General features: G+C 32.2%; 3 protein-coding genes across 4 annotated transcripts; 2 read left to right on the plus strand and 1 right to left on the minus strand.

Moving 5' to 3' along the window:
- Window positions 1-16,074: 16,074 nt before the first annotated feature.
- Window positions 16,075-29,944, minus strand: LOC143076353 (uncharacterized). 2 transcript variants are annotated; one of them, XM_076252080.1, is made up of 6 exons: window positions 29,808-29,944; window positions 23,826-24,083; window positions 20,088-20,222; window positions 17,982-18,924; window positions 16,283-17,805; window positions 16,075-16,159 (listed from the first exon to the last, which is right to left on the minus strand). In XM_076252080.1, the coding sequence occupies exons 1-4, from the start codon at window positions 29,851-29,853 to the stop codon at window positions 18,050-18,052; spliced, it is 1,314 nt and encodes a 437-aa protein (XP_076108195.1). In that variant the 5' UTR covers window positions 29,854-29,944; the 3' UTR covers window positions 16,075-16,159; window positions 16,283-17,805; window positions 17,982-18,049. The 2 variants fall into 2 exon arrangements, with proteins under 2 accessions (XP_076108195.1, XP_076108194.1); XM_076252079.1 differs by having other exon boundaries at window positions 16,075-17,805.
- Window positions 29,945-30,043: 99 nt separating this feature from the next.
- On the plus strand, window positions 30,044-56,011 carry LOC143076354 (peroxisomal membrane protein 2-like). Its single transcript, XM_076252081.1, has 5 exons — window positions 30,044-30,222; window positions 49,914-50,021; window positions 52,118-52,289; window positions 53,464-53,583; window positions 54,950-56,011. Exons 1-5 carry the CDS (start codon window positions 30,116-30,118, stop codon window positions 55,028-55,030), a joined length of 588 nt encoding a protein of 195 aa, XP_076108196.1. The 5' UTR covers window positions 30,044-30,115; the 3' UTR covers window positions 55,031-56,011.
- Window positions 35,542-42,012, plus strand: LOC143076352 (uncharacterized). Its single transcript, XM_076252078.1, has 2 exons — window positions 35,542-35,695; window positions 36,804-42,012. Exon 2 carries the CDS (start codon window positions 36,807-36,809, stop codon window positions 38,472-38,474), a length of 1,668 nt encoding a protein of 555 aa, XP_076108193.1. The 5' UTR covers window positions 35,542-35,695; window positions 36,804-36,806; the 3' UTR covers window positions 38,475-42,012.
- Window positions 56,012-60,948: the final 4,937 nt, after the last annotated feature.

Here is a 60,948-nt window from a genome sequence, read left to right on the forward strand (position 1 = left end):
TAATTGTCACAGGTTTTTAGTCTATCTATATCAATGTTAGATTCAGAAAGTATATCTTTTGCAAAAGTGAACCATGAATAGGAGCCACTAGAATCCAAAGTTTTAGTTAATTGAAAAGGTTAATGTAATAAGGGATTCAAATATGAGGTGAAAAGCCTTGCTAAATACATAATAGTTTGGGTTTTTATATGACATTCAATAAGCAGTCTTCCCAATTTGTTCCTTGTACCAAAATTTGAGGCACTCTTGTTAGTGCCAAGGGTAAACTTGCAATAACCAAGATGCAAGTTTTCTATTGGAGTCTTTGTCAATAAAATTAAATGGGTCCACAATTTTTCCAGAAACCAAAGCTCTCTTGTTAGCTTTAAGATATGTTACATATGATTATATATGAGTCCAAATATGTTTTTTTACAATGGTTAGTATATCACATGGAAAATTTCCAGGAACCGTGAGTATATGTAACGTTTATCCCGTTGAATTAACGAAATTTTAAAATTCATGATGGCAAATGTAGTTTGCAGTTCTCATAATGGAATTTAAACACCAAACTTAAAATCAAAATTAAAACAAACAAGATTGCTACACCAATTGTCGATGAGTAGAATAACTGTTTGCAAAATACATGCCAACTGATTTTTTGCACCGAAACCTTGCCACTGATGCACCAGATAACACAACAGAATTTTAGATTTTGGATTGGCAAATGGGCCTGCTGGTTACCACCATAATCCACCCCTGCACAAATTATTACGAAAATTCCACCATCAGACAACACAAATCTGTGTCCACACTAGTTCAAGTAATAAGATTAGTAAAGTGAAGAGGAACGCGGAAGTAGCTCTCCAATTTACTGTTGACCTCACAGTGTTTTAATTAAAAAATATATACAAAAATGGTTTTTTTTATTATTTTTTCATAGAGATATTTTCTCGTGAAATAGGAAGGAAGATAAGGTTGGTAGAAAACAGAAGAATATACCGGTCTGAGAAGTTGGAACTATATGATCCAGTTATATGCGGAAGAAGGAAAACTTACTTTTATGTAAATAAATGTTGTCTGCTGCTTTATTCCGTATTTAAACACACTGTACTGTTATGAATATGCAATGACTCGGAATACGTTCTAAAACATAGTGAAATATCCGCATTGAGGAGTTTATTGTCAACAGGTCAAGTGTCAAAACGGATTTGGAAGGGAGACAACTGTATTAATAAAACACTATACTTTTAAAACGATATAATAAAGTCTAGAATAAAGTATCATAGCGTTCATTAGAATTATTCCTTCTTTACCTTTACTGGCTTTAGTGTCTGCAAGAGCCTGTTTTAACTAGAGATCCATGATGATTATAGTCACTAGGTTAATGTGATCGAGAAACAAGTTATAGAAATTAAGGTTGAAACAGAACAACAAATGACTATTATATTTATATATATGTATAAAAAAAAAATATAAGTGTCGAAATTTTTGTGCCTCAAGGGTAGTTAACTTACGGCCTTGTATGTCATAAAATACAACTTATATTTGAATATTAAGAATGGACACTAACATAGATACTGATTATTGATAATAAAAATAATTATTAAGAACAATTATAAACATGATTGGAGAGATACAAAGAGGAATAACTCAATTTGTTTATTTCAATTTTTTTTTCCTGTCTTATCTGGTAAATTTTATTTAAGTTCATAATAAATAGTTATAAAAGGTACCAGGATTATATTTCAAACTGTATTAAAATATAAATCTGTATAATGTCATAATCCATATAAGGAGATTTTCTAAACTTCTGTTTCTCAAATTTGATGGGCCTTTCACATCTGAACAGAGGTTCAAGTTTTCCTGAGATTGTATTTTATTGTTTTCTTTCATGTCTCCCAGTTTCTATTGCCAGTCTAGTTCTGTAAAAGTTGTTCTGCTGTTTAATATTATTTTTAAGTATTTACATGATATCACTGTTTTTTTATATTTTGCACTTTTATATTTTTGATGATGACTGAATCAATCAGGTCAGTGGGTATTTTGGTATGTTTTAATGCATTGTACTCACTACTTATTGTTTTTGGTTAAGTTAAGTTTCTGCATGGTAGGAAGACCCGGCCAGACTGAGAAACTGAGTAGGCTAATGCGTGGTTCTGTTGTACTGTCCTAGTTTATTTTTTGTGTTTGTTTTTATTATGTGGTGAGCATGTCGAAATGTACTATTGTATTCATAAAATTGTTTATTTGTGTATTTCTCTGTCCAGAAAGTTCTTGCATTTATTTGTATTGTATTCCTGTCATGTTATGTTGTCATTTAGTGTTGTACTCAACATTTCCATAAAAGTGTGAGGTTTGGCTAGCCACAAAACCAGTTTCAACCCACCGTTCTTTCTTTAAATGTCCTGTACCAAGTCAGGAAAATGACAGTTTTTATCTTATAGTTCATGATCATTTCTGTTTGTGTGGCATTGTCTTTTGTTTTTTGTTGTAGTTCGGTGTTTCTGTTGTTTCGTTGTTTTCCTCTTATAAATAATGTGTTCTCCTCGTTTTCTCTTTCAATCGATTGATGAATTTCAAACAGCAGTATACTACTTTTGCTTTTATTTGACACAATACCTAACAAAAACTTTCTTTACAAACTGCACTAGTATCGTGTCAGAATGAACCCGATAGATGGGAGCTTGAGGTCCACTAGGTAGGTGAATGATGGAGCACAATAAAGTATTAAGTTCCAAAGGAACAGTTCAGTCCAAACTGTTACTGTCCCGTGATATTTATCTGCAACATAAACGATTTTGAGGATGACTGTTTACTTTATAAAGTAAAACAATGAAAAAATAACACTTATTCCCCGAGCATCTGATAAATTGACTCGACATTACAGAAAAAAATAATTAAATCCTTGCATTTATTAAACTTTAAAGGAGGGAATAGTTATCAAATGTGCTATCTAGGATTATAATTTAATACGCCAGACGGGCGTTTCGTCTACATAATACAAATCAGAGACGCTCAGATCAAAATAGTTGTAAAGCCAAACAAGTACAAAGTTGAAGAGCATTAAATCCAAAATTCCAAAAAGTTGCTAAATACGGCTCTTGGGATCCTTAGTTTTTTTCGAAAAATAGTTTTGTAACAGGATATTTATAATAAGACCACGTAATTGATATTCATGTCAACACCGAAGTGCTGCCTACTGGGCTGGTGATACCCTCGGGATCGAAACGTCCACCAGCAGCGTCATTGACCCAGTGGTGTTAATAGTTATCAAAAGTACCAGAATTATAATTTAATACGCGTTTCGTCTACATAAGACTCATCAGTGACGCTCAGATCAAATTACTTGTAAAGCCAAACAAGTACTAAGTTGAAGAGCATTAAACCAAAAATTCCAAAAAGTTGTGCCAAATACGGCTAAGGTAATCTACTCCTAGGATAAGAAAATCCTTCGTTTTTTCGAAAAATTCAAAGTTTTGTAACAGGAAATTTTTATTCATGTCAACACCGAAGTGCTGACTACTGGGCTAATGATACCCTCAGGAACGATATTTCCACCAGGGAACATATCTTTATAAGGTAATGTAATCATATAAATATAATTTGCTGAAACTGCCAAAGTGTTAATCCTAAATATGGAATCCCACTGTAGGATACACAATCAAACAATCAGTTCCCTGCATTGTCCTTATTTGATGTCATTTGAAGCAACACATAAGATAATTCCTTGACCAGTGTCAGTATTGTAAACTTTGTAGTTTTGTAGTCATTCAAACAATTTTTGGGTTGTTTGTTTAGTTATAATAAGGTGTCTTTTTAAAATTTGACAGTAAAATTGTTCCTGTATGTTTTTATATTAAAATATTCCCATTTTATAAAATGAATATGGGTTGTGACATTACACGAGAAGTAAAGGAAAAACATTTTATTTCAAAATTTAAATCACGATTGAATGCAAACTATGCATTTTCTATTGTGTAATAATGACGCTCCATACTTCTATATATAGACTAAGTGTAATACGATTTATCTCCCTTTATATACTCAACGACAACTATGACGTTACATACCTACCGTTACATAGTTACGTTAATCATGTATAGTTTCACCTGAAGATTGTTATTTAAACATGAAAGTACTAGTGAATTAAAACTATTCATACCGGAAATGTTGGATTTTTTAGTAATCTATATATATTTCTATACACAAGAACATTTATTATAGTGATCTTTATATATTTATTGTGTGTGTGCCAACATGGCCGGAGGAGCTACAAAGAAGACTAACGAAACAGAAAGACTTCTTGGGGAGATACTTAATAAGCTAAGTATATTAGTTACAAAGATAGACTTCCATACTTCAATTCTTAAAGATATGGAAAAAAACTCATCTGATTTACGACCAATACAAGAGGCGTTAAATTCAGAAATAAGAAACTTGTCCGATACAATTGCCGTTATACCTCAAACAACTAGGCAAATTCCCGTAGATGAACTACTTTCTACCCCAGAATGGATAAGTAATCTAAATGATGCTAATTTAGAAAAAGAAGCATTCCGTAAAAGAAAGGAAATCTCAAAATTATGGAGCAGAAATTTAAACGACCGAAAACAAAATTTCTGGAATGCTTACAAATGCGAAAAATACGCAGAGGTTTATTCACGATGGATAACCATGGATTCACCCATTTTTCCAAGAAAATTTCTGATTAAAGAAATTGAAGCCGAACCAATCGAAGACACGAAACTTCGTTGGGATTTGGCAATTCAACAATTTCAAACAGAAATTTCAATTATCTTAAATAAACAAACTCGCTACACTGAGAAATACAACGCAATTGATGCTGAAATGGTGGCAGGAATACAAAAGATATCAACGGAAAGAATAGCTGAAAAGCTTAAGGAAATTTGGACACGTGATATTTTCAAAGAAGAGGAAAAATCCCGTAATTTATGGCATAAGAAGCAAGAATTCTTAGAAAATTACATAAAAAATTACGGTAAAGAGCAGTCTTTTGAAGATAATCGTAAACCGAATAAATACAAGAAACGGCAACAACGATCAAAACTTCAAACTGGTCAAAATACCAGAAGACAACCAAGTGGACAAAAGAAGATAACCAATCGCAGACGCTCAAGTTCGACAGCCAGAAAAAATACTTCGACAAACATTTCAAGAAGGCAAAGTCGGTCAGTGTCGACAAAAGGAGAACGAAAATCATATGCGGAAGTAGTTCGCAACGCTTCGTCTCAAAAACGTCGGACAGCGAATCCGCAGTCAGCTGGTAGAGGAAACTACCAACAAAATCGCCGTCCAAGAAATAAATCAGTGAACCGATCCCGTATCAATAAGAATAACGTTCAAAACAACCGGCAAAATTATGTAAATTATGTAAAAACTAATCAGCGCCAGAATCAAGAAAAACGTATTCATTTTTTAGTGTCGGGCCAAATAACTCCCGAGAGGGAGAAAAATCCAGAAGAAACCAGTCTAAAACATGCCTAAAAGTCGATCCAAAAATTATAAATTTGTCCAACAGAGTATTTAATGACAATGAACTGAAATTGCTTAAAAGGGGTTTAAAATTTACACCAACTCCCTCTGTGGATCATGATGAACTTAAAGCAGACATGTTGAAATTTTGTCGAAGATTGAGACTCACTGAATATTTCGCGGATAAAGAAAGTGAGGAGGACGACTCGTTAGTAAGAAACAAATCTACCTTTATTCCAAATACCGGAAGAAACAAGTGTTTAGATGACTATATCGAAAATTTGTCCAACTACCCACTTACACCAATTAAAGTCAACCACAACTTAACTAAAGGCGAAAAGTCAGCACTCCAAAATATAAGAAACGATAAAAGCATAGTAATTAAGCAGGCCGATAAAGGTGGGGCAATAGTAATAATGGATTCAGACTACTATAGAATTAAAGTTGAAGAACAACTCAATGATTCGACATTTTACTCAGAAATTCCTGATAATATAGATCATCTAGTCAAGAGAAGAATGAATACCGTACTGAACAAATACACAACGGCCACTACGGAAAAAGAGTATGATTACTTGAAAAATTTCGAAAGGAAAACGAGTAACTTTTATGGCCTTCCAAAAATCCATAAATCAAAGGAGATCTAATCGGCTATTAATTCTCAGCAAAACGAATACATAAAAGTGCAAAAACCGACGGATCTTAAACTTAGACCCATCATTGCAGGTCCAGCAAGTCCCACTCACAGACTAAGCAACTTTTTAGACATAATTTTGAAACCATTGTGTAAATATGTACCGAGCTATATAAGAGACGATATAGATTTTCTCTCACACCTGCCAAAAATAGCACCGGTTCACGCTCGTTTAGTAAGCTTCGATGTCACAAGCCTATATACGAACATTCCACACGATTTAGGAATAGAGGCAATACAATATTGGGTTGCAAAACATCGAGATGCAATACCAAATCGATTCACTGTTGACTTTATACTCGATTCTACTAAACTAATTCTTGAAAACAATTCTTTCTATTTCAATGGCAAGAACTATTTGCAACATCGGGGGACAGCAATGGGAACAAAATTTGCACCAACCTATGCAACATTAGTCATGGGCTTCCTTGAACAAAGACTGTATCAAGAAGTTGAAAATAATTTTGGAGTTGAATTTGCAAGAGAATTCGAATTATCATGGAAAAGATACCTTGATGATTGCTTCATTATCTGGAACAAATCCGACGAAGAACTCCAACTATTTTCGGACATACTAAATAACCTTCATACCTCCATAAAATTTACGAAGGATGAAAATTTTAACCAATTACCGTTTCTAGACATTCTTATTATTAAAGATGACACTGAAATTAAAACCGATATTTTTTACAAAGGTACTGATACTCATCAGTAATTAGATTTTAATTCGTGCCACCCATCTCATACCAAAAGGAATATCCCCTATTGTTTAGCAAGAAAAATATGTACAGTAGTCGAGGATGAACATTTGAGAGAAGACCGTCTAGAGGAACTACAATCATTTTTGATCAAGCAAAACTATCCAGAGACTTTAATAGAAAGGGGAATTCAAATGGCAAAACAGATCCCAACCAACCAACTACGCTCCACCTGCGAGGAGCAGAGTAATAACAACGATAAAATACCGTTCGTTATTACACATAATCCCCGGAACTTTAAAATTATTCCCGTTGCAAAGGCAAATTTACATATTCTTGATCAGGATGAAAAGATGCGCCGTTTAATTAATACAGAAACACTTCTACAAAGTAAACGGCAACCACAAAACCTTAAACGACTATTGACCCGAGCACGATTCGACCAACAAAGAACATTCAGTGTGTCAAAATGTCGAGATAGTCGTTGTGGAGCATGTCCGTATATCCATGTCGGCAAGGGAATGGACATACCTAATGGTCTATCACTTTTTACCAACGAAGACATTACCTGTAAATCCGAGAACTTAATTTATTGCATTAAATGTAATGGTTGCCAGGAAATTTATATCGGCCAAACAGGGAACAGTGTAACAGAAAGAGTGCGCATTCATAGACAACATATAAGGCAGCCACAATAGACGTATTTACACTTGTATGCAAATTTGTCCGCCATTACGTAAAATCACACAGGTTCCCGTAAACTTTGACATCATAATTTAAAATATTTGACGTCACAATTTAAAAGTGATTGTTGCTTGACGTCAAAATGTGATTCGGAGTAGATCTAAGGTCATTCGGAGGCAAGATTCAGCTAAATACCAAAAGTGTAAATACGTTTATACAGAAAAATCCCCCTAAGCAAACATTTAGACGAATGTGGAGGGGGATTTTTTAAAATATTCCCATTTTATAAAATGAATATGGGTTGTGACATTACACGAGAAGTAAAGGAAAAACATTTTATTTCAAAATTTAAATCACGATTGAATGCAAACTATGCATTTTCTGTTGTGTAATAATGACGCTCCATACTTCTATATATAGACTAAGTGTAATACGATTTATCTCCCTTTATATACTCAACGACAACTATGACGTTACATACCTACCGTTACATAGTTACGTTAATCATGTATAGTTTCACCTGAAGATTGTTATTTAAACATGAAAGTACTAGTGAATTAAAACTATTCATACCGGAAATGTTGGATTTTTTAGTAATCTATATATATTTCTATACACAAGAACATTTATTATAGTGATCTTTATATATATATATATATCGGACAAGTTTCTTATTTCTGAATTTAACGCCTCTTGTATTGGTCGTAAATCAGATGAGTTTTTTTCCATATCTTTAAGAATTGAAGTATGGAAGTCTATCTTTGTAACTAATATACTTAGCTTATTAATATATATATATATAATAGGCGATAGTATTGTTACAATTAATTTTTAAATAAAATTTAGTATCATTTAATTAATAAATAATGCATTACTATTTGAAAAAAATGTATGATGTGAACTGATACTGAAGATTTCTTTAGTGCCATTGTAGAAGGTGGTAAAGGGTTATTTTCGTGCATCGTTTTCGATCTTTTATTTCCCGTATTTCGTGTTTTAACGTTTTATTTCTCGTTTTCTCGTGTTTGACTTGATTTGTGTGCTTCGTGTTTCCCCTTATTTATTTTCCGTGTTTGTTTTACTTTATTTACTAGAAAGATCTCATTCTTTTTCTGAATAGGAGAACCATTTTTTTATTTATTAAGATCAGACAGTACTTCACATATGAAGGTACAACTCGTGTTACGTAGTGGACATTTTGATGAGTTTCGTAGTTGACAAAACTGTTTCGTAGTGGACAAAAATTTCGTTGTTGACATCAACCTTATTCTATGTTGATACATACTGACAATAACATGAAACTAACCCTTGTTATATGTTTTGCACGAATAAAATTGAAAAAAAGAGTAAAAACCACTGCATGGTAGTTATAGTTTATTGAAAAACGCCCATATATACATACTATGTTCAGTCTTTGTGTAGTAAAACTTATTTAACTTATATTTTGTCCCATTTTGATCATTTGGTCAGAAGAACAGAAAAAAATGAACAAAGAGGATCTATTACCAAAAAAAATTCCATCTCATTGACAAATCTGTTCATGAATAAAAGTGCAACTATGTTCTATGCAATATACATTATAATTAACGGTTAAAAAACTTTAAAATATTTTCAAATGATTTACATTACATTAACTAAATGTCAGTTGCACCTTTTAACATGTTATATGCTAAATAATACTACAGAAAATTTAATCCGGGTATAATTTTTAGTCTAATTTTTCACCTGTCATTCAACCCAAACTCTAATTGAAAACCCCTTTGTTCTTGATTACCTTAAATCTCATCTATCCAAATTTTTTTTTACCGGAACTACCTATAATTTTAAAAGTAAGATAAATGAGAATGAACCAATTATTTAATAACAATTCATCTAAAACGGTCACTATCATTTTAGATCCACAGTATACAACATTGACAAATACTAGTATATAAAAAGTGAATTGAAACTAATAACTCGGTCTCCTTACATTTACTTGTAAATGTAAGTTTCTGGAGTACTTCTATGTTCAATATTAAGTTATATATTTTTCTACCCCCTCTTAGGGTTGTGAATGATTTACCATAACCAGGAAAGATCAAAACCTTAACTTTGGAAGCCAAAAATGTACAAGATCTGAAAAACGATAAAATGACCAAAAGGATCCAAAAATAATATATATAACTTTGTCATTGTCAGTGAGAGTAGCAATTGAATTACTTTCTCTGTTAATGCAATTAAAATATGTTAATCTAATATTTGAATTATGAGAACAATTTATTAAGAAATGTTTCTCATCATTTAGTACTTTGCATTTTTTGCAAAGTTTCTCTTCGCGAGTAATGTGAAAATGCCTTCCCTTTTTAATTAATAATGAAGGGTCACTGATTCTAAGTTTTTTTAATTACAGCAGATTTCAGTCAGTATGTAGCTAATGGTAATATCTTTGGTTAGCTTGCTTGTTAGCTGAACCGTGAAGTCATTGTTAGGTAAGGTATACTACCCTCCTTTTAATGTAGCTTAGTCCTACAGAGAAACAGATTAGTTATCTGTTAGACTAGTCTACTATTGAAGGAGGGTAGTTTACCTAACCTAACAATGACTTCACGGTTCAGCTAACAAGCAAGCTAACCGAAGATATTACCTTGAGCTACATACTCACTGAAATCTGCTGTAATTTTCTAAATTCAAAGTTTGAGTTAGAGAGGTCAGGTTTGATCAATAGATTTGGCTCAAGTCCTTTATGAAAATGTAATTTACTTTTATCATCAATAGATTTCAACTAATCCATCAACAGGTTGTTGTAGTATGAATTTATTTGGGGTTTTATATAGCTTTTGATATTTTTTAATTGTCACAGGTTTTTAGTCTATCTATATCAATGTTAGATTCAGAAAGTATATCTTTTGCAAAAGTGAACCATGAATAGGAGCCACTAGAATCCAAAGTTTTAGTTAATTGAAAAGGTTCATGTAATAAGGGATTCAAATATGAGGTGAAAAGCCTTGCTTAATACATAATAGTTTGGGTTTTTATATGACATTCAATAAGCAGTCTTCCCAATTTGTTCCTTGTACCAAAATTTGAGGCACTCTTGTTAGTGCCAAGGGTAAACTTGCAATAACCAAGATGCAAGTTTTCTATTGGAGTCTTTGTCAATAAAATTAAATGGGTCCACAATTTTTCCAGAAACCAAAGCTCTCTTGTTAGCTTTAAGATATGTTACATATGATCATATATGAGTCCAAATATGTTATTTTACAATGGTTAGTATATCACATGGAAAATTTCCAGGAACCGTGAGTATATGTAACGTTTATCCCGTTGAATTAAAGAAATTTTAAAATTCATGATGGCAAATGTAGTTTGCAGTTCTCATAATGGAATTTAAACACCAAACTTAAAATCAAAATTAAAACAGACAAGATTGCTACACCAATTGTCAATGAGTAGAATAACTGTTTGCAAAATACATGCCAACTAATTTTTTGCACCGAAACCTTGCCACTGATGCACCAGATAACACAACAGAATTTTAGATTTTGGATTGGTAAATGGGCCTGCTGGTTACCACCATAATCCACTCCTGCACAAATTATTACGAAAATTCCACCATCAGACAACACAAATCTGTGTCCACACTAGTTCAAGTAATAAGATTAGTAAAGTGAAGAGGAACGCGGAAGTAGCTCTCCAATTTACTGTTGACCTCACAGTGTTTTAATTAAAAAATATATACAAAAATGTTTTCTTTATTATTTTTTCATAGAGATATTTTCTCGTGAAATAGGAAGGAAGATAAGGGTGGTAGAAAGGAAAAGAATATACCGGTCTGAGAAGTTGGAACTACATGATCCAGTTATATGCGGAAGAAGGAAAACTTACGTTTATGTAAATAAATGTTGTCTGCTGCTTTATTCCGTATTTAAACACACTGTACTGTTATGAATCTGCAATGACTCGGAATACGTTCTAAAACATAGTGAAATATCCGCATTGAGGAGTTTATTGTCAACAGGTCAAGTGTCAAAACCGATTCGGAAGGGAGACAACTGTATTAATAAAACACTATACTTTTAAAACGATATAATAAAGTCTAGAATAAAGTATCATAGCGTTCATTAGAATTATTCCTTCTTTACCTTTAGTGTCGCTTTTCTTTTTTCTGCAAGAGCCTGTTTTTAACTAGAGATCCATGATGATTATCGTTACTAGCTAGGTTAATGTAATCGAGAATCATTACCCGTTGAGATGCTGAGTTATAACCAGGAAGAATAGTTTAGACAAGTTATAGAAATTAAGGTTGAAACAGAACAACAAATGACTATCATATTTATATATGTATATGTATAAAAATGATAATAAGTGTCGAAATTTTAGTGAGGCAATTGCCTCACTTTCCTCAAGGGTAGTTACGGCCTTGGTATATCATAAAATACAACTTATATTTGAATATTAAGAATGGACACTAACATAGATAATAAAAACAATATTAAGATATAATCATGATTGGAGAGATACAAAGAGGAATAACTCAATTTGTTTATTTCAACTTTTTCCCTGTCTTATCTGGTAATTCTATTTAAGTACATACTAAATAGTTATTAAAGGTACCAGGATTATATTTCAAACTATATTAAAACATAAATCTTTATTTGTCATAATCCAGATAAGGAGATTTTTCAAACTTCTGTTTCTCAAATTTGAAAACTTGGTGGGTCTTTAACATCTGAATAGAGGTTCAAGTTTTCTTGAGATTGTATTTTATTGTTTTCTTTCATGTCTCCCAGTTTCTATTCTCAGTCTAGTTTTGTAAAAGTTGTTCAAAAAGTATATACATGATATCACTGTTTTTATATTTTGCACATTTATATTTTTGATGATGACTGTATCAATCAGGTCAGTGGGTATGTTGGTATATTTTAATGCATTGTACTTATTGTTTTTGGCGAAGGTTAAGTTTCAGACCCGGCCAGACTGAGGAACTGAGTAGGTTAATGCGTGGTTTTGTTTTACTGTCCTAGGTTATTTTTCGTGTTTGTTTTTATTCTGTGGTTAGCATGTCGAAATGTACTATTGTATTCATAAAATTCTTTATATGTGTATTTCTCTTTCCTAAATGTTCTCTATTTGTACTGTATTCCTGTCATGTAATGTTATTATACTTCACGTTAAAATGCCATAATGTGATTGGCTAAGACAAGGATGTCAATTTACTCTATTACATGGCTGAGCGGGTGACATTTTTTTTAATGTTACCCTCTCGTGACGTCTAGACCAGTCAGAAATCGATAATTCAAAGAACAATGAATTGAATTTACATCAAGGAATTAAATACAATGCTAAAGTTATATGTTTTGGCTCAGATTTTATTATCGAATGTTAAAATAAATAAAATAAAACATCTTGCTTGACTTTAGTTGGTTTTTTTCTAATGCCCGTAACGTTGTTATGAACGTGACGTCATATAAAATACTTTTAAAATAAAAGTAATCTGTAAAAACCAATAATGATAGGACATTCAATAATATGAGGCAGGCATTACCTGTAAATGGGGACGAAGTCTGTATGAATTATTTTTTGTAACTTAAAATTATTTGTCAAAAACAAAGACACGGAAATACCGTAACGTTTCCGATTTTGGTTCTGTTGTTAGGGATTTTAGTTGTGACGTTATTTAAATTATGACGTCATATGCAATGTAAACAAAGAAACGCTATCATTAGGTAACGTTTTTTCATATCAAGGAATTATTAAAAATGAAATGGGTATTGCGCGTTCCTTCCTATTTTATACTAAACTGATAAATATATATTTTACTCAAAGTTTCATACAAACGAGACCGGAAAAAGGAAGTATATTGTACATTTCTGCGCAGGTCCGGGATTTCAAAACATGACATAAAAAAAATTTAACGATTTTGAGTTCATTAGTACAATGAAAAATTCGGGAAATTTTCCCGATTTTTTTTTTTATTGAATTTTCTACTGTTATTGGGGACTTCGTCCCCATATAATAAATTTAATTAATGAATGGCTTTTATTTATTTTGAATTTATTGAACCATAAAATTAATTTTTGACTCTTCACATTGAATAATCCGCGAAGCGGATTATGTTAAATGTGAACAGTCAAAAATTAATTTTATGGTTCAATAAATTCAAAATAAATTATTGCCATTCATTATAAATAAATTTCTGTCAAAAATAATGCTCAAAGATATATATTAATACCAATAACAACGTACACAGATGTTTGCGTATGAATACACAACGTTAGAGTGGGCGTGTCTCCATAAAAATTGATAACATTGAAAATAAAGCCAATTCTTTTAGCCAATCAAAAGACAGTAAATACACCAAATTTATTTATTAACACATAGCTGAGAGGGTGATAGAGCAGATTGGAACCCCTCGAAATGGCTTGTCAACCTTGGCTTCGCCGCGGATGACAATGTTTTCTAGGGGTACCAATCTGCTCTATCACCCTCTAAGCTATGTGTTATTTATATATTGTCATTTAGTGTTATACTCAATATTGCCATAAAAGCGTGAGGTTTGGCTTGCCACAAAACCAGTTTCAACCCACCATTTTTTCTTAAAATGTCCTGTACCAAGTCAGGAAAATGGCAGTTTTTATCTTATAGTTCATTTCTATTTGTGTGGCAATTTCTTTTGATTTTTTTTGTTGCACTTCAGTTTTTCTGTTGTTTCGTTGTTTTCCTCTTATAGTTGATGTGTATTTTCTCTCAATCGATTGATGAATTTCGAACAGCAGTATACTACTGTTGCTTTAATTTGACACAATTCCTAACAAAAACTTTCTTTACAAACTGCACTAGTATCGTGTCAGAAACAACCATATAGATGGGAGCTTGAAGTCTACTAGGTAGGTGAATGATGGGCCACAATAAAGTCACAAGTTCCAAAGGGAACAGTTCAGTAGAGTATGTTACTGTACCGTGCAATTTATCTGCAACATAAACGATTTTGAGATGACTGTTTACTTTAAAAAGTAAAACAAAGAAAAAATAACGCTTATTCCCCAAGCATCCGATAAATTGACTCGACATTACAGAAAAAAAAATCCTTGCATTTATTAAACTTTAAAGGAGGGAATAGTTATCAAATGTACTAGCTAGGATTATAATTTAATACGCCAGACGCGCATTTCGTCTACATAAGACACATCAGAGACGCTCAGATCAAAATAGTTGTAAAGCCAAACAAGTACAAAGTTGAAGGGCATTAAACCCAAAATTCCAAAAAGTTGTGCCAAATACGACTTCTGGGATAAGAAAATCCTTACTTTTTTTTCGAAAAAAAAGTTTTGTAACAGGAAATTTATAAAAATGACCACATAATTGATATTCATGTCAACACCGAAGTGCTGACTACTGGGCTGGTGATACTCTCGGGGACGAAACGTCCACCAGCAGTGGCATCAATCAGTAGTGTAAATAGTTATCAAAGGTTCAAGGATTCTTCCTGGGATAAGAAAATTCTTAAGTTTTTTTTCTAAAAATTCAAAGTTTTGTAACAGGAAATTTATAAAAATAACCACATAATTGATATTCATGTCAACACTGAAGTGCTGACTACTGGGCTGGTGATACCCTCGGGGACGAAACGTCCACCAGGGAACATATCCTTATAATGTAACGTAATTATATAAATATAATTTTCTGAACCTGCCAAAGTGTTAATCCTAAATATGGAATCCCACTGTAGGATACACAATCAAATCAAGCAGTTCCCTGCATTGCCCTCATTTGATGTCATTTGAAGCAACACATAAGATAATTCCTTGGCCAGTGTCAGTATTGTAAACTTTTGTAGTTTATAATTGACATCACTTTCGTGAAATTTCTTCAGCTTTCAGTAAATGAGCTCTCTTTAATAGACAAGCAATTTGTGAAATTCTATACCATTACATGTTTTTTGTGCTTTATACCAATCTAATGAATCAAGCTCTCTAATAACACAAATAATTTATAAAAACCTAACTATACAATTATATATGTCTTACTCATTGTTGAAGGCTGTATGGTGACCTATAGTTGTTCCCATCAGTGTCTCATTGGCAATCATTCAACATCTCCTTATTTTTACATTTATATTTCAGACAATAGCGTTTTTTTATTCCTTCAATTCTATTTTTGGATCCAGTAAATACACCACTGATAAGCACTAAACAAATTTGTATTCAAGGAAAGGTTGACCATTTTTAAGGCATTTTTGAACAGTGATAAGTGATTTTTTTCTTTTATAGCTCTATCTAGTGCATAATAGTTTATGGAAGTGTCCCTTAAATTGACAAAATTTTAATGGTAAAAAGTTAGAAAACTTCTGATTTACAATTTAAATAAATCCATAGTGATTTGGATCATTTGGGATAAAAGTTGATATCATCATTGAAGACATCATCATCTTTTCTTTGTATTCTGTCTTATTATATTGCTAGGTTGCTGTTTCATTGACTGGTACCATACAACAATTTATGTTGTCTTAAAGGACTGTCAAAATAAAGAACTCAAAACAATAAAGATGATTATAAAATCTATTGATTAATATTACAATAACAAATAAAACAGAGAAGAGATTACAAACAGATATCCTGACCCCTCCAACCTGTCTGTTTATAAACAAACAAATATCCTGACCCCTCCAACCTGTCTGTTTATAAACAAACAGATATCCTGACCCCTCCAACCTGTCTGTTTATAAACAAACAAATATCCTGACCACTCCAACCTGTCTGTTTTAAACAAAAATGGAAAAATAATAACATGCTTGAAAACTATGAAGTAATAAACCTTTTATCTATTTTCTATTGTGAAGTTTTATTGATCATTCATGGGATTTAATCTAATTATTAACCATGAAATAAATTTAACAAACAAAATTGGTTTTCTTCATATAGTAACTGAATCTCTCTGAATGCAATATGCAATTGTGCATATCTTACCTTAGTTTTACTTTAATATCCTAAAATAGTACCAATCCTTACTTTATTTTTTGCCTTATATAAACAATTAGAATTCATTCAATTCATCAAATTTAAATTTTAACATAAAAAAATGTATGTTTCATAACATAATGAGAATATCTATGTCATGTGACATGTAATACTATTTCTGATTGGATGATTTCTACCCTTGACATGTAATCAACAAAAATGATGAGGTTTTCAGAATATTTAACATTTTATTTATTTAATATTTACAAATATGGTATAAGAATAGGAAAAACAGTATTGCATTTGAAGAGTAGCAAACATCAATAATCAATAAAGGATTAAATGATGGCCACTTTTCAAATACATGTACTATTTTATTTTAATTCATTTAATTTATAATTTCATCATACACAGATGTAAGTGTCATAACAATATATAAATGAAAATTCTTACTCTATTCATTTATAAATTTACAAGCTAAAACAAAAATCTACATTTACTGAAAAAATAAAAAACACTTAATACAACAACTAACATGACTAAAGAAACAAATAAAATTGACAATGCATGCTTTTTAAAGTAAAGTGACATTTGTTCGGTAAAACCCTCATACAGTTTATTATGGCACATATACAAGGTAAAATCTTTGTTACAACACAATGTCATCATATTTACAAATTAATTCACATAATTCTATCACAGTGCAATATTATCATCTGATATAAAACTGAGTAGTTGTGAAGCTACTATCAACCCAAATACAAAGATTAAATAACACGTCACCCATCATATAACCTTTAAAAATGAGCAAAACTCATACTGTCTAATTAGCTTTAAAAGATTTGAAATGAAAAAATGTAAAACAAAATAAAATGTTTTCACTGGTGTAAAAGATTAAAAACAGAAATATATGTGGGGAATCTACTTTTATATTACCTAAACCAGAATATCTTGGAAATAAATGAACTCTTGATAGAGAGATATGTCTTTTTGATAGTAAAAAGTAGTCCCCCTTAAAATGACCCCATCACTAGCGTTAATATGAAATCTGTTGCACAGTTTTAGTTAAAGAACCTTAACTGAGGATGTGCCAATATATGGTAATGCAACTGAATATCACATTTCATTGAATTACTAGAACAGGTGGTTTTGTTGACCTAATATAACTTCTAAAGGGATTTGGTTAACCAAGTCACCTAATGAAAGTGATTTTATAAATCCAGTAAAATATTTTAAAAGGGTAAATTGCAACTATCCATGTAAACACTTGCAATGCCTTCCTACTTTTATCACAATTATTCTCATCACATGTAAATACAATTCACCGTTTCAGAATCTAATGCATTATGGGTAATATATGGAAAAGCGTACACCACAACGTTGTGATTGGTTAAAAACGTTCTAAACAATTGAAATGCAACCAATGAAACATTATTTTCATTTTAGTGTACAAACAATGAGTTTACCAATAGTCCTCTAGTTTCTGAAAAGGCGAATTGTTGACTCATCAATATAAACACCATGTTTTTAAAATATGTCATAGTCATAAAATGAACATAAATTCATACAACACTACAGTGTTGTCCTTCTGTTTCGTCATTACTATCGGCTAATGATTGACTCCACGATGGACTCTCAGTTTCTTTATTGTTTATTACCTTATCACCAGATCCTGAAATCCCTTTCATGGGAACATCATTATGAACAGAAGGTAAAGTATTACAATGTGCATGACTTAAGTTGTGGTCTGGATACTGTGCATCACTCTCAAGATTGCCAGAAATGGTGCCACGACCAGGAAGATCTGAATAAGCACCATTTTCTTTTGCAACAGATCCATTAGGACTAAGCAATTTAGACAATCGTACATGACGCAAGTCTATGTTTTCTCGTGGACCACATCTACTATAATGAGCTTCAGAATCTGAGGTCAGACCAAAGTCTGTAGATGCTCGGTCAGATTCAATGTCTGAGTTATCAGATATGCACCTTTCTAAATGCCTATTATTGGAAGGAAGGTTACCTCCCCTTGGATGTGTGAAACTATTCCATGCAGGTAATGTGTCAGGTGATGATTGACAGTTTGATAGCAGAGTTCTGGTTGATGATTGCCTATTTACGTCACTTGACCTATTACAACTGTTGTTTCTCACTGGACTGGCAGTGTGGAACACGGAGCGTTCTGAGCTATTTTGATTCCTTTCATCTCGAGGACTAGTAGCACGAATAACAGACGGCTCTGGAAAAACCCGAGAGCTGACATTGTGATTAGAATCTACGCTCTCATAAGGGGGTGGGGCATCATCTGGATGTGTGTCATCAGGTGGTTTCGGTGGAGAGTATGGTGGTGGGGGTTCTTCATATGGTGGACACGCCATGCCAAAATAATCTGGTGTATACATATCTGTATCATGTCTCCTCCTGTTATCACTGTATCCTGTAAACACAAAGTTATCAAATATCACAAAAGAGTAGGGTCAAAAAGGCCCTTATTTGGTCCAAATATTACTGCAAATTCAAAAGTTATCATACACATTCTTAAATTACTGAAAACTTGACTTAGGTACAAGGTATGCAGAAAATAAAAATAAATTTCACATTGAACGAGTGACCATGGCAACAAATCATGACTAAATTTGCATATTTTGTAAATTTTCTTGATTTTCCTTGTTTTTCACAAAATTTGAAGTACATTTTAGATTGGAAAAGTATGAGCACACCCAAGAAACAACTTTATAAAAGGTGAGATTATGTCAAAAAAGCTTTTGTCAAATTAATTTGTTGTATCTTGACTGCACACAATGTTTTCACAAGGGAAATAAAGATAGAAATCTGCATAAATTCTGTATTTTTCATTGTTTTTATAAAAACAGTGCATATTACGACGTAATCTGGTAATTGTGATGTCATCAGATAAATTTTTTTATGTCAAATGTATGTTTTTCGTTTAAATTTCTTGACCCTATGCATTTCAAAACATTAAGTGCCAATTTGGAAATAGTTATCAAAACCAAGCCTTAATGCCCCTACTCCTTTCATTATCTGAAAATATACTTATGAATTTATGCTATATATGTCATGCCTTTCATTGCACAGTCAAATGTAAGTATGACAATGTTCTATTAATAAGGTGATTTATAATCTTAGGGAAATGGTTGTTTGAAAATACTGGAGAGAACACTGGACTTTTTTCTTTCTTTGTATTGATTGATTGGTTTTTGTAACCAACATTCAAGTGAGAGGTTTAGCTAGCTATAAAACCAGGTTTAATGCACCATTTTCTACATAAAAAACTTTTTTAGTATCTTCCAATTAAACATTATTGTTTTTTCATTTGAAGTTTTTCTATTTATTTAGAACCAATCTGCTAGCTATTGATCACAAGAAGAGCATGAATGAATTTTTTTTTTTCAAAAATAATAAGGCAAGGGCCGACTACTAACTATGAAATAAGTACAGGACTATATTCTCAGACTCAGGTTAGTTAAAATTTGAGACATTTTGTAAACAGTGTATTTTGGGGTTAATTTCATTGATTTATAATTAAATTCCTGTCTCAGACAAATTTATGTTAGATCTCCCTTTATAGTATGTTCTTACTTCTCATGGCTAAGATCAATCTCTTCCTCCTCAACTGATGTACAGCAAAAAGTAATAAGGCTAAAACCAGGAACGATGTCACTGTACTGGCTACAAGTCTCAATCCTAGTGTAGTCAAACTATCAGCTGATGTAACTAAAATTAAAAAGTAATAAATGCTAAAACCAGGAACGATGTCACTGTACTGGCTACAAGTCTTAATCCTAGTGCAGTCAAACTATCAGCTGATGTAACTAAAATGAAAAAGTAATAAATGCTAAAACCAGGAACGATGTCACTGTACTGGCTACAAGTCTTAATCCTAGTGTAGTCAAACTATCAGCTGATGTAACTAAAATGAAAAAGTAATAAATGCTAAAACCAGGAACGATGTCACTGTACTGGCTACAAGTCTTAATCCTAGTGCAGTCAAACTATCAGCTGATGTAACTAAAATGAAAAAGTAATAAATGCTAAAACCAGGAACGATGTCACTGTACTGGCTACAAGTCTTAATCCTAGTGTAGTCAAACTATCAGCTGATGTAACTAAAATGAAAAAGTAATAAATGCTAAAACCAGGAACGATGTCACTGTACTGGCTACAAGTCTTAATCCTAGTGCAGTCAAACTATCAGCTGATGTAACTAAAATGAAAAAGTAATAAATGCTAAAACCAGGAACGATGTCACTGTACTGGCTACAAGTCTTAATCCTAGTGTAGTCAAACTATCAGCTGATGTAACTAAAATGAAAAAGTAATAAATGCTAAAACCAGGAACGATGTCACTGTACTGGCTACAAGTCTTAATCCTAGTGTAGTCAAACTATCAGCTGATGTAACTAAAATGAAAAAGTAATAAATGCTAAAACCAGGAATGATGTCACTGTACTGGCTACAAGTCTTAATCCTAGTGTAGTAAAACTATCAGCTGATGTAACTAAAATAAAACCAGATGCTCCGCAGGGCGTAGCTTTATACGACCGCAGAGGTTGAACCCTGAACGGTTGGGGCAAGTATGGACACAACATTCAAGCTGGATTCAGCTCTAAATTTGGATTGTGATTGAATAGTTGACACAGCATAGGTTTCTGACACAGAATGAATGTGTTCTAATGAACTTAAAATTTTTGTTTTCTCTTAGAGCAATTCACTATGCTGTTGAATATTAATCCTCTCAAAACAAGAATGTGTCCTCAGTACACGAATGCCCCACTCGCACTATCATTTTCCATGTTCAGTGGACCGTGAAATTGGGGTAAAACTCTAATTTGGCATTAAAATTAGAAAGATCATATCATAGGGGACATGTGTACTAAGTTTGAAGTCGATTGGACTTAAACTTCATCAAAAACTACCTTGACCAAAAACTTTAACCTGAAGCGGGACAGACGGACGGACGAACGAACGGACAGACGGACGGACGGACGCACACACCAGAAAACATAATGCCCCTCTACTATCGTAGGTGGGGCATAAAAATGTTTGAAGAAATTTTCTTTTTTATTTATGAAATTTCAAATGAGAAAAATTGAACCCAATTTTTTTAATCACATCCCCCTTTCCCTTATTCCAAAACTAATCTCAATTAAAATTTCTAATGGAGTTTGCAACAATAACTACTCATTTAAATACATCATAAAATATTAAGATGTAAAAACCAGATGCTCCGCAGGGCGTAGCTTTATATGACCGCAGAGGTTGAACCCTGAACGGTTAGGGCAAGTATGGACACAACATTCAAGCTGGATTCAGCTCTAAATTTGGATTGTGATTAAATAGTTGACACAGCATAGGTTTCTGACACAGAATGAATGTGTTCTAATGAACTTAAAATTTTTGTTTCTCTTAGAGCAATTCACTATGCTGTTGAATATTAATCCTCTCAAAAAAATGTTTGAAGAAATTTTCTTTTTTATTTATGAAATTTCAAATGAGAAAAATTGAACCCAATTTTTTTAATCACATCCCCCTTTCCCTTATTCCAAAACTGATCTCAATTAAAATTTCTAATGGAGTTTGCAACAATAACTACTCATTTAAATACATCATAAAATATTAAGATGTAAAAAAACTGCTTGTTATCACTGAATGGTAAAGATTATTTTAATTTATCAGTTGGTAGTAAAAAGTGAATATACATTGTATATTGTATATAACAAAGATTTAAGTTGATTCTGGACAAAGAAAGATAACTCCAATTAAAAAAAAATCTTGCTATTGCACAATATTTTGCAATTAGATATTTCTTGCTTACTATTCTGGACAAAGAAAGATAACTCTAATTAAAAAAAAATTTGATATTTCACAATATTGTGCAATTAGATATTTCTTGCCATTGCGCAATACTGTGCAATTGAAAAGACTTGCTATTACACAATACTTAATATAATAATTTTAGATCCTGATTTGGACCAACTTGAAAACTGGGCCCATAATAAAAAGTCTAAGTACATTTTTGGATTCAGCATATCAAAGAACTTCAAGATTTCAATTTTTGTTAAAATCAGACTAAGTTTAATTTTGGACCCTTTGGACTTTAGTGTAGACCAATTTGAAAACAGGACCAAAAATGAAGAATCTACATACACAGTTAGATTTGGAATATCAAAGAACCCCATTTATTCAATTTTTGATGAAATCAAACAAAGTTTAATTTTGGACCCCGATTTGGACCAACTTGAAAACTGGGCCAATAATCAAGAATCTAAGTACATTTTTAGATTCAGCATATCAAAGAACCTAACTGATTCATTTTTTGTCAAAATCAAACTAAGTTTAATTTTGGACCCTTTGGACCTTAATGTAGACCAATTTGAAAACGGGACCAAAAGTTAAGAATCTACATACACAGTCATGACAGTTAGATTCAGCATATCAAAGAACCCCAATTATTCAATTTTGATGAAATCAAACAAAAGTTTAATTTTGGACCCTTTGGGCCCCTTATTATGTTGGGACCAAAACTCCCAAAATCAAACCCAACCTTTCTTTTATGGTCATAAACCTTGTGTTTAAATTTCATAGATTTCTATTTACTTATACTAACATTATGGTGCGAAAACCAAGAAAAATGCTTATTTGGGTCCCTTTTTGGCCCCTAATTCCTAAACTGTTGGGACCTAAACTCCCAAAATCAATACCAACCTTCCTTTTGTAGTCATTAACATTGTGTTTAAATTTCATTGATTTCTATTTACTTAAACTAATGTTATTGTGCGAAAACCAAGAATAATGCTTATTTGGGCCCTTTTTTGGCCCCTAATTCCTAAACTGTAGAGACCAAAACTCCCAAAATCAATCCCAACCGTTCTTTTGTGGTCATAAACCTTGTGTCAAAATTTCATAGATTTCTATTAACTTAAACTAAAGTTATAGTGCGAAAACCAAGAAAATGCTTATTTGGGCCCTTTTTGGCCCCTAATTCCTAAAATGTTGGGACCAAAACTCCCAAAATCAATACCAACCTTCCTTTTGTGGTCATAAACCTTGTGTTAAAATTTCATAGATTTCCATTCACTTTTACTAAAGTTAGAGTGCGAAAACTAAAAGTATTCGGACGCCGGACGACGACGACGACGCAGACGCCAACGTGATAGCAATATACGACGAAAATTTTTTCTAAATTTGCGGTCGTATAAAAAAGTACTAATGCTAAAACCAGGAAAGATGCCACTGTACTGGCTACAAGTCTTAATCCTAGTGTAGTCTAACTATCGCCATATTATTCTCAACTCTCATGTTGTCAAAATATAATACCTGTGTTGTCTGTACTATTGTCAGCAGGTGGGTCTGTTGGAGCTGTCTCTAGACAGGTAAATTTACAACATTCTGTTTTATCCTGGTACCAGTTAGGACAGGATGGAGGTGAACAGGACACCAGTCTACACATGGTAGGAAACCCCCGATTACAGGTACAGGTCTTACATCGATCAGTGGGGTCTGGCATGAATTCTTCTCCATGTTCAATGGCTTTTCCTTCATAATCTTTACATGTCAGCTGACCATCTGATTTCACTAAAAATAAAACAAAAGAAGCTTTATAGTCATGTGATAGTACATGTATGTCAACATGGTAAAATACATTCAGGTTCTGTTCCATACTCTGATTAACATGATAGTATGTCATGTATGTCAACATGGTCATGTGATAAAATACATTTAGGTTTGTTACATACTTTAATGAGGGCCCTCATGGGGTTTTTGATTATGTGATTACTTGGCCGTTTTTTTAATGATTATTTGATTATTAAGCCAAATATTTCATGATTATTTGATTACCTAGGACTGTATTTTTAGTTTATGATTATTTGATTACTAAAGATAAGCAAATATTTAATGATTATGTGATTATATTGGCAAAAAAATGGTGATTATGTGATTACTAGGACCCCCCCATGAGGGGCCTCTTTAATGATTAAATCAAACATAAATGTCACATAACATTTGCCTGAGGCAAACTTCGAGTTTGAGAATGGAAACAAAAAAAAAAAGATTTTTTTTCAATTCAATGAAGGGGCATAACTCTAGAAAGGTATAAATGACAACAACCAAATTCAAAATTAATCTGTGTCTAGCAGTAATAAGCATTGTGTACAAGTTTTATAATATTTGGCTGAGGGAAAAAAATACAGAACAGGAACCAATTTTTGGACATGTATACGGTTGTAACAGACAGAAAATGGTAAAACTTAATGCTCTGTCAACTACAGCAGGGGCATTAAAACACTTTAAAAGTAAAACATGTAAAAAGGAAAAGTTTGATTGATATGATGGGCATTCTATTGTCTATCTCAATTATCATATTTCACTGGTTACAAAATACAGCAAAATTGGACCCAGTCATTTTCGTTAAACATGTTGAAGGTACAAATACATGTACTTTAAAAATTGCAGGAGTTAAAAACAATGTATCTATATATATCTGCATTTTTCGATGTGTGAATTGTGGTTAGAAATTCTTAATTTCCATAACTGTCTAATATGTTGTTTTGGAATATTCAACTTTGCATATAAGTCTCAGGTTTATATTCCTTTTTTAACTTGTAATAAGCAACCTGCCAACTTTTGAAAATCTCCATTGGGGATTTAGTGTGCGACCAGATTTTAAGCCTGAATTAAAGGGTTACAATTAAGGCGTTCCTGTGCAATGCTCAGTGCTCTTTTTTTTACTCTCATATCTTTTCTTTTCTCTTTTGATATACTGATGGTTGATTTCTTTTATTTGCATGATACTTATTAATTAGCAAAATAAGTTAAGAATAGAGAACATTGAGAAAAATGGCCTTAAAAAATAAAGAATACAAAGTGAAATACCTCCCCCTCCCTTTCCCCCTCCAAAGACCTTCTTATCTTTGCACCATGACCATGATGACTCGAAAGACCTAAACTGTAATGTCCTAAAGTTCATGAAGTTCAAAGGATGAAGACAGATTTTGAGTTCGTTAATCAGTATTATGAGGAAATGGATAAAATTTGAGTCATCTTACTTTGAGTTCTGAGGTGCTCTTAGCTGCGGAGGCTTGTACACAGTAGAAGTGAATTAAAAATAGACTTGATTTTAAATCACCTTGAACTGGATAGAAACACGTCAAAATTTTGATGGATTTCAAGATCAACACTGTTTTCTAGTGAGTTCATTACAGTTTTTGTCTTTCAGTTAATTACGATTTCGTTATGAAACTATGGTAAACATTTCAAATTGATAATTGATAATCAAAGAGCTGATAGCTCTGAGGTGGAAGAAGGTGAATAAAAGGTAACTTGAATTACCATAAAAGCAGCCCCACTAACCCAGCCTGCTTTGTTCCATTATCGTTATAACATATTTTTTTTTCTTCAAACAATAATGTGTCATAAGTACATGGATTTCCTATCCGTACAATCATTTTCTATGTTTAATGGACCGTGAAAAATAGGTAAAATCTTTAATTTGGCAGTAAAATTACAGTAGAAAGATCATATCATTAGGAACACATGTGTACTAAGTTTCAAGTTGATTGGATTTCAACTTCATCAAAAACTACCTCGACCATAAACTTTAACCTGAAGCAGGACGGACAGACAAACCAGAAAACATAATATAAAAAAGAAGATGTGGTATGATTGCCAATGAGACAACTATCCACAAAAGACCAAAAACATTAACAACTATAGGTCACTGTACGGCCTTCAACAATGAGCAAAGCCCATACCGCATAGTCAGCTATAAAAGGCCCCGATAAGACAATGTAAAACAATTCAAACGAGAAAACTAACGGCCTTATTAATGTAAAAAAAAAAAATGAACGAAAAACAAATATGTAACACATAGACAACCACTGAATTACAGGCTCCTGACTTGGGACAGGCACATACATAAATAATGTGGCGGGGTTAAACATGTTAGCGGGATCCCAACCCTCCCCTAACCTGGGACAGTGGTATAACAGTACAACATAAGAACGAACTATAAAAATCAGTTGAAAAAGGCTTAACTCATCAGATAGACAAAAAATACAAGTGGACGTGGCCGGGTAATGCCCATAAATTTAATAGGGCATAAAAATAGTAAGACTTGTTACATACGGCTCTTGAAAGTTCCCATGGGGGTTTTTAGTGCACGACAGCAATTTTAAAGGTTACAATTTTTAGCGAGGTATTTTGCACGATCTGGATTGTCTAGAAAAAGTGACATATTTGTATGATGAACTAACATCCCTTTTATTTAAGTCTGTTTGGATGATACTAGTTATTAAATCGGTAGAAAAGATGAACATGTACATGTAGCTACATTGTAGTAGACCATGGTTTATTTTCTTGTGTAAGAATATTAGATGCTTGTTGAAATTCCAATTTTGCACAAAGATGGACCTTTAAAACAGGTTCAGGGAACAACACTCCAAATGAGGGGTAACCCTCATTGGTAGAACATTACAACCCACTGGCCAGTGGGGGTTGCAACCTGTTTGTTGGTCTTTGTGAAAAAAGAATAGAACATTGTCCTTTAAATGATTTAATTGAATACAAAAATAAAATATGTTACAACAAGTATTATGTCAATAAACTTACATCATGTACATGTAGGTGAAAAAAAAACACTATTTATTATCTTTATCATTGTTTATCATGTTTATGGTAGTACTGCATCATTGAATTTTGTCAATCAGCCATGCTTTTATCCTTAAGCTGTGTAAGAACCTGATTGCAGAGGAAAATTCACATGCCATGTTCACGATTATACAACTAGATGAAAACAACACTAGTTCAAAATCTAGCATGTTAGAATATAATCTTCAGAGAAAACGTTTTTGATTGGCTAACTAATTGATCATGAGAAACACAGAATTTGAAGAGCCTGGGCGAACATGTAAACAGGGCGAGTTGTCCCTATACCAAATTCATGCATGTGTACTACAAATATCTACAGTAAAAACATCCTGTTACAAGTAAACAAATAACTTTCATGTAGATGAGATGAAATCTAATAATTTACATAAATAAAAGGGTACATATTTACGATAGTGATTGTTTTTCAATCCGGATCGATCCTAATTTACAAATTAAATGATTCAGATGCTTAATCATGTGTAAAAATCAGTGTCAGGAATCAGAGTTGTTATGAAATTATAACACACAGAAACGAATGCGGCATACAGAGGTTCAATGATTTGAAAGTCGGCACATAGGCTTTCAGAAGACTTGGTCTTCTTCCACCAAAAATTAAAATTTGTAAAAATTGATCAGAAAAAACTATAAATCAGTAACCAATAATTTCTCAGGTATATTTTCAGAAAATAGGGATTTTGACTTGTTTTACGATCCCCATTTGGATTAGGGTTGAAGCATAAAAATCTGGATGATACCACTATTCATTATACACCTCAAAGTATAGTTAACACTAAAACTACATTATCATGATTATATATACATGTAAAAATGTATATATGGATGTATGGTATATCAGTATTATGTACCTAGTCCAAATAATTAAGACGTCTTGAAAGGCTATTATAATTTTTTTCTTTGACGCCTTACTTCGAAGACGTCATAACTATTAGGACTATATAATGAACATGTACCAGTATTGCTGTTTTTTTTTTTAAAAGTTACAATACTGGCAGAAAATTTGTCTACCAGTATTGCTGGGATATCTATCTAATATATATGTTCCTGAGTATTGTGATCAACAACTAAAGATCCGACCATAACATATAAGGGATCTCCTGTAGTTGGTGATCGCAATACTGGTATACTAGTATTGTTCACATTACTGGTATAAAAATTTTGTACCAGTATTGTAACTTTTTTTTTTAAAAACAACAATACTGGTACATTACTGATATACCAGTATTGTAGTTGTATTGTTGACTATACTTTTTAAAAGGTGTATAATGAAAAATGAAAATTAAGCAAAATAATTAGATATTGAAGTTCAAAAGGAAATTAAATGAACTCAAAAAAGATTACAGAGCATTTAGAGGATATTGTGAAAATCAATTAACCTGGGCAGTTGAAAATAATTACTATAGTCTATACTTGTACAAATAAACGTAAGATTATTGTTATGAACTTATATTATTCAAACAATTTTTAATCATATATATACATAATTGCTAATAATATTATCATCGTGATCATATTTCTATATTTTATCTATTTCAATTGAGATAAAATAAAATGAAATAAAAGTTTAATTCAATTATCTGAGTTATTATTGATTTTAATAAATTCAAGCAAATTATTACACTATAACACTGTAAATTCAGCATTTACGTGTATGCCATTGTATATGTTTTACAGATATTTTAATACATGTATACTAAGATCGTATGCATTTGTTGGTCATTATTTTCTTATTAATCTTTCTCAATAAACATGAGAAAAGATATCAATATCCATTAAACATAAACAGTTGCTTAATTGGGAAACCTGATTATAATCAAATTAACTACTTTGTCTACAAAAATGTTAACATGGTTAAGGGTAAGTTAAAGCAGTTGATTCAGGACCATGAGTAATACAATTTGTAGCAGATATATCTACTGGTACAAATACTCAAATACTAATACATGTATTACATGTATTAGACAAGCACTCCTACAGTAAGAGCCGTAAAGGTGCCTTCTATCTAGTAAGCGTAAGAGAAAGTCAACAGACTGAAAACCTAATTATCAATTTAGGAAGTGGGGGTTGCAGAAATGCCATCTGAAGAAGAAATAGACAATACCAATGCTGATTATACAGAAGCTATTACAGCATTAATGTCAATATAAAATTCACTGAGTGAAATATTAATATACAGTACTATTGAGTCTTGGAAAGAGAGAGCTGGAAGAAAACATAGAAAAAAGTAAAGAGCTTGTTAAAATGCTGAGACAGTACGGTTCCCTTTTAAAATAAAAAAAAATCAGAAGATTTAAAACTTTCTTTGATTACAATCACAGTATACCATCTATGGCATCATAACTTAAACATACACTCATTCCAAGTAAAATTATCATGTCATATAATTATGCATATATATATGTGACACCTCTAAGATTAATTACATGTACCTGTGTATGTATGTATTGTTTATTTAAAAAAACACAATACTGGTACAATACTGGAATACAAAATTTTTATACCAGTATTGTGCAAAATACTAGTATACCAGTATTGCGATCACCAACTACAGGAGATCCCATATAAGATCAATAACAAGAAGGTGCGTAGATAAAGAATACATAAGTTTAAGTAGACGTTGGATGACATATTTACCCCAAAGTGACAACCAAAACAAAACTGCATAACTGATGATTTTCATTGTGTGTCAAAATCTGCTTTACAAAACCGGAAGATACATCAGTCTCACTAAGTCTTTTACATTTTATACACATAGAACATCTAAAACCATTAAAACATAATATACAAAGGGATAAAAACAGTTTTCTTAACAATAGTGATCAATTTCGATCTTCCATGATGAAAAATTGTAGTCTCGCAGGTGCACGATAAAACGCGAGACCCAAGATGTCTGCGCCCAGTTGAAAGTTCAAAACAACGTCCCACATTGTCAACTTTGAAAAATGAGTTTGAGCAAGGATAAGTCTAACGAAAATGCCTTTGAAAAGGCTCTCAAAGCTTACCTGGGATTGTTGCAGTCAAGACCAGTACTTACAAAAGCCATCACAAGGTAAATGACGAAGAAACGCCCACTAATTCACTTTTTATATTGCTTTTTTATTGGACAATGTATACAAGCCTGGGCTGGTGCATAACATTTAGTCCTATATTTGATAATTATTGCTTGGAAAATTGTATGCAGTTGTTATCATGTGACTTTTGTTGTGTTTAAATATGGATGAGCAAATGATGAGGTTTTATTTGGAGTTAAAAAAATTATGTAGGCCCACATGACATCAAGTAATAATGACATGTATGAGGGAGGTAATGCCTAAATGGGGTACTTTCATAACAAATAACGGTAAGAAATCTTGCCAAATAACATTAATGGTAATTTATTGGTGTGTGGCGATATTAAAAATGTGCACTTTCTTTTACTTTTAGATGATAAATAAATTGAGGAATCATGTTACTTTTTTTCCACAAATATTTAAATAACGGTATTAAACTATTATGTTGAGTGTATTTTTCATTATCAAGGATACATGTATGTTTTCTGTCTGGAATTACCGTCTTGGTCATGGTGCAGGGGCGGATGCAGGAATTTTCGAAAGGGGGGGTGCTAACCCAGGGCAAAGGGGGGGGGGGTGCAAAACATATGTCCCGATACAAATGCATTGATCGGCAAAAATAAAGGGGGGGTGCGCACCCTCGCCCCCCCCCCCCCTGGATCCGCCACTGTGGTGCTCAGTATGGTTGATTGAATATGATCAAAAGGTACAAATGTATAGTCAGAGCTCAGACATAAATAAGTCTGCATCTGCTTTTGACAGAGAATCAAAGGATTCAATGTTAAATAAGAATAATGTAGGACAATTGTGTTGATTAAAATTAACACCACTCAGGTCCTATTGTTTTCCACATTTGACCCCTGGCCTGGTTGGGAAATGGACTCAGGTTCAAATTTTAGGGAGTTCAATTATATCACTAATACCAATAGAATACATGGTATACATGTATATGTAACATAAAGTTTTCAGTTGTAGTAAGAAAACCAGGATGAGTTCAAACAGAAATAGTTTGAAAGCAAAGAAAACTTGCATTTATCAGTCAGAGCTCAGATATAAATAAGTCTGAATCTGCTTTTGACTCATAGAGGTCTAAATTTGTAAGTTTTAGGATTTGTCTCCCTTTAATGCAAGACAAAATACAACTTTAATAAGTCAAATATTGTTAAGCAAGAAATAATTGACCAGAATCAAAAAGTTGCAAATATCGACTCCTACAATTCGATAAGTTATCAAAATTGGTAAACTTCAAGACCCACGCATATTTATAAAAAGGTCATGTATCTAAATCAAATAATGACAACATTGAAAGACAATGCTTTGTCTTCTAAAGAAAAATATGAATGAGGGTCTAAAAAATCGGAGATAATGTTAATTAACCTTACAATGCAACCACACTTAATGAGGTAAAACATCTGTATTTAGTAAGGATGTTCAATTAGATAATTAAATATAGATAGCTCAAGTCCTTGTGAACTCTCAGACAGGTTTTTGCTGTCATAGGTGGTGTACTTTAATTTGGCCACCAAGTAAAATTAAGTTTTTTCATCAACATAAATACATGAAATAGACCTAAACAAGTCTGTCATTTTCTGATTTAGATAAGTCTAAAATTGAAAACACATTTTTATATTAAATACATGTTTTGACTTCTTTAAGTCAAAAACAAACATCGACTTGTTTATGTCTAAGCTCTGACTGTTCATGACTGAATCAGATGATAATACAAATACATAAAAATCTGGGCTAAAACACCCATGTACTACTGGTCCTTGAGGTTTAAACAAGTTTGCACACCCTGAAATGTCTTATAAATTAAGGAGATGTGGTATGATGATAATGAGACAATTATCAATCAAAGTTGCCTGCTTTTTATCAAAATCAAGTAATAATGAGGAGGTGAAGGTCAAATGAAACCTGTCATACAGACATACCTGACAAACATTTCATTCAACAAATATAGTTGACCAATATATTTTTGATTTATGTACTTGGAAACATATAACAAAACCAAAAAAAACCAAAAAACGATTGAGCATTGAAAATGAAATCAAGGTCATAAGTTTTCTGCCAGACAGACATGTATAACTCTTAATAGTTCCATATACCCAATTGCCTATAATCTACCAGATACACTGAAAAAAAATGAAAAAAATAACAATGTAAATTGAACCGTAAACCGTGAAAAATAGATCAAGGTCACATGAAACCTGCAAGACAGAGATTTACACTTTATAACATTTTGTTGTATACACAAGGTATGGTGTCATCTTACCAGATCAGTGTTAAATCCAGTTGGGGGATTGGTTCCTGAGGGTTGTAATACCCCCCTCCCCTTTTATTACCAGCAATGCATTTAAATGGGGGCATATAATTGGAACCCACCCTTCCCTCTTTTAAAAATGGCTGGATGCCCTCCTGAAGAAGCAAGACCCTTTTCAATTACCATAAATTGTTACACATGTTTTTCAATATAAAATCAATCCAAACACCACATATAGTTTACCAGTCAGGGGACTTACTTGAATTAGATTGTATAATATTATAAGATACTGGTTTAAACTTTTATCAACGAATAATTGTATTCTTGAAAATTGTTACAAAGAGCAGGTACGGAATCAATGTAATAACAGAAATAGTTGGATTTATCAACTGAAGTATTTATTGTTTAATTTGGGTCTGAATGACTTCTGGTATAACCAAGATAATTTAGTTGTAAATGACACTCTTAAGTATTTTGTCAAAACTAGAATATTTGATCAAGCTTATCAACATTTGAATCAATTATTGGATGGCTCGCCAAAGTGTTTTTTATATAAATACTGTGTAAATAATGTTCGTTTACAATTTTACCTTACTAAACATGTGAATTTTAGAGTGTATCTAACGAGAATAAGATTGTCTTCACATAACTTATTTGTTGAAACAGGACGATATCACGGTTTTAATAGATCTGAAAGAAAATGCACTCTCTGTACTTTAAATACAATAGAAGACGAGTTTCATTTCATTTTACAGTGTGATTGTTATAATGCAATTAGGAGACAGTATATTAAGCCATATTATTATAAGCGTCCATCGTCATTTAAGCTTTTACAGTTGTTGAGCACAGAAAATGTAAAAGACATATATATGTAACCTTTGTAAATTTCTTTTCCATGCATTTAAACGTAGAACAGACATGTTATAACCAATACTTAATATAGATTATTATTCTTCTCGGATGTATTCATTTATCAGTTATGTATGTTTTATGTATTTATTTATGATATATTGTATTTGCATATATATTATATTTGTACTGATGAGCATCATTTGCTCAAAGTAATAAAGAATTGAATTGAATTGAATGAGTGATTTTCTAAATCACTGACTTAAGTAACATTATTTCCATAAAGATTTGAAGTAATAATTGTCCTTCTTTAATAATCACCTATTTAAGTTGTACAAATTAATCACTAGAAGAAGTGATTTAATTTTATTATAGCTTTAAATATAGAATACTAATGATCCAGGGACTAATTATCTGTGTTGTCTAGGATGACCAGGTCATGTCAGGTGATGACCTTGTACTGAATCTAGGATAATGACATTAAAATCACTTGTTTAAGTATCATACCTCAATTTCCTTCCAAAAAAATCACTTTTTTAGGTATCATTATTTTAATGACCCCCACTAATTTCAACACCCCTCCGAACAGTGAAATTTTTATCAGGAACAGTAGAATTTTATTACATAATCTGAAAGATGAAACCTTGAACTTTACAGGAAAATTATACTCCCACTGCTTGGAAAAATCTGTTAAGAAAGTATCAATTCATTATGTTAAGCCATTATTATATCATTTTTTCAACTAAAATAAAATTTGCAGATAAATGTTAGCATCAAAGGCATAAACCTTGCTACATGAAAGAAGCAAAAAGTTCATTTTTTTTCAATTTTATTAATGAAAAGATATTATTTAAAGCTATATGTTCAAAATTTTAGTAAAACTACAAAATCACAAAAAAGTCAATTTGTGACATAACTTCAAATTTGCTACTCGCATAAGTGATTTTGAAATTACTTATGTCAGTATAGTCCCCTGACTGCATGTTTACCTATTGTTTAAATGAACCTAGTCATGAAGCTTTAACCTTGATAACTGATATTTCAAGCAGTCACTGAATCTTGAAAATCAGGTCAATGACAATGGACAAATGAAGGACAGAATCTTTGTAAAATACGGAATCTGCATACAACGTATGAAGCGTCTAGGTCTTCTATACATTTTGAAATATTAAGCTTTATCGCTATTTTGTGCATTATTTTTTTGATCTTTTTTTGTGATAATTTTCATATCATGCTTCTCGCTTGAGATGGAAAATTATCGCTAGGAACTGAGGAGACCACGTGGCGTTGCTAACGAAATTGACATGAAATTGACAACTTCGTCATAGGTAAACTAGCGATAAACAGATTATCATTGGTCATCTCAACTCGATTGCTTTTCTCACTTTCGCTGTACCAGCTCAAGCGAGAAAATCAATCTCGTTGAGATGATCAACGATAATTATAGATTATCGGTGATCATCTCAACGAGATTGATTTTCTCGCTTGAGCCGGGACGGCGAAAGCGAGAAAGGCAATCGAGTTGAGATGAACAATGATAATCTTTTTATCGCTATTTTACCTATGACGACGTTGTCAATTTCATGTCAATTTCGTTAGCAACGCCACGTGGCCTCCTTAGTTTCTAGCGATAATTTTCCATCTCAAGCGAGAAGCATGATATGAAAATTATCACAAAAAAAGATCAAAAGAAAAATGCACAAAATAGCGATAATTATAGATTATACAATTTACTAATAGTTTATGCTGACTCCAGATATTAATCCCTTTTTCTAGCAAAAAAAAGTAATAAATTACTATGACTTTTGTGACAGCCAGGGCAAAAATTATTTAGTTTTATTAGTGAGGCTCATTGAAATATTTATTGATAGGACGATTTCTAAACTGAAACAATTGTTATTGAATAGAAAACATTGATTCTAAAAATAGACAAGGTTAAAATCAGAGAAACATCACACTTAGTCCTATATCACATGACTTGCATTTATTCAATTTTCAAAACTTTTATACTGATATTTTCATTTTTGTTTTTAATGCAGTGAGACATTGATCCATTTGATTAATTTTTTTTTTATCAGAAATAGTAAACAGAAAATGTTAATAATGCCCCCCTTTCTGTATGTAGAATCAATTAACAAGTATACCAATTTTTCCTAATAGAAAACTTAAAACCCACTGATGACCTAATTATGATTAAAATTTATTTTGAACTTTTATCATTTGGATCAGTTATTTTCTGGGTCATTTAAATATTTACTAATTAGTTGAATCAGGTATAGACATGTCCTAAATAACTTCCTGGTTGGCTAACATTGAAGAAATGGTGAAAAAGAACTGAACCTTTGTCATCATAACATCAACAGGTAATTTTTTAAAATTATTATTGATTTTATTCAATGACTAGGTATAAATTGCAGAGTAATGTGTATGTAACCTATTTGCATTTACATTGTAAAAAAATATATCTTATTTTTCAAACTTATAATCAACAATGGAATCCATCATTTTTACCTGTGTGATTGAAAATTATATTTTCAAATTAATTTTGTTTAATGTTATCAACAAGGAGTACAGCTAGTGACCAATACAATAGGATGAATGCATAAGGGAGCTACCATTTGATTTTTATGGGGGGGGGGGGCTAGGATGAAATTTGAAAAAAATAGGCAGGACAGGAGTTTTGAGTAAAAAAAAAGGCAGGATGAGACACTTGCAAAAAAAAAAGTCAGGACGACAATTTAGGTAAAAAAAAGTCAGGATAAACTAAAAAAAAAAGGCAGGACCAAACAGAGTGAAAAATAAAAAGGCAGGACAGAGATTACAGCTAAAAAAAAATGCAGGACAAAATTTTTCATCCTAGCCCCCCCCATAAAAATCAAATGGTAGCTCCCTAATAATCAAATACAATATACAGCAACTATCGACAAACATTGAAGAATCCCAACACGTGCCTGTCCTAAGTCAGGAGCCTGTCATTCAGTGACTGTAGTTTGTTGTACATTATAGTTGCTTTCATTCATTATCTTGTTCAACACATGATCAATCAGTGTGTTAGTCTTCTCCTTTAAATTTTTTTACATTTGTCATTTTGTGCCAAGTATCACCATCCATTTAAGGAATGACTAATATTTTTTCTGTCTATGAAGAAATAACATAAAAAATTTGGTGCACACTGAATAACGCGCGTAGCCGGTTATTTAACAGTGTGCACCACATTTTAATGTTATTTCGAATAGACAGAAAAAATATTACAGTCATTTCTTATAATTTAATTCTAAATTCCATTTTAAACCGTAGAAAACCATGAAAAAACGTTGATGACGTCACGGTCACATGACTAAATTATGTTTATGGGCTCATAACAAAATAACGTCAGCCAATCAGAAGATGCGATACATCCAAAATTAAATTATTCACCATTAACTATTTGGACCTTGACAATAAAGCAATATAACTTTTGGATATTTCCAGGTCATGGCATCCAGTAAACCTGTTACATGTGGACCTTGTATAGAAGGAAAAGTAAACACTAAAGCTGACATCTGGTGTTACAACTGTGATGAAGGATTGTGTTCAACATGTTCTGGTCATCACAGAAGATCTAAAGGAACACATGATCATAAGATTATTGGTATCAAAAGTTATAAACCATCTGTCCAAGTTATTGAAACACAATGTGACAAACATGGTCAAAAGCTCAACTTGTATTGCCCGAGTCATTTAATGCCTTGCTGTGATGAATGTATATCCAATAGTCATTCAAAGTGTACCGGGATAAAAAGTTTAGCTAGCGTTGTGGAGAAAACCAAAATTGAAAAATCTAAAGAATCTGTAGAGAAAGAAATTAACTCCATCTTACAACTCTTAGGTAAAATTGTAAATGACAAATCACAAAACATTAAAAGAGGAGAACAAGAATATGACAGCATTAAAGAATTCATTATGAAAATACGCAATGAAATAGATAAACATTTAACCCACCTAGAGAAGAAGATCTACCAACAAGCAGATACCATCTTGGATCAAGAAAAATCAAAAGCAACAGATTTAATCACTGAAATTGAAGAAAAACAGAAAATCTTAAAGAAAATGCAAGACCAGTTACATACAGTCATACCACACATTTCAAAACTCCAATCATTTCTAGGCGTACATCAGATTGAACAACAAGTATATCAATGTCAACGATACATAGATGATCTGGAAAAAGACGACAGGGCAAAAGAATTTACCATCAAAATGGAGAAAAACAATGAAGTAGAAAAGATAATAAAAAAGTTAGGATCCTTAGGAGAATTAACCGTTGTTAAAACAGATATGGATTTGAATATAGAAACAAGTGTGAGAAAGGAAGCACAAGTAGAATCACAAGAACAATCAAACATAAACAACATGACCATGAGCATTGAGAGAAAGATAAAGATCAACATAGGGAAGACCATAAGCGACATGATTTGTCTGATGGATGGAAGATTTATAATAGTGGAAGAGTGGGGTAAAGTTATCCTACTTACTCCTGATGGCAAACTACTGAAAAAGCTACCTAAACCTGGTCAAGCCTTCAGTGTTACTCAGATCAATCAGAACACTATTGCTATAACTTATCCTGATGAGAAAGCCATTAAGATCTTCAATATGGAGAATGAAACAGTAACCAAAGTTATCACATTAGACAAACATTGCTGGGGATTATCATCATTAGATGATTCTCTTGTTGTAGGTTTGCATAAAGATGAAATCCGTATTATAGACTTGGAAGGAAATACACTGAAGTCAATACAAGTTGAGTGTAAATCATACCTGTATTACCTTTTTTATTGTAATGACAGAGTAATCTATAGTGACTGTCCTGGTGATGCAGTATACTGTGTGGATCAAACAGGTAAACAGATCTGGCAATATAAACAGGATTTATCAGGACCATTAGGACTTTGTACAGATACTTATGGTAACATTTTTGTAGCAAACCAGGACTCTCATAGAATAATAGTTATATCAAAAGATGGAAAGGAGAGTAAAGTACTACTTAGTGATGGACTGAAGAATCTTATATGTATTTGTTTGAAACAAAATGAGTCTTCAGGTTTTATTTGTGATGACCAAGGCAAATACTTGACAAAATTCAATTTATCTTCTGGATGAAATATACACTAAGTAGTCCAATGATATCACCTGACTATGATACACTGTACATGTACTTTTAACTAACAATTTGTTATTTCTATTTATTGAAGAGGGGGGCAAGGGGGATCCCAATAACAGCAAAACAGCAAATTGATTCGGCTCATAACAGATAACAAGGAATTAAAATGGACAAAAACAGATAACAGTAAATGAAATATTAAAATAATTCGGTCTTTGACAAATCAGTATTTCTTATTACGGATATAATCCTTTGTAATGCATTCCATTTTCTATGACTTAATTAATAATAATGTTTTAGTATTAATTTATGTATCTAGACTGTGTTTAAATTACTACTCAATATATTATAATATTTTTTATACGCTCGTTTACAGAACGTATTATGGTATACTGTTGTCCGTCTGTTGTCAACATGTCGGACATTAACTCAAAAACTCTTTAACCAATTTGCATTAAACTTTGGGAAATTGTTTATATCTATTGACGTGAGCTCCCTTTTTGTTTTTATTTTAGATTTTAAGTTTCTGGGTAATGGGTTTTTATTCAATAAAATTGGTGTTTTTTTTTCATTTTTCTGATAATATCTCAAAAATGCTTTCACAAAGCAAGGAATTTTGGTGAATTGTTTATATCTATTAACATGAGGTCACTTTCAATTTTTATAAATTTTAGATTTTACGTTTCCGAGTTAAGGAGTTAATTAAAAAGGGGGGATTTTCCAGTTTTCAGACATTAACACATAAATGTTTTCAGCAGTTCTCATGAAACTTTTCTGAAATGTTTATATCTATTGTTGTAAACTCCCTTTCGATTTTTATTAATTTTAGATTTTATGTTATTGAGTAAAGGGATATTATTTATTAGAAAAAGTTGGTATTTTCTAGTTTTCAAAAATAACTGAAAAATGCTTTCAGCAGTTCTCATGAAACGTTGGTGTATTGTTAATATATATACACATAGAAAAAAGTATTGCAACACCAAATTGAAATTGAAATTAAAAAAACACTCTTTATTTTTTTATGATATAATTTGGTAAAATAGACCTAGTTAAACATTATTTAAGTATCACCTGAGTTTAATCAATAAATATCGACTCGATAAGTTTTTATCTGCACATGCAGCTACTGTACCCGTAAACAGCAAAACAGATGTTTTTATCCTCATTGTTTTCAACACTTTAAATAACCAAGTTGTTAAAGTTATGTGATTGAAACCTTGTAATGGGTCCTTGACAACTCTTAATTGCAGCAAGATGGCAGATTATCAGCATAAGAGAAGCAGGATGTCGCTGTAACAACTGCACGTATTGTTGGTCATCACCATTCCACTATAAGTCGTTTTGAGAATAAAAATCAGGCAATAGACGCTGTTAAAGACCTTCCGAGATAATGAAGACCCCCTATATCATTTGCTAGGGAAAATCAAGCATAATGAAGGTTGGTCAGAAGGAAACCCATTGCATACAAGACAATCCTAAAAAGAGAGTGGTGGTCATACAGGAGCCTTTTAACAAGAACTGTTCGAGATCGACTCATCGCTACTGTTTATCGTGCGATAAGACCATTTCGGAGACCTTTGCTAACGAACAGACACACAGTTTTCCATATCCAATGTAGTTCAGAGCTCGCCAAAGTTGGAAATTAGCATCGTGGAGGAAGATCCAATGTTCAAATGGAATTCGGTTCATCTTCCTTGGCCCGATCGTAGCCCGGGTTTGAACCATATCGAGCATATTTGGGACACTATTGGGCGGAAAGTGCGCGAAAGGACACCCAAGTTCATGATTCATGAAATAAACAATGCCCTTCATCAGAAATGGTTGCTGCTACCTTAGCAACAAATTAGTCGATTTATGGCAGAAATCAGAAGACGTGTAGATGCGGTTATCCGTTTAAATGGAGGCTGCGCACAAAGTACTAATTCTTTGGCATATAACGATCAACCATGATGTGAACAGTCATCTGAAGATTAAATTTGCAATGTCTGACATTGTAAAGTTCGACTACAGTAAAAGTTGTAAAATGCATTTATTTGTACAAAAAACACTTCATTTTGTTATTAAAATTGTGGTTATATAAATCTTTTTTTTTCATACATTTTTTGTTCATTTCAATGCCAATGTTATCATAAACTATGTTTCAATAATATTATACACATATTTTATTATATTTTATCCAAAAAAAAGACTGATTTTTCTAGTTTTAAAAAATCAAGGTGTTGCAATACTTTTTTCCATGTGTATATATTGACTGAAGCTCCCTTTGTTACTAATAAAAAAAAAATGACCTAAAAGAGTTTGAATATTCTGACTTTTTCTAAATGACCATTATAGCTAAGCTGTTTGAATTTTTATTAATAAGACTATGAGGCAAAGTGGTATATATGGTAGCAAAATCAAAAGCACCAATTATAAGCATGCAATTTATCAAGTACTTCGAACGAATTTTTACACTCCAAAAGCAATTTATTCCACTACTTTCAAAGGCCTTATTTGAATTTTTTTTTATCAGCTGAGGTTTTTGATTGTACGAAGTGTACTGGTAAGTAGAATACATAGTTTAGAAGGGAAACTATGGCTTGAAACAAAAGAAATCTTTGTTTGTAATGAGTTATGTGCAGCTTTGGACCCAAGTACATGTGCAGCTTCGGACCCAAGTACATGATTTGAACTTTCATTGTACAATGCATTTGGTTCTGATTTGAAAAGAATCACAGAGCTGAGTCTATGTACCATATTATATAAAAGGTTAACTGGTTGTTAGGACCTAGTCCTTAATTGAGATCCTTGTCAGATATTCCTGGCTATATGTTTTCCTTTTTGTCATATTAAGAATTGTTTTAATTTAATATGTTCGTACGGGAAACAAGGAACATTATTCTCATACAAAAAATTAAGATAATTCTAAATACACATTCATAAAAAAATGGAATTTATTACAAAGGATAATCATAAGATATACTTGAATTGTCCTGGACCTCACTTCTGTGATGGGTAAATATTAATGGAATCCTTCTCTGAATACGGGACAAACATATTAGTAGTGGTAGACCCCAATGTCCAATGATCTTTAATTTATACCGAATATTGACTGTCAAAAAAAAATGCTAACATTCCAATTTTCAATAACAGTTAACAGCAAATACATTATCACAATAACATAACAAAAAAACTAATAGCCCAACAACAGCTAATAAATTAAGAATAAGACAATAACAGCTAACAGCAAATATATTTTCAAAATAACAGATAACAAAGAATTAAATTGCCCCATAACAGCATAGCAGTTAAACCCCTTGCCCCCCCCCTCATTTAATATCATACTGAATCAGTAAACTTATAGTTGTGTCTGTCATCAGTTATTTGGGAACAATATCCTGTGTTAAGATCTCACCATTATCTCGAAAATCTATACTACTAAAATAATGAAGTGCAATTTGTTAGCCAGCATGATGTAAAATCAGTGAATCAAAGAATTCAACTTTATATATAACTAATATAGGACAATGGCTTCGATTAAAATTACACCACTCCGGACCTTTTGTTTTCCAAAGTTTTCTGTTGACCCCAGGTATATGGAAAATTTAAGGGGGTTCAATTTCCATATAACACCAGGTCGAATCAGTTGCCAAGACCAATAGTATCTAACACATGTATTTTCCTGTTTAAGTTAGACCAGATGCTCTGCAAGGGCGAGGCTTTATATGACCACAGAGGTCGAACCCTGAACGGTTGGGATTAGTATGGACACAACATTCAAGCTGGATACAGCTCTAAATTTGGATTGTGATTAAATAGTTGACACAGCATAGGTTTCTGACACAGAATGAATGTGGTCTCATGAACTTAAAAAAAATTATTCGCTTTTGAGCAATTCACTATGCTGTTGAATACTAATCCTCTCAAAAAACAAAATTATTTGAAAAAAATTTCTCTTTTTAATTTCTGAAATCTGAAATGAGAAAAATTGAACAATCATTCTGGACAAAGAAAGATAACTCCAATTTAACATTTTATATTGGCAAATTTCCAATGAAGTTCATTAAACTTAAGTTATTAGCAAATTTCCAATCTACATAATTTAAAAGCAGTTTAGGTGAGATATTCAAATGAGTTTCAATTATCTACCTTACACTGCTTTTAAGAAATTGTCCATTAACCTGGAAACCCTTTTCCCCCCTTTTTTGCACCTTATTCCTTAACCGTTTGAACCATAACTCCCAAAGACGATTCTTACCGTCCCTTTTTGGTATTCCAATATTCTAAATCTATAAATACATGGTTAGATTCAGCATATCAAAGAACCCCAAGAATTCAATTCTTGATGGTATCAAATAAAGTTCAATTTTGGACCTTTTAGACCTTACTGTGGACCAATTTGATTACCGGGCCTAATATCATAAATCTAGATTCATGGTTAGATTCAGCATATCGAAGAACCTTTTTTTTGGTCCCTAATTCCTAAACCGTTTGGACTAAAACTCCGAAAACCAATCACAACCTTCCTTTTGTGGTCAAAGACCTTATGTTAAAATTTCATAGATTTCTGTTTACTTATACTAAAGTTATTGTGCGAAAGCCAAGAAAAATGTTTATTTGGGCCCTTTTTTGCCCCTAATTCCTAAACTGTAGGGATCAAAACACCCAAAATCAATCCCAACCTTCCTTTTATGGTCATAAACCTTGTGTTTAAATTTCATAGATTTCTATTCACTTTTACTTATTAAAGTTAGAGTGCAAAAACCAAATGTCTTCTGAAGATGACGACAACAACGCCAACGTGATACCAATATACGACCAAAAAATTTTCAATTTCTGCGGTCGTATAAAAACCAGGATAGGTTCAAACAATAACTGTTTGAATGCAGAGAAAACTGTCCACCTGATAATCAGCATGACATTTATCAGACGACAATATGAATACTAAAAATCCAGGCTAAAATTGATCTTGTGGGTTTATTAAAAGCAAAAAATTTAATTTCATCAACAGAATTATAAACCCTGATGTTTTTTTGTAATTTTGGTCCTAAACATTTAAACAAGTTTTGCACACACTGAAATGACTAATAACATGTCAGTGGCGGATCCAAGGGGGGGGGGGGGTTCCGGGGGTTGGAACCCCCCCTTTTTTTTGCCGATCAATGCATTTGAATGGGAGCATATAGTTGGAGCCCCCCCCCTTTTACTCTGTGTTGGGACCCCCCCTTTTTAAAATGGCTGGATCCGCCTCTGCATGTATAAAATAAAGAGATGTGGTATGATTGCCAATCAGACAACTTTCCACTAAAGTTTCCTGCTTGTTCTTAAATCAGAATTAAATAATAATGAGGTCAAATGTATCCTGCCAGACAGACATGTTCACCTTACAAATATTTCATTCAATAAATATAACTGACCCATTGCTTAATGAACTTGATAAACTGAAGAAAAAGTAACATGCAAAAATTAATATTTGATGTAAATGAGGTCAAGGTCATATGAACCCTGCCAGACAGACATAATACACCTTACAATTCTTGTATACACAAGATATGGTCGACTTACTGCTTTTAGTATCTGATTAACAGACAATGCCATGAAAACTGAAAATTGACTAATGATGCATGAAAATGAGGTCAAGGTCAGATGAACCCTGCCAGACAGACATAATACACCTTAATTACAATTCTTGTATACACCTTACAATTCTTGTATACACAAGATACGGTTGACTTTCTGCTTTTAGTATCTGATTAACAGACAATGCCATGAAAACTGAAAATTGACTAATAATGCATGAAAATGAGGTCAAGGTCAGATGAACCCTGCCTGATAGACAAGTAGAACATATAATAATTACATACACCAAATACAGATGACCAATTTCTTAATGTACCTGATAAACTGGGATAACATGAAAAAAGTAACATTGACCTCTGAACCATAAAAATAAGGTCAAGGTCATATGACACCTGCCAAACAGACAGACATGTCCACCTTACAATCATCTGATTGCTTATAGTACACCAGAAAAAGACCAAACAACAAAAACTAAACATTGTTCAAAGAACCATTAAATAAAGGTTACGGTCAGATGAAACCTGTGTATCTGACATTTTACACATTACAATCCTTCTTTACGCCAAATATATTTTACCTATTGCTTATACTATAGTATCTGGGATACAGACTTGACCATCACACTTTAACCTTCATCACTCATCTATGAAATGAAGATAAGGTCAGGTGAACCATGTCTGATAGATGTATAAGACATGCAAGGAAGCCATATACCAAGTATATTACTCATAACAAGTGAGAAATTCACATCCCCAAATTCCAAGCCATTACTGAACCCTGAAAAAGATGTCAATGAACAAATGACACAGAAACTTCGTAAAATAAGGTATCTGCATACAAGTTATGAAGCATCAATGTCTTTTACCATCTGAAATATAAAGCTTTAATTATACTAAAAATTCAAGCCGTCACATCCACTACAGGATTATTATCCCTATGTCTTGCAATCGCAGGTGAGACAAATATGGCTACTAACTCACATGACTTAATAGCTGTTATATAGACTTTAATGTAACTGACTTTTAACTACCAAAGCGGGTAATTCCACTTGGTGTGACTAAATTCTAAACTGATGACATTCAGTAACCTTGACCTTTCAGTATTCTCATAATACTGGACCCAGTCTCTCATGGACATCTCAATCCCTTATTGTGTATTTATACATCCATAACATCCAGCATCCGCCGACTCCCTGCAAATAAATATAATAATCAGTAGTTACAAAATGTGTCAATTAAGGGAGTTCGCTTCTCAGTTTCAAAGTAATTAACTTTTTAAAAGACTAGTTTATATTAATAGGGGATTAATAAAGGAATCAATAGAGCAAAAAAAATATATAGGTCGCCGTGCTCCTTTTCGATATATAAGCCATTGCAGTTTTGGCAGGAAAATATTCTCTCTTGACTTTTCATAGCTTTATCATTGACAAGTTAAAGTCCTCAAAAACTATTAAAAAGTAATTAAAATTTTAAAAGACTTTAACAAACAGCTTAAAACTATACATGTAAAAAGAATTATTAAAAGAAAAATGGGGGTCACCGACTCACCGGGCCATTTTTTTTTATGCATTCCAATGGATAAAACCAGAGGATTCCGAAAATCTTACCAAAATTTCAAAACCTGACAAGCCAGCATCCTTAAGAAATACCTGTATTTTATTTTACAGGCAGACATTAACTGTTCATTTTTATAGTCTAACATTGATTACCTGTACAAAGATATTGTGTAAAATCTCTTGACTGATGAAAGACAATTTTTAAAATTCTTTATATCGCTACTCCTGTTTAAAGTCCTTTAAATGTAATGGCTCTATCTTTCTCGTAAATTATCTTTTTTTAAGTTAATCTTAAAGGCTATCTATAAACATGATAAATGTGCATTGAATTGGCGGCTTCGACAATTGTTTTGACTATAAGTTATACAGGTCAAACATATCTCAGTGTTTTTTACTTTTTCAAAGGAAGAATTTGGAACCAGTTTAAAAGTACAGTTTTCTCCATTAGCAGTATATCAATTTGATTTTTTCCCCTTCCTTCTTTATTTTGCACAAAATATTAGTTTTACATGAAAATAAATGTTTAGCTGGTCAGTAATATTGTCAACTTCAGGCCCAAATATTTTGTTTCAGTCATAAGGTAGATAACTCTGATAAATTTTAACCTCAAACAAGGAAAAGATAGTTTTAAGGGAGCTACCATTTGATTTTTATGGGGGGGGGCTAGGATGAAAAATGTTGTCCTGCTTTTTTTTTTTAGTTGTAATCCCTGTCCTGCCTTTTTATTTTTTACTCTATTCTGTCCTGCCTTTTTTTTTACTAGTTTATCCTGACTTTTTTTACACAAATTGTCATCCTGCCTTTTTTTTCACCAATTTGCTCATTCTGCCTTTTTTTTTTACTCAAAACTCCTGTCCTGCCTATTTTTTTCAAATTTAATCCTAGCGCCCCCCCCCCCCCCCCCCCCCCCCCCCCCATAAAAATCAAATGGTAGCTCCCTAAGGGCATACGATACAGTTACAGGGGAGGTAATAAACAAAATTTCGACCTCATTTAACTCAAAAAGTAGCACATGGTGGTTATATTTTTTTATTACATATTTGATTTAATCAGGCAAAAAATAGCCTATATTGGATTTTCATCAAACTGTAAATACAGGATCAAAACTGTATGGTATGTCCTTGAAGACTTTTTGACCTTTTATTCAACATCATAGAAATATTACAATACTTTAAGGAATTTGCACAGGCAAAAAAAATCATCATTTTTTTTTTTTGCCTGTGCAAATTCCTTAAAGTATTGTAATATTTCTACGATGTTGAATAAAAGGTCAAGAAGTCTTCAAGGACATACCATACAGTTTTGATCCTGTATTTACAAATCATCATTTTTTTTTCATGAAGGAATAAAGGAAAAGAGTACATACACACTGCTTGACATCACTGACTTTAAAGTTCTCACTTGGTACCCTGAAAATACAATGACAAATGTATTAATATTATCAACTGTCAAATTTTTAATGCAGATTAATAGAAAGTTGTATATATGTTAATGTCTTATATTGGTCAAGTTGGGTTGTTGGGTGGCCAACTTAGTGGTTTACAAGTAAATATATATTAACAATTAGACATTGGTTTTCACTTATGAATTATTTCACATTTACAATACAGAATGGGTTTTGTTCATTGTTGAAGGCCGTACGGTGACCTGTAATTTTTATCTTTATCCTCTAATCTTGCATACCGGTAGATAAGTCTAAAATTCAAAACACATTTTTATAAAAAATACATGTTTTAACTTCTTTAAGTCAAAAACAAAAATCGACTTGTTTATGTCTGAGGTCTGACTGAGGTAAAGGCCATGATAGACCAAATAACCATTACACAGTGATTTTATTTTGTGAATATCATATGATGCTTCATTTCACCATACCTCATATATGTAGCAAATTATTTAGACACGAAATGACAAATGTTTACAACTCAATAAATGAAAAAAAAAACAAATGTGATATATGAATGTACAGCAACAGACAAAAACCACTGAATTACAGGCTCCTGACTAAGGATAGGCAGATACAATGTACAATGGAGGTAATAAACAAAATTTCAACCTCATTTAACTCAAAAATTAGCAGATGGAGGTATATTTTTTATTACATATTTGATTTAATCAGGCAAAAAATAGCCTATATTGGATTTTCATCAAACTGTAAATACAGGATCAAAACTGTATGGTATGCCCTTGAAGACTTCTTGACCTTTTATTCAACATCGTACAAATATTACAATACTTTAAGGAATTTGCACAGGCAAAAAAAAATCATTTGATTTTCATGAAGGAATAAAGGAATAGAGTACATATCCACACACTGTTTGACATCACTGACTTTAAAGTTCTCACTTGGTACCCTGAAAATACAAAATATACAATGACAAATGTATTAATATTATCAACTGTCAAATTTTAATGTCAGATTAATAGAAAGTTGCATATATGTTAATGTCTTATATTGGTCAAGTTGTATTGTTGGGTGGCAAATTTAGTGGTTTACAAGTAAATATATATTAACAATTAGACATTGGTTTTCACTTATGAATTATTGCACAGTCTTACAATACAGAATGGGTTTTGTTCATTGTTGAAGGCCGTACGGTGACCTGTAATTTTTATCTTTATCCTCAAAAACAAAAATCGACTTGTTTATGTCTGAGGTCTGACTGAGGTAAAGGCCATGATAGACCAAATAACCATTACACAGTGATTTTATTTTGTGAATATCATATGATGCTTCATTTCACCATACCTCATATATGTAGCAAATTATTTAGACACGAAATGACAAATGTTTACAACTCAATAAATGAAAAAAAAAACAAATGTGATATATGAATGTACAGCAACAGACAAAAACCACTGAATTACAGGCTCCTGACTAAGGATAGGCAGATACAATGTACAATGGAGGTAATAAACAAAATTTCAACCTCATTTAACTCAAAAATTAGCAGATGGAGGTATATTTTTTATTACATATTTGATTTAATCAGGCAAAAAATAGCCTATATTGGATTTTCATCAAACTGTAAATACAGGATCAAAACTGTATGGTATGCCCTTGAAGACTTCTTGACCTTTTATTCAACATCGTACAAATATTACAATACTTTAAGGAATTTGCACAGGCAAAAAAAAATCATTTGATTTTCATGAAGGAATAAAGGAATAGAGTACATATCCACACACTGTTTGACATCACTGACTTTAAAGTTCTCACTTGGTACCCTGAAAATACAAAATATACAATGACAAATGTATTAATATTATCAACTGTCAAATTTTAATGTCAGATTAATAGAAAGTTGCATATATGTTAATGTCTTATAATTGGTCAAGTTGTATTGTTGGGTGGCAAATTTAGTGGTTTACAAGTAAATATATATTAACAATTAGACATTGGTTTTCACTTATGAATTATTGCACAGTCTTACAATACAGAATGGGTTTTGTTCATTGTTGAAGGCCGTACGGTGACCTGTAATTTTTATCTTTATCCTCAAAAACAAAAATCGACTTGTTTATGTCTGAGGTCTGACTGAGGTAAAGGCCATGATAGACCAAGTAACCATTACACAGTGATTTTATTTTGTGAATATCATATGATGCTTCATTTCACCATACCACATATATGTAGCAAATTATTTAGACACGAAATGACAAATGTTTACAACTCAATAAATGAAAAAAAACCCAAATGTGATATATGAATGTACAGCAACAGACAAAAACCACTGAATTACAGGCTCCTGACTAAGGATAGGCAGATACAATGTACAATGTGGTAGAGTTAAACATTGATGCTAACCCTTTCCCTAGGACATATTGGAGCAACAGTCCAACATAAAAACTAAAATGACTAGCATGACTAATAAAGAAAACTCAATGATTCAATGCATGTCATCATGGTCATCAGACTCACAATCGAATACTGACATTTTTTTCAAATGTTTGTATCCCATGAAAATAACCGAAGAGTCGCTATTGATTCAAAATCTCCAAAACTCTGGTCTAAGTTTGATGGTATTTTCATGATAAATAGCTAATATGTAAATAACAAGATATGGTATGATTTCAAATGAGAGAAGCATCTACTGGTCATTTTACAATGTCTAAGACAACTGACGTACATAATTATTACAAACTATAAGTCACCATATACATATACAAGATACACATATACATGTATGTACCATATGACCTTCACCAATGAGCAAAACCCATACTGTACTATTGGATGGTAAGCTATTAACATCCCTACATGACATAATGTTACCAACATATTAAAAAGAAACAAGAGGAGCTTATTATGTTGTATTTTTTTCAGTTCTTCAGTGTCGGCCATTGGTAACATCATATCACAATTGATTGTCCCTAACCAAAAAAATGGTGGAAAAATAGCCTGGCGAAGTGTGGCTGCTTATGCCTCCTTTAGGTGAGTACTATTGTCCCTAACCAACAAAATGGTAGAAAAATAGCTTCTACTTATGGCTCCTTTAGGTGAGTACTATTGTCCCTAACCAACAAAATGGTAGAAAAATAGCTTCTACTTATGCCTCCTTTAGGTGAGTACTATTGTCCCTAACCAACAAAGTGGTAGAAAAATAGCTTCTACTTATGGCTCCTTTGGGTGAGTACTATTGTCCCTAACCAACAAAGTGGTAGAAAAATAGCTTCTACTTATGCCTCCTTTAGGTGAGTACTATTGTCCCTAACCAACAAAGTGGTAGAAAAATAGCTTCTACTTATGGCTCCTTTGGGTGAGTACTATTGTCCCTAACCAAACAAAATGGTGGACAAATAGCCTGACGAAGTGTGGCTTCTTATGCCTCCTTTAGATGAGTACTAGATGAATAGTGTCCGTAACCAACAAATTGGTGGAAAAATAGCTTGGCTAAGTGTGGCTGCCTATGCCTCCTTAAGATGAGTACTATTGTCCCTAACCAACAAAATGGCGGCAAAATAGCCTGGTGACGTATGGCTGCTTATGCCTCCTTAAGGTGAGTACTATTTAGGATTTTCCCTAACCAACAAAATGGTGGAAAAATAGTCTTGCGAAGTATGGCTGCTTATGCCCCCTTTAGGTCAGTACTATAAAAGTGAGGACTGTAATATTTTATCTCTCTATGAAGAAATAACATCAAAAATGTGGTGCTCATTGCATAACCTGTGTAGCGAGTCATATAAAATTGAGCACTACATGTAAATTTTTAAGATAACTTTGAAACCTCAGAAAAAATATTAGTCATTCCTTGTATAAATTTAATTATAAATTCTATTTTAAGGAGAAAATCATAAAAAACGTTGATGACACAAAATTCAGAATTGAAATGGGGAAACAACAGCCGCAGTCCACCAATAGGTCTTCAAGACAGCGAGAAAACCCCTCACCCGGAGGCATGCTTCAGCTGGCCCCTAAACAAAAATCTATATTAGTTCAGTGATAATGGCATCATACTAAACTCTGAAACTAAAATTAAAAATCACACAAGACTACCAAATGCCAGAGGTCTGAATTGGGACAGACGCAAAAAACAAACACACAACAATATGCACAGTAAAACTCAGTTTAAAAGAAGTCTAAGCATGCTAAGTCCGATGTCAGAATAGGTAACAATAGAAACTAAACAAAATGACAATGATACAAAAATTAACAAAGATCTACTAGTAGTTATATTACTGACATGCCAGCTCCAGACCTCAATTTAACTGATTGAAAGATTATGTCTTCATCATATGAATATGAAGCAAAATCCCTCCCGTTAGGGGTTAAGACTTAGTATTAGGCAGCAACCATTTGATTTTCGGGGGGGGCTATGGAAAAACAATCTATTTTTTTCGTGAAAAGTCGAAAACAATTATTTTCTTTCAATTTTAGCATTACATATAGTGGCAGCTGAGGGGGAAACAAACAATTTTTTTTTCTCAGAATCAAAAACAAATTATTTTTTTCTCCAAAAACTGGAAACAAACTTTTTTTTCCAAAAAAATCCACAGAAAATCAAATGGTTGCTGCCTTATACCATCATAAAATATATGAGAAGAATGTAACCCGTTACATGCCAACAACTTGTTTTAGAATAAATGTGGTTATTTCCAATGCAAAGACCCTATAAGTCAATCAATATTAAAGCAAAAATATGCAATCTTTAATGACCTGAAAACAGTATTGTAACTATATTCCTTCTTAATAAATCTGTTTAAAGGTTTTGTTAGCTTTTGAGGTGAATGCTGACATTTTTGTGCTTTGTAAAGAATATTACCGTAAAAATTGGATGTGAAATACCTGAACGTATAAGATGTCTCCATCAAACAAACATAATTTGTGGCATAAATGTTTTATTTTTAGTTTATTGTGGTCTTATTTTAGGACCAATGATGAATCGTATGCCACTAGTACTGATTTATACATATTTTCTACACTTCATAGTATTATTGTTGTAAGTGGACCATTGATACATTATTTCTACACTTTATTGTAGCTTTGGAGTAAGTGGACCATTGATACATTATTTCTACACTTTATTGTAGCTTTGCAGTAAGTGGACCATTGATACATTATTTCTACATATGGATGGACAAGTTGATACCAAAGAAGAAAGAATCAGCCACATTTGATGGAATCAAGAGAGTTGTATTTGACAGATTTATATTTGCACCTCCATTTATACTCCTCTTTTTATATGCAGTTACAATGCTGGAGGTAATAATATATATAATAAATGACTCTACAAATTGTATTTATATAGCACTGTTGAACAACAGACACCAGGACTGTCAATGACATTGTTTATATATCTGCACTGTTAATGACAGAGTTTATATTCCTGCACTGTCAATGACATTGTTTATATTCCTGCACTTTTAATGACATTGTTTATATTCCTGCACTGTTACTGACAGTGTTTATATTCCTGCACTGTTAATGACATTATTTATATTCCTTTGCTGTTAATGACATTGTTTATATTCCTGCACTGTTAATGACATTGTTTCTATTCCTGCACTGTTAATGACATTGTTTCTATTCCTACACTTTTAATGACATTGTTTATATTCCTGCACTGTTACTGACAGTGTTTATATTCCTGCACTGTTAATGACATTATTTATATTCCTTTGCTGTTAATGACATTGTTTATGTTCCTGCACTGTTAATGACATTGTTTCTATTCCTGCACTGTTAATGACATTGTTTCTATTCCTGCACTGTTAATGACATTGTTTCTATTCCTGCACTGTTAATGACATTGTTTCTATTCCTGCACTGTTAGTGACATTGTTTCTATTCCTCCACTGTTAGTGACATTGTGTCTATTCCTGCACTGTTAATGACATTGTTTCTATTCATGCACTGTTAATGACATTGTTTATATTCATGCACTGTTAATGACATTGTTTATATTGCTTATTCTATATTATCTATTGTTAAAAAGTAACTGTTGATGTTAAATGCTTTGTTTGTGTCCTTGGTTTGCTGTCTCATTGACATATACCTCGCATCTCTTTTCATTCATATTACAGAATAAGAGAATACGAATTTTATAAGTTAAACAATCCAAACAATAGGATTGTTACTATATAGACAAAACATAACAAACAAACAAACAGACAGACAGGCATATTATAATGACAAAACAATAGATATTAAACAATACAAACATGTAGCATTGAAAAAAAATAAAGATTATTAATATTACAAGGAATTGAAGTAATTGTTCAATAATATTTATATCATGCTTGATTTATATAGGGTTCAGGGCATGAGGCAGTAGATATTTTACTATTTATTTGTATCCTGCTTTATTTATACAGGGTTCAGGGCATGAGGCAGTAGATATTTTACTATTTATTTGTAACCTGCTTTATTTATACAGGGTTCAGGGCATGAGGCAGCTATTGCAAAGATCAAAGAAACTTTCTGGCCAATACTTAAAATGAACTGGCAGATTTGGACAGTGTTCCAGTTTATTAATGTAAACTATGTACCTCTGAAGGTAAATAATTCAATGTAAAAAATATCTTCCTCATGTTGCTTTATACCGGTATTCAGAATTGGCTGCGTGTAAAAATAGGATACAATAGAAAGATATATACTGTGAAAGAAGTTTTATTGGTGGGGAACCAATTTTCGTTGTTTTCGTGGATGACTTTATCCACGAATTTAAGTGTCCAACGAAATAAAACAACCGTTGTCCAAATCAAGACATGGAAAGGTTTAACTAGTGATATGATCTAGAGAATATATTGAATATCGCAAAATCTGAAAATACTATAATAGTAGTCACACGGCAAACGCACCATGAACTACAACTGCAGGCCGGATTATACCCATTTAATAGTTTTGATCGATGAAAGTTAGATTTCCTGTATTGATATGCTATGATGATCTATGATAAAGTGTTCATTTTATATCCTCACAATTGGAAATAATAATTTCATGCTGGCCTTGCTTTTGAGAAGAATTATTGAACCATTCAAGATACGTTTATAGCATCTGTTTATGTAACTGTTTTCTTTAGGTCACATGTTTATGGCCTAATTAACACCTGTGATGGTCTTTAATCTGTTGATCACTCTATCTCGGGTTAATAAGTGGGATCACTACGATTTACACTGGTCATTGTTTACTTTGCAATTTCCTTCAATCTAGACCATTTTCTAACCTTAGTTTCTTCAATTTTATAATATTTTTTTAGAAAACTAAAATTTACAAATTTAAAAACCCTCGAACATGTAAATATAACCACGAAAATTGATACCCACGAATTAAAGTAATTTCACAGTAAAAGTTGTCTTCTTAAAACCACTTTATACAGTACTGATTCTTGATTTAAAATTATTGAAGGAGAATAGCTTTATTAAAGTATTATTTTCTTTGAATCATTATCTAAAACTATACCATGTTTACTGGTACCATAATAATAGGTTGTTGATACAGTATTTGCTATCAAAAATAAAAAGCAGCAGAAGATAAAGCAGACCTTTGTACCTTTGAAAAATTCTCTGTTCAAAAGAGAACAACCTGACCAAAGGTCAGAAAACAGCTGAAGGCCACCATAAGGTCTTTAACACAGTGAGAAAACCCCACACCTGGAGGTGTATATTGTTTGGCAAATCAGGTTTAATTTATTCTGTAAATATTTTTAACACCAAGTTTTATTTGGTAAGAATGGTAAGGCTCGTGTGATTTTTCTATACATTTTATTCAGTACTGTGTATTATTTTGTTATGCCAGTTTGATATATTTTTGAAATAGTTTTTCAGTACCCTGTTTTATTTGGTAACATAAATTTGATGTCTTCCATATAATATATTTCAGTACCATGATTTATTTTATGTATTTTATATTTTATTTTTCAGTACCGTGTTTTATTTGGCAATGCAGTAGCTTTGGTTTGGTCCGTCATAGTTGCAGTAAAGAGAAGACAGTTAGCACAGTGAAAAAAAATGATAACTGTTGCCTTGGTTACAGCGTAAACAGAAAACATTATAACAATTAAAACTTAAAAAATTTGTATAACATTTACTAAGTACATAAGTACTTAAAGTTTGAAATTTTAATGAATGATTTACTCTTGTTTGTTACTCAAATAAATAAATTGAGACATTTATCTCATAATGATCCTTTTATAAAAGTGATCCTGAAGCCATTAAAAAGATATCAGTATTAGTGATAAAAATCATGTAAATCTTACATCCTTGCGGAACTGAAATTTAAACTCTGCATAAATAACTAGCTTACAGTACCAATCTTATCGAGTGACAAGATATGTAGTTGATCAACTGATTGACCATTGTAAAAAGTTAATATGTCCAATTATCAATCATGTAGTATTGACCATTTTAGCCTGTAAAAATGTCATATAAGGTAGTGCTTTGTATCTAGTGAAGTTTTAAGACCAAAGATTTTTAATAAAATATTTTAAAATATAAGGAAACTCTCAAGAGGGAGTTGGGTCTGATGCATATTGTCTATAATAGGGAATTAACTTTACTTACACATTATTTAACTATGGTTAATAGAATACAGAAATTTTTCTTCTTAAAACCGACGATTGTAAAAGTTCAGTAAGATGAGATATGATCATTGTTTATACTACATCCTCTGTAGTGGTTGCCTTCGTTTATTATTTAAAATAATTTCTAAATTTATCAAAGGATAATTTGCAATTTTCGAATGGAGATACACATGGTTCATAATTTTTGTTTACTTAGATTTTTCATCGAATTCATATAACCAAACATGCATTCTAGGTGGTTTAGTTAACAATAATTTATTTTTTTGTGATAATATTCTTCTGTTGAAGACTTATTTAAATTTATTAAGTTATTGTAAGCTGATAAAAAGTGTTGAAAGAATGTTGATATTTCAATAATAGAAATGTATGTAAGGTATTGTATGTATGAACAGTAACTATAGAGTTATATAGTTAAGGGGTAGAATGTAAAAAGGGAGATAACTCTTTACATCATTTGGGTGTTTGTTATTGCCAATATTGTCATTACTTTTTAAGCATCTATGTGAAACAGAATTGAATTCATCTATGATACTATGAAATTTAGAAAAAAATATAAAAATGGCTGAAATAAACATAATGCATGTAGTAATATATTAAAAAAGAGTTATTTCCCTTTACTTAGGGGCATCTCAAAATCTCAAATGTGACATATTTTCCTCATTTTTTATACGACCGCAAATTTTGAAAAAATTTTCGTCGTATATTGCTATCACGTTGGCGTCTGCGTCGTCGTCGTCGTCGTCGTCCGGCGTCCGAATACTTTTAGTTTTCGCACTCTAACTTTAGTAAAAGTGAATAGAAATCTATGAAATTTTAACACAAGGTTTATGACCATAAAAGGAAGGTTGGTATTGATTTTGGGAGTTTTGGTCCCAACATTTTAGGAATAAGGGGCCAAAAAGGGCCCAAATAAGCATTTTCTTGGTTTTCGCACCATAACTTTAGTTTAAGTTAATAGAAATCTATGAAATTTTGACACAAGGTTTATGACCACAAAAGAAAGATTGGGATTGATTTTGGGAGTTTTGGTTTCAATAGTTTAGGAATAAGGGGCCAATAAAGGGCCCAAATAAGCATTTTTCTTGGTTTTTGCACAATAACCTTAGGTTAAGTAAATGGAAATCTATGAAATTTAAACACAATGTTTATGACCACAAAAGGAAGGTTGGTATTTATTTTGGGAGTTTAGGACCCAACAGATTAGGAATTAGGGGCCAAAAAGGGACCCAAATAAGCATTTTTCTTGGTTTTCGCACTATAATGTTAGTATAAGTAAATACAAATCTATGAAATTTAAACACAAGGCTTATGACCATAAAAGGAAGGTTGGTATTGATTTTGGGAGTTTTGGTCCCAACAGTTTAGGAAAAAGGGGCCCAAAGGGTCCAAAATTAAACTTTGTTTGATTTCATCAAAATTGAATAATTGGGGTTCTTTGATATGCCGAATCTAACTGTATATGTAGATTCTCAACTTTTGGTCCCGTTTTCAAATTGGTCTACATTAAGGTCCAAAGGGTCCAAAATTAAACTTAGTTTGATTTTGACAAAAAATGAATCGGTTGGGTTCTTTGATATGTTGAATCTAAAAATGTACTTAGATTCTTGATTATTGAAGTTTTTTTGGTCCAGTTTTCAAATTGGTCTACATTAAGGTCCAAAGGGTCCAAAATTAAACTTTGTTTGATTTCATCAAAAATTGAATCCTTGGGGTTCTTTGATATGCCAAATCTAACTGTGTATGTATATTCTTCATTTTTGGTCCTGTTTTCAAATTTCAAATTCTACATTAAAGTCCAAAGGGTCCAAAATTAAACTAAGTTTGATTTTAACAAAAATTGAATTCTTGGGCCTCTTTGATATGCTGAATCTAAACATGTACTTAGATTTTTGATTATGGGCCCAGTTTTCAAGTTGGTCCAAATCAGGATCTAAAATTATTATATTAAGAATTGTGCAATAGCAAGTCTTTTCAATTGCACAGTATTGTGCAATGGCAAGAAATATCTAATTGCACAATATTGTGAAATAGCAAATTTTTTTTTAATTAGAGTTATCTTTCTTTGTCCAGAATAGTAAGCAAGAAATATCCTATTTGTGCAATAGCAAGAATTTTTTTTAATTGGAGTTATCTTTCTTTGTCCAGAATCAACTTAAATCTTTGTTATATACAATATACAATGTATATACACTTTTTACTACCAACTGATAAATTTAAATAATCTTTACCATTCAGTGATAACAAGCAGTTTTTTTACATCTTAATATTTTATGATGTATTTAAATGAGTAGTTATTGTTGCAAACTCCATTAGAAATTTGAATTGATATCAGTTTTGAAAAAGGGAAACGGGGATGTGAAAAAAAAGGGGGGGTTAAATTTTTCTCATTTCAGATTTCATAAATAAAAAGAAAATTTCTTCAAACATTTTTTTGAGAGGATTAATATTCAACAGCATAGTGATTTGCTCAAAGGCAAAAAAAACCTTTTAAGTTCATTAGACCACATTCATTCTGTGTCAGAAACCTATGCTGTGTCAACTATTTAATTTTAGATTTAAAAAGTTTGAAGAAGAAATCTTTAATTGATTTGTAAAATCTTGGCATTTGTTTTGTGTAAAAAAAAACCATGTAATGTCAAAAATTTGATCACAATCCAAATTCAGAGCTGTATCATGCTTGAATGTTTTGTCCATACTTGCCCCAACTGTTCAGGGTTCGACCTCTGCGGTCGTATAAAGCTGCGCCCTGCGGAGCACCTGGTTTACATGTAAGCTATGCACAGTACTGCAACAGGCAGACACTTTATTTGTGAGTTTGAAAATGCATTTTTAACATGCATATCCTTCAATAACTATTTTATTTATTTTCACAAAATTTTAAACTTTGAGATGCTCCAAGAAAAACTTTATGTAATCAGAATGATGATTAGTAATTGTATCAACATATAACTATGTATTTAATATGATTATTGTGACCACATTGTATGTGGAATGCATTAGAATGTAAACATATCTATATGTTGTCTTTGTTATTGTTGATTTTGATATGATTTTAAAATAAATACTATTTTATGACTTTTTTATTGTAAGTATTTTAATTATCCTTATTTGTAATGAAGTATATATAGCCTTTTATGATTGCAAGAAATTTTTTGGGATCGTATAATGGTATAATAGAGTTGTCTGTGTCGTCATCGACGTCTGCGTCGTCCAAAAAACACATTTGGTTTCCGGACAATAACTTTAGTTTAAGTGAATGGATCTCTATGAAATTTAATAAGATGGTTCAATGCCACAAAGGAAAGGTTGTGATTGATTTTGAGGATGATGGTTCCAAACGTTTAGAAATTAGGGGCCCAAAACAGGCATTTTTCTACTTTCAGGATAATAACTTGTGTATAAGTATTTGAATTGCTCTGAAATTATACCACAATATTTAATACCACAAGTAGAAGGTTTAGATTCATTTGGGGGGGTTACAGTGCCAACAGTTTTGGAATTCAGGGCAAAATGGGGCCAAAAACAAGCATTTTTGTAGTTTCTGGCCAATAACTTGTGTGTAAGTGTATGGTTCACTCTGACATTTTATCACAAAGTTCCATATCACAATAGGAAGGCATGGATTGAGTTTGGGGGTAATTGCCCAATTCATGCAGGAATTAGGGGTCAAAAAGAAGCCCTTCTCTAGTTTCCAGACAATAACTTGTGTTTAAAAGTATGGATCTCTCTGAAATTGGATGACAAGATTCAATCCCACAAAGGAAAGGCTGGGATTGCGTATAGGGGTAATTGTTCAAATAAAATTAACGGTACCAATTTTGTTGCACCAGATGCGCATTTCGACAATACATGTCTCTTCAGTGATGCTCGTGGCCAAAATATTTGAAATCCAAAGCTTATATAAAAGATGAAGAGCTATAATCCAAAAGGTCCAAAAAGTATAGCCAAATCTGTGAAAGGAATCAGAGCTTTGCATGAGGGAGATACATTCCTTAATTTATAATAATTTCTATCATTTTGTAACAGAAAATTTTAATAACACAAAAAATCCGTATTTTCAGGCCAGTACCGAAGTACTGGCTACTGGGCTGGTGATACCCTCGGGGACTAATAGTCCACCAGCAGAGGTATCGACCCAGTGGTAGTAACAAAATTAACGGTTACAATTTTCTTGCACCAGATGTGCATTTCAACAATACATGTCTCTTCAGTGATGCTCAGGGGGATTCAAAAAGTTGGGGAGGGGGCAATTTTTTAAGGGGTTTAAGTTTTTTTTTCAAAATTTTAAAATTTCAAAAAGAATCTTTAATTGCACAGTATTGCGCAATAGATTTGTAAGATCTTGATATTTATTTTGTGTCTGAAACCTATACTATGTCAAAAATTTGATCATAATCCAAATTCAGACAGTATCAAGCTTAAATATTGTGTCCAAATTTGCCCCATCTGTTCTGGGCTCAACCTCTGGTCATATCAGGCTGCACTCAGTGAAGCAATTTATTACACAATCTTGCCAAATATAAAGTTGTCTCTTGGGTGAGCATATACTTTTTCATTTCAAATTATACTTCAAAAGTGAAATAAAAATATGGAAAATCAAGACATTTTGCAAAATATACAAATGTAGTAATTGTTTGTTGCCATGGTGATCAGTCAAATTTCATGATAAAATTGACATTGCACAAAATATACATGTGTTTCAATATTTGTGAAATCAACACAACTAATTCCAGTATAATTTTTTTTAGAATCTTGACTTATTGTCCCATTGACTATTATTTTTCACCTCCTTTTATACTTATAGTTCCCTTCAACTTTAACTGTTCCACACAATTGTTAAGGTTTGAGGTTATTCCAGAAAAGCCGGTAAACGTTAAGTGTTACATTTTTCTTTGTATTTCTGGCACTAGGCATATATACCACTCCTGGTAGACTAAGTCTACAAGGGTATTATCATCATTTGGTCCAGGGACACACCTTTGATATTCTTTGTCTACGAATAGTCCAAAGTGTATACAGTCCCAATCGTGGACTGTATAACTTTCAAATTTTTTTCAAACACCTTCCAAATATATTTTTAACAAATAAAACAACGAGCTACTGCTCACTGATGATACCCCGGTATATTTCGATAAATAGGAAGTTGTTGAGTTGTGAATCTGAAAACGCATAACACAGTATAGCTGACTTATATAAACCCTGAAACCTAATTTCAGAATTCCTTGTATTGTAGTTCCAGAGAAAAATGTAAAGAAAGCTTTCAACTTGGCTATCGCTATCATGTGTAAAATGATTAAAGTGTTTTAAAAAGGAAGTTGTTGAATGATGAATCTGAAATCA

The sequence above is a fragment of the Mytilus galloprovincialis genome, chromosome 5 (genome assembly GCF_965363235.1).
Source record: "Mytilus galloprovincialis chromosome 5, xbMytGall1.hap1.1, whole genome shotgun sequence".
NCBI classification, from domain to species: Eukaryota; Metazoa; Mollusca; class Bivalvia; order Mytilida; family Mytilidae; genus Mytilus; species Mytilus galloprovincialis.

Coding starts and splice junctions, on each gene's coding strand:
- LOC143076352 (XM_076252078.1), top strand. CDS start 36,807: ATGGCATCCAGTAAACCTGTTACATGTGGACCTTGTATAGAAGGAAAA.
- LOC143076353 (XM_076252080.1), bottom strand. CDS start 29,853: ATGAAAATCATCAGTTATGCAGTTTTGTTTTGGTTGTCACTTTGGG. Junction 24,084..29,807: donor GTTTTGGTTGTCACTTTGGG/GTAAATATGTCA, acceptor TTTTATTTTTAG/TGAAATCAGATGGTCAGCTG. Junction 18,925..20,087: donor ATTGATCTTAGCCATGAGAA/GTAAGAACATAC, acceptor TTGTGTTTACAG/GATACAGTGATAACAGGAGG.
- LOC143076354 (XM_076252081.1), top strand. CDS start 30,116: ATGAGTTTGAGCAAGGATAAGTCTAACGAAAATGCCTTTGAAAAGGCT. Junction 52,290..53,463: donor ATGCAGTTACAATGCTGGAG/GTAATAATATAT, acceptor TTATTTATACAG/GGTTCAGGGCATGAGGCAGC. Junction 53,584..54,949: donor TAAACTATGTACCTCTGAAG/GTAAATAATTCA, acceptor TTTATTTTTCAG/TACCGTGTTTTATTTGGCAA.